This window comes from Nicotiana sylvestris, chromosome 8 (assembly GCF_000393655.2).
Source record: "Nicotiana sylvestris chromosome 8, ASM39365v2, whole genome shotgun sequence".
Classification (NCBI taxonomy): Eukaryota; Viridiplantae; Streptophyta; class Magnoliopsida; order Solanales; family Solanaceae; genus Nicotiana; species Nicotiana sylvestris.
The window spans coordinates 16,489,002-16,560,911 of record NC_091064.1 but is presented as its reverse complement, the minus strand read 5'-3'; the positions used below and the strand labels follow the sequence as shown (position 1 = coordinate 16,560,911).

The 71,910-nt window shown below is 38.3% G+C and overlaps 4 protein-coding genes across 7 annotated transcripts; 2 read left to right on the top strand and 2 right to left on the bottom strand.

Annotated features, from left to right (window-relative positions):
- The first annotated feature begins 19,025 nt into the window (after positions 1 to 19,025).
- Positions 19,026 to 19,517, top strand: LOC138874729 (uncharacterized). Its single transcript, XM_070153507.1, has one exon. The coding sequence runs from the start codon at positions 19,026 to 19,028 to the stop codon at positions 19,515 to 19,517; it is 492 nt and encodes a 163-aa protein (XP_070009608.1).
- Positions 19,518 to 25,405: 5,888 nt separating this feature from the next.
- LOC104212993 (CBS domain-containing protein CBSX5-like) lies at positions 25,406 to 28,836 on the bottom strand. Its single transcript, XM_009762366.2, has 2 exons — positions 28,300 to 28,836; positions 25,406 to 26,437 (listed from the first exon to the last, which is right to left on the bottom strand). Exons 1-2 carry the CDS (start codon positions 28,638 to 28,640, stop codon positions 25,597 to 25,599), a joined length of 1,182 nt encoding a protein of 393 aa, XP_009760668.1. The 5' UTR covers positions 28,641 to 28,836; the 3' UTR covers positions 25,406 to 25,596.
- A 1,422-nt stretch (positions 28,837 to 30,258) lies between these two features.
- LOC104249981 (snRNA-activating protein complex subunit) lies at positions 30,259 to 43,353 on the bottom strand. Of its 4 annotated transcripts, none has more exons than XM_070152974.1 (13): positions 43,158 to 43,353; positions 42,972 to 43,055; positions 41,533 to 41,693; positions 41,222 to 41,277; positions 40,348 to 40,414; positions 40,139 to 40,194; positions 39,378 to 39,561; positions 38,511 to 38,599; positions 38,288 to 38,378; positions 32,003 to 32,098; positions 31,487 to 31,612; positions 31,129 to 31,389; positions 30,259 to 30,924 (listed from the first exon to the last, which is right to left on the bottom strand). In XM_070152974.1, exons 3-13 carry the CDS (start codon positions 41,665 to 41,667, stop codon positions 30,643 to 30,645), a joined length of 1,443 nt encoding a protein of 480 aa, XP_070009075.1. In that variant the 5' UTR covers positions 41,668 to 41,693; positions 42,972 to 43,055; positions 43,158 to 43,353; the 3' UTR covers positions 30,259 to 30,642. The 4 variants fall into 4 exon arrangements, with proteins under 4 accessions (XP_070009075.1, XP_070009076.1, XP_070009077.1 ...); XM_070152975.1 differs by having other exon boundaries at positions 39,378 to 39,513; positions 43,158 to 43,352; XM_070152976.1 differs by lacking the exons at positions 42,972 to 43,055; positions 43,158 to 43,353 and adding an exon at positions 41,351 to 41,451 and having other exon boundaries at positions 41,533 to 41,623.
- Positions 43,354 to 62,212: 18,859 nt separating this feature from the next.
- Positions 62,213 to 62,725, top strand: LOC138874728 (uncharacterized). Its single transcript, XM_070153506.1, has one exon. It carries the CDS (start codon positions 62,213 to 62,215, stop codon positions 62,723 to 62,725), a length of 513 nt encoding a protein of 170 aa, XP_070009607.1.
- Positions 62,726 to 71,910: the final 9,185 nt, after the last annotated feature.

Sequence of the window (71,910 nt, the reverse complement as noted above, 5' to 3'; positions counted from 1 at the left end):
TCATCCCTTTCTTTTGTCCTTTACTCTGTTCCTTTTGTCTTGTTTACCTCCTCTGGCCGAGTCTGTTTGGTCATAACAAGTGAGAAATGATTTCAAAATTTGCCACCAACTGTCTAATTGCACAAAACGGGGTCTGGCTAGCACATCAGTGTCATAAGTCAGGAAAGAACAACAAGCGCACTGAGTTGGTAGCAATCAACATGCTTTGGGGTCCATGAGAAATACAAAGGTTTGGTATGTTTCAATTCATGAATAGTGCAACAGATAGAGGATGTTGGGTGAACGGGTCAAAGGTATTCTCTGTGATGAGATCATCAAAGAAAGTGGTTAACCAGTACAAGCGAGGTCTTCCAAATAGAAATCAAAGTTATCATGAAAAGTGAGGAAACAATAGACTTCAAGGCCAAGGACAGTGATTTAAGTCAGGAAAGAACAGCATGCGCACTAAGTGGGTGGAAATTAATGTGCTTTGGAATTCATGAGAAACACAAAGGTGCAGTACATGTCAACACAAGAGCACAATGCAACAGATGGAGGGTGTTAGGTGGACGGATCAAAGGTATTTTCGGTAAAACACAAAGGTTGGTAAATGTCAGTTCATGAGCAATGCAAAAGATAGAGGGAATTGGGTCTGAACGGAGAAGGGGTATTTTCTGTGATAAGGACGACAGAGAAAGTGGTTAGTCCATAAACAAGCAAGGTCCTCGAGTGGAAATCAGTTATCGTAGGAAGTGAAGGAGCAATCGCCCTCAAAGTCAAGGCCACAAACCAACCACCACATTTTTAAACTGATAAGATTTTTCTTTGATTTGAAATAGGGGCAGGAAATTTCGGTTGTTTCAGAGAAACCCTCCGTGGAGAAAGGCAGTCACCACACAGGTTTGTTTTGATTTTCAGGACCCTCCTGGAAAATGGGACTTAGTTTAAAGATCAGAAATAGCATAATCTAGCATAAATGCATCCTAAAAGAATATAAGTTGGCTTAGAAGTTTGCATGTTCGAGATAGGATTCAATTAGGAGTTTCCAGGACCCTCCGGAATAATGGGACTTAGCTGTAAAATTTTGATTAGATAGCAACATCTAGCGTAAAATTTTGATGTATGGTAGTATAATTCAGCCATAAAAATTGTCACTCTTAAGATAAAACTCGACTTTTGATTTTCAGGACCCTCCTAGATAATGGGGAGTAGTTTAAAGACCCTCTTAGATAACAAGATCTAGCAGAGATCACACCTTTAGAAGATATAACTTAGATTTAAAACTGTCGTTTAATTACGAGTTGTCAGGACCCCCCTGGATAATGGGACCTAGCTTTCAAATTCTTAGTAATACTTGGTAATATGATTTAGTTTTACACTCACATCTGTGCCCAGCCACCAAACTGGGGCAAAAAAAATTCTTTGTTTTGTCTATGTTGAAGTCAGGAGCCCGCCTGGAGAGCAGGGAATACATTTAAGTTAAAGTCAAGAGCCCGCCTGGAGAGCAGGGAATACTTTCAAGCGCAGCGGTCAGGAGCCCACCTGGAGAACAAGGGAGTACAATTTAAATTTTAGCTTTCAAATTCTTTGTTTTGTCTATCTTGAAGTCAGGAGCCCGCCTGGAGAACAAGGGAGTATCATTTAAGTTTAGCTTTCAAATTCTTTGCTTTGTTTATTTTGAAGTCAGGAGCCCGCCTGGAGAGCAGGGAATACATTTCAAATTAAAGTCAGGAGCCCGCCAGAAGAGCAGGGAATACTTTCAAATGCAGCAGTTCGGAACCAGCCTGGAGAACAAGGGAGTACCATTTAAGTTTAGCTCTCAGATTCTTTGCTTTGTGAAGTCAGGAGCCCGCCTGAAGAGCAGGGAATACATTTCAAATCAGTAGTCAGGAGCCCGCCTGGAGAGCAAGGAATACACATCAAGTGCAGCAGTCAGGCGCCCACCTGAAGAAGGGGAAAGCATCTCAGTTTACAATTTAAGGTGGCAACAAACGGACGTCTCCGAAAGAATGGAGAACAACAAAGCAACAAAAAGCACAAGATCAAGTTTGAAGATATAGATAGGATTTTTGTAATCCATAGATCATAGTCTAGTCTAGCTTCTTGTTTTATTTTCACATGGTGTAATAGGGAGGTTCAGCAAGCAGTAGCAGCAGCAGCAGTGAAATCCCAGCTTCATGGTAGTCCCATCTACCAGACATTCCTGAACTACACTGACCTGATTCTTTTTTAGCCGAGGATATGTAGGAAACCTCAGAAGCAGGGTGCGGTCAACTCTTTCAAAAATGCTCCCCACGGAGTGTTCAGACGGGCAAAAATTGCTCGTATCCGCTCACTTTATCTTTGCATGAAAACTCTTCGTGTTTCCGGGCAAAGAGGGGCAGCTGTGAGCATGTGATATTTGCCCTATATGAATTACTCCCACAAATTCAAAACAAAATAATTTCTTTCATTATTTGCAAATTTCGTAGATTTTTGTAGCATTTCTGTTAATTGTTTGCATTTTTTGTTTTGTCTGTGAATTTTAATTAACGAAAAATACAAAAATATATGTGCATTTGCATTCAGGATTTAATTTAATATTTTAGGGCTAATTAAGCAATTAGGTTGTTTATAAAAGGAAAATTACACAAAAATAGTTTAATTTGCATTTTTAATTTTAAATTTTGATTTTAAGTAGCTTTCCCTTTAATTTGTTTTTTTAATTGTGACAATTATCATTTGGGTTTAATTAGTGTTTGTTAGGTGAATTAAGTTCTAGGAATTAATTTAGATTTTTATTTAATCTTGAAAAAAAACAAAGAGAACTTTTGGAAAAATTGGAAATAGGTGAAAATAAAAGGAAGAGCAATACCAATTGGACCCATCCCCAATTTTCTTGTCCAAGCCCAAATTGAAATCCTCCACCCCAGCCCAATTACGCCAAACCCGCCCGGCCAACCCGTCTGCGACCCGATCCGCTCCCCAAATAATGGGTTAAACCCAAATGAAACAAGCGGATGAGCCCTAAAGTCCCAAACCGATGCCTATTGTTCTTCTTCTCCAAATCGCTCGAACCAGGCCCCAAATTAAGTCCAGATTCGGGCGAGTGAATCCCAAATCTCGCCTCACGCGTTCCCCCTCTCTCCTCATCACCATTTCTAACGGTTTCTGACACCAAAGATTTCCCTCTCCTCTCACTCGCTCGAATTTGAGTTTTATCGCACGATTGGAAGGCTCTGGAGACGAGATGTTGGATGAGTGTGAGGCATTGGATTGATTTCACTCAATCCGAGCCCCACATTCATCAAGGATTGGTCTTCAAAAGATGCCTTATCCGATTTTGTGAAAGGGGACTCAAAAAAAAGAATTTTCTGAAAAAGGGTTGAAAAAGGCTCTAAAACTGATGGTTTTCGGTTTGTTTTCTCCTTTGAAGAATCCTTTCAAAGTTTCAGAGAAAGACGCATACAAATCTTTCTTTTTTTTTGAATCCAGATTTGAGTTCCAAGGAGATAAAATTGAAGATCGAGTTTGGTTTTCTACTGTCGTCTTGCTGATTTGTTGCTGAACCTCGCTAAGATTTGGAGTCGAGAGGTGCATTGTCGAGTCTGTAATTGTTATAAAGGAGATTTGCGATTTCAGGTTCATCTCTTCTCCGTCTTTCCATTACTCATGGTTCTGTTTCATGTGTTCATGTTTGTTATGATTTTGTTTAAGACTACTTGAAAGTCAGTGCTCGTTGTTTGATTTTGAATGCAGAGTTCCTTCGGCCTTGGTTCAGGTTTTTCGTATTCTTGGTTATTCTACATCGGACGAGTGATTGCACACAATGATGTAATGGCGGTGGGTGTGTAACATCGTCTCACTCGTTTTTTTTAAATTTGAGCACTGAAACAGAGTCATGAGGTTTTAAAGGTTGGAACCTGCTTGTTCGATCATTTTGTTGGTCTGGCCATAGTTTAAGCACCAAACTTGTGTGCTTAGTTCATTTTTAAATTAGTAAGTTCAATTTAGCTTCTTATTGAATTGCGACTAGCTGAGATTTTAGGGTAAAGTTTGTTCAAGTTGTGTCGATTTTTTTGATGCATTGTAGCTGAAATGTGAGTTCTAACATAAACTGCTTGTTAGGGATATGATTTTACTGGTGATCGAATGTTTTGGGGACTGTTATTGAATGCATTTTAGTCGATGGTGGTAGCAGCGACTCAAATTCATGTTGTTATTCTGAAAATGTATGAACTAAATTGGTTCCCTTGAATTGAGAGTTTCTTATCACAAATCCTGAGCTGCCTTTTGTCTGAGAGTTCAGAAGACCCCTGTTGGCATTCTTATGATGCCTGACGTGCAAAACTCCAGTCGCAGCTAGATTCAGCAGACCAGTTTCTATGTAGAAGCTGTATAGCAGCTGTGCATCACTTGTTCCTTCCAGATTTCAGATTGCGAATAGGGCTGTTGCACTTCATTCTTCTGTCCACTGTGTGCATAACCTACTGAAACGAAAGGCTTGCATTGGCAGCTAGGAAATTGGGAATGCTGTTTAAAATGTGAATCACCTAGTTCGTGGCTGCATATCTTAGCATCTGGTTGCATTAGTCTGTTACGTATCACAAACTAGTATGCATACTGGCTAGCATTTAGCTTCATCTAGAGTATGTTATGTTCATGTGCCAGAATCGGCATCCCTGATGCATCTGTCATGGCTCCATTAGTTTCAAAGGGTGTCTTTTTCACTCCCATGCCAAAATAAAGGCACTATGCACTCAGCACAGTCCCAGGTGAACTAAGCTTAGGATTTCGTCAATTGCTTACTCTTTTGAAATAGGCATAGATTTAATGGGACTCTATTTACCAAAGTGTTTACTTGTTGCTTCACATTCTTCCTTCCATGTATGATCTGAGATTTCATTCTTTTGTTTGGGCTGATGTTTGATCTGGATGGTCATTGAAATGTGCAGTGATCGTAAGAAGCATCATTCTAGGAAATAGATTTTTTGAATAAGGTTGAAACATTTGTGAAAAGTAAGACTCACGTACGAAGTTTCTTTGCATTCCTAGTTAGAATTCAATCGTGGCATAGTAATTAGTTTGAACCATGAGAATTGTTGATTCCTTAATTTAAACATAAGGAATTTGGACCTTGCCATGTCTCGGACTTGAATGGGCTACAGTTCCATAAGTCTTGGGCTTCAGTAATTTGGCCCAAAGGTTTTGAAGCTCTCAATTGCATTGCCCTCTTTAATTATGTCTTTAAAAAAATATATTTAGAATTTGAGGCGTGCCATTTAGTAAATTTCCATAGCCCTCGCAAAGTAAAAAATGCGTAGTTGCTTTAGGTGTGATATTTTAATAAAATTACTTTTCCTAAATTCGGTTGCATATTTATGTGACCCAAATCCAAATCTCAACAATGTTGAAATATACCGAAAGTCACGGGTGCATTTATGTGACGTGGTTCGAGGCGTGTTTTAATAACGTTGCAATCTTCTTTAATTAATTAAATAAAAGCGGTTAAAAAGTTAAGTTTGCACATAGGTTCATAATTATTTAGAATCAGATAATTAAGCCGGATATAACAGTTGAGCGACCGTGCTAGAACCACGGAACTCGGGAATGCCTAACACCTTCTCCCGGGTTAACAGAATTCCTTACTCGGATTTCTGGTTCGCAGACTGTTAAACAGAGTCAAACTTTTCCTTGATTCGGGATTAAACCGGTGACTTGGGACACCATAAATCTCCCAAGTGGCGACTCTAAATCTTTAATAATAATCCTGTTTCGATTGTCCTTTAATTGGAAAAACTCCTTTATACCCTTTCGTGGGTAGGAAAAGGAGGTGTGACAGCTAACACCTTTTCCCGGGTTAATAGAATTCCTTACCCGGATTTCTGTGTTCGCGGACTGTAAAACAGAGTCAATCTTTCCTCGAATCGGGATTTAAAACCGGTGACTTGGGACACCATAAATTTTCCCAAGTGGCGACTCTGAAGTTTTAAAATAAAATAATCTTATTTCGACTGTCACTTAAATTAGAAAAAACTCTCTTGTACCCTTACGGGGGTGTAGTAAAAAGGAGGTGTGACATCTAGTTTTATACCTTTAGATTTGCAATCCTTAGTTAATTTTTAGAAGTAAATATAATACCATATTTGTGGAAGTGCAATCTCGATACTTCACGTACTCACTCCAAATATATACTACTAACTCATATCTTAGCTCCCTATGGATTCGATCCCGACCCCTTATTGGGTTTTATTATTGCAAACGACCATATCATACCTCGTTAGAGGAGTACATTTGGACGTGATCAATTTTTGGCGCCGTTTAAATGGACGTTAATTATAAATAGTAGACCTCATCCTACTGTTGAACTTTTACACTCTGTGAAAAATTAAAACACAAGCTAAAATCTTGCACTACTGATTCACTCATCTGTTACTTAATTCAACATCTTTAATCCTTCCTTTACACCACTTCATCATTGGTATTATTCAAATTTTCTCTAGAATTTTTCACTTTCTTAATTTATTTTATAATTTGTTAAGTTATTTTTAGACCATTTGTCAAATTCATAATCATGTGGGCTATAGATTATGCTGGGTAAACTCTTAGTTGCTATTATGGGGATTGGGTATTTGCTTATCATGATTAATTGCTATTACCATGTCCAATTTGTGCGTAAAAATTGAAACCCTAAGAATTCTGCCTGATAAAGTTTTGAATTGTATGGCAGCACAAGGAATTGTGCGGTCCGCAGATCAGTAGGTTAGTGCATTTTGTATAGCTAGATTGTGCGGACCGCACTTGAAATTGTGCGATTAGTAGAAATTCAACCGCGGTCGTAGAAAAGTGATTGCGGCTGCAGATCAAGGCATTCTCTGTCTTCAGAGAGTTGCCACTTTTGAGGTATTCATTGTGCGGCCGCACTCAAAATTGTGCGGACCACACTTCAAATGTGCGGTCGCACTTAAAATTGTGCAGACCGCAAAATCATCACTGCAACCGCACTTTCAAATTGTGCGGTCCGCACAACCCCATCTACGGCCGCACTTGTAATTGTGTGGACTGCACTTCCCCACCCTGCAACATAGTTTATTCTGCAACTATCTGCTACTCTGCATTTAAACTAGAACTGACTCCTATTGTTGTTTATTGTAGAAAATGGTTAGGTCTCGTGGTTGTGGTGATACGTCAAAGAGGAGGGGTGAACCCTCCCGAGGCCGAGGTAAGAGTACCTTACCACTCGCCTTATAAAGAATTTTATCCAAAAAGGCGACAGCCGGGAGAAGTAGAGTTGTAGAGCCCACTGAATCAAGTTCATATGTCCCGTCTTGGGAAGCATCGGAGGGCGATTCTGTGCAAGAGCATCCTGATGCTCAATCACAGCCACAACAGCTTGAAGGGAGATTTCAGCTCCAAAATGAGCCTTCCACCTCAGCGAACACTTCTGAGGGTCCGGAAGATGACAGTCAGGATTCAGAGCCCTCATATACACATGCCCCCGATACACCAGCTACTACAGTTGATGAGGATGATATTCTAAATGATGGTCGGGGTGATACTAGAGTTGTCGGCCTTGAGAGGTTGAAGAAGAAAGAAGTTTGGGAAGATAGGTTCGTGAGCCTGACTGCATTTAATAGATTCCGAGAGTGGTGTCCACAGAGATCGCTCACTTTTAAGCGTCAGTTTTTTTTGAAAGATTTTGATAGATACAACCTGACGGTGTCAAGACAATTCCGGGAGATGAAAGGGGGGACATGGTTCACTCAAAGTGTGGTGGATGCCAAAGATAACTTGGTCTGGGAATTCTACCCCAATGTGGCGCATATAAAGAAGGGGACCAAGGTAACTAAAGTGAGGTTCGATCAAAGCACCCTGAACGCATATTTGGGATTTGAGGATGTGGAGCCACTAAAATACCTGGAGAAGTTCGCACTGGGTAATGCAGCTCGCCCTTGGATCACTGAGGTTCTGGCAGCTCCGGGACCACCACCACCATGGATCACAGCAGGGGTTCCTATTCAGCAGAACACCCTAAATTTTGAGGCAAAAAGATGGCAGACATTTGTGTGCAGTCGTCTAGACCCATGCCAAAATGAAACCAATCTCCCAATCTCGCGGGCAGTTCTAGTTGCTTCCATCATGGCCGGGTACCCAATCAATGTGGGTGTCGTGATATCGGCCAACATGTCTCTGGTTGGAAGGCAAGGTGACAACTCCTACCCATATCCCAACACTATCACGGAGTACCTTACAGATAGGGGGTGGAGTCGAAGAGTTTTGACACGAAGGTTCGGGCAAAGAAGCCCTGCACTTGGTACTCTCTAAAGGACCCGAGGAACTCGAAGAATAAGGGTTAGCCGACTACTACTGTAGGCCAGTCTGATGAGCCTTCGGTGGTAGCTACAGATTTAGCTGACATGCCTTCCACTATAGCAGGGCCTTCCACTAGTACAACTGTCATGCCTCCACCTCCATCTTCAGGGCCTTCAGCATCAGTTCCCTCTACTTCTACTTTGAGGCTGGTGCCTATGTCTGCGCATCCACTCTATATGCTACGATTCTCCTAGACATTGGCGAGCCTTGACAACTAGATACAGACAGCTACTGTAAAGTTGTCTGACTTATTCAGTGTTGTTGCAGCACAATCCACCTCGGCACCCTAGATTCCTCTGACAGTGGAGGACACATTAAAGACGATTTTAGAGAACCCGAAGACCATCATGGACACTTTGGTGGCACAAAGAGGAGTGATTGAGGAGCTTAGGAAGCAGGTAAAGAAGATGAGAAAATACCAGGCATTCTAAGAAATCAGTGGACAAATTGAGGAGAGACGTCACCAAGATACCAGCCACTGGAAACCTTCCATTTGATATGCTGATAGACCTAGCAGTACAATCAGCACCAGTGGCACCAGCTGGCCAGTCTGAGGAGCCAGACCTGGCTGCCAACACTGATGAGGCAGTGCGACAGATGTTCGCCAACACAGCTACTCCCAGAGCCGAGGATGATGAGATCCAGTTGGAGGAGCCTGAGGGTGATGGTGCGGCTATGGACACAGAGATGTCCAAGGCCACATAGGGAGTCCTCTTTACTCTTCCTTTCCTTATGCTTATTTTGTTAAGCATTGGGTACAATGCTTATTTTTATTCGGGGGGGGGAGGGGGAGGGGGAGTTTATTTGATATTTGGATGATTTGACAGTTGGTTTGTAATAACTGATAACATTTTCTTTTTCTTTTTTTATGTACATATTCTTATCTCCCTCTATTGATGTATATATTTTTTTCTCTCCTTCTCTCATTATGTATATTCATTTATGCTTTTAGTAGCTTGCTTTGTAGCTTCTTTATTTTGTTTCTTTAGTAGTCAATGTTTGATTTGATAGCTTCTTTTTAATCTAGTAGTTTCTTTTCATGTTTAAGTGGACAATAATCCTAAGTTTTCTTACTGCCACAGTTCTTTCCAAATGTAGATTTTGTGTGAACCGGGTGACTCTTCCCAATGATGGATGGCGTGACAACCTTCTTAAGGGATTGAGTCTGTTTTTAATATTTAGGTAAGAATGGTAGTAATAATGAATAAAAAGACCTAATTAAGTCAGACTCGAAGAGTCAAACATGCTTCACTTGGTACCAATACACTTAACTACGTGCTTATGATTAAAAAACAAGTTCTTGGAAAGAAATAACTCTAGTTAGTGACCTTCTTACTCTTGTGTTGACAAGCAATCATTGAGCGGTTTAGTCGAACCATTAGTGATTTTTAATCCCGAATATAGTTGTTGTGGGCCCTCGACTCTATCCTCTTTAACAATCCAGCTGTGTGAGAGGTGAAATATTTTTGTTGCAAGTCCAAGTACCCATGCGAATGGTCTAGAACTTGCCCCGAATGTGTTTCTAGCCGAAATTTTAAGTTTTGCTTGGCTTGAGAAGTGATTGTAGGCTCTCCTTGACCCGCTTAAAATTTTCCATGTCCCATCAATGTTGTTATCCCTAGTCAATCCATTTGAGCCTAAAACCTTTCTCATTTGATAACCATGTTACAAGCCTTTACCTGTTTTGTAGTGACCCTCTCTTGGCACCCGAGCTTTTCTTGACACTCTTGAGAAACAATTGGCTAAAACATAAGTTTGGGGGAGAGACGAGGAGTTTGAAAAAGGTATTAAGGCACAAAAAGAGAAAATAAATGAAAAAAAAAAAGGAAAGGCAAAGAAAAAGAAAGAAAGAACAAAATGAAAAATGCAAAAAGAAAGTGAATAAGTTGAAGAGTTGAAGGGATTCAAAGAAAAGTAACGATGCAAAGCATGGAGAAAACAAATAAGGAAAAAACAAATATCATGACCAAGAAAGAGTGATGTAAAGTCTCTCTAGTTCCCCTAAGGAAAAAGAAAATGCCTCAAAGAGTCGGCAAAACATGAGCCGAAAAGAGAAAATGGAATGCTTAAGGAAAGATGAACCTGTTCTATTCCAACATATCCAACCTTAGTCCAAAAGTCTTCATTACATTCCGAAAAATCCCTACGTGATTTCAAGCCAAGTGAACTTACATTAGTGGTGATCTACATGAGGGACAAGCATATGGTACTTAGAGTCGTACTTGTGACATTCTTTTAAGAGAGATGAGCGAACTTTTCACAAATCTTTGAATTGAGTACTACATTATTAAGTGAGATATGCTAACGGAGAGTAGAGGAGGAGGAGTTTGGGATCCACAATTACCTATATGAAAGAGCGAGCTTCCTTAATGAATAAAGTCAACTCTTGATGTCAAATGTCACATTAGAACTATTTGTGCTTACAAATTCAAATCATTGTCTTATTGATAATTCATAAGTGTTGTGGGTAATTGTTGATCCCAATTGATGTGTGATTAATGCATCTTAGATTAGCTGGAATAGCTCTTAACTTGTGGAGGTGGGAATTATCTTATTTTCTTGAGGACAAGCAAAAGCTTAAGTTTGGGAGGGTTGATAAGTGGGGATTTTGACTACTTATTAGCGCCTTTTAGCTTTCATTTTAGTCCAAAAGCATTTAATTGTGTTTCCAAAAACTGATGAAATATGCTTAATTGCATGAGTATTGGAAAATGAGCCACTAAGATGAAATTCAACTTCAGAAGGAATGATCTAAACTCAAGAATATTATGAAGGCAAGCTTAGCAGAGATAAGTGCGAAGTGCGGTCTGCACATGAAATGTGCGGCCGCAGAAGCTAAGCAAGAACCAAAGTTCAGAGAGTTTACATTTCAAAATTAATGGAAGTGCGGACTGCACAATTATTGTGCGGCCGCAGAAGATTAGCTATGCGGGCGCAGGTGCATTTGTGCGATCCGCAGAAGAGCCTTGTGCGGCCTCACCCAGAAATGTGTGGACCGCAGAAAATGAGAGATATGGCCGCGGTTCGGAATTTTGGGCCGCAAGATTCAAATCATGTGAAGCTGAAGCAAAGTGCGGACCGCACATGAAATTGTGCGGTCGCAGAACCTCTGAAAGGGCATTTTTGTTCGAAAATTCCAGCTTTCTATAAATAGAATAATTTCACTTTTTTAGGTCATGTTTTGAATATTAAAAGTATTGTAGCCGTTTCTCTTTGCTCCTTTAGGCAACTTTAGCTTATTTTGGTGGTTTAACATTGGATTTCTATATTTTAATCTTTCAATATGAGTTTTGTTATCTCTTCTTCTTTATTTTCTGCTACACCCAACATGAGTAGCTAAATTTTTACTAGGGTTGTGACCCAACCCTAGTGTGTAAACCTTATGAGTGATTATTTTTATGCTTGTTTATGAATGTATGTTTGTTATTTAGCTAGATTCATGCTTCAATTGTAGAATTAATGATTGCAAACGTTGATTCATGCTTATTTGACTTAGTTTCTTCTTGAGAAAGAGAGACCTAGTCTAGGTTAACTTAGCTAACATGGAATTGGGTCAATCGAAAGATTTATTAACCCAATTAAATGGTTCAACCTAGAGATAGTAATAACCGCACTTGAGCTCTTATCAACTGTTTTGGTAGATACCCATTTGGACTTGAGAAAGCCAAATTGGGCAAAACCACTCTCTGGCCGAGAGGTATTGAGTGGGCAATGTAGTGTTGTAATCTATAATACACCAAATCAATAAAATAACATAAAAGTCTTTATCCCATTAGGCAAATACCTAGGTCATGGTCACATCCCTAGGCCTTTTTATATCTTTGGAAAACATTCAAAAACAATCATCTCTAGTTTTATACCTTTAGATTTGCAATCCTTAGTTAATTTTTAGAAGTAAAAATAATACCCTGTTTGTGAAAGTGCAATCTAGATACTTCACGTACTCACTCCAAATATATACTACTAATTCCTATCATAGCTCCATGTGGATTCGATCCCGACTCTTTGTTGGGTTTTATTGTTGAAAACGACCATATCATACCTCGTTAGAGGCGTGCATTTTGACGTGATCAAAGGTTTAGTAGGATCATCACCTTTAAGCACAGTAAATTAAATTAAATCTTAATTTCAAAAGTTTAATCTACTTATATAAATATTTTTGAAACATTGATAAATTGAAGTATGTCAAAGCACGAAGTCCCTATCGAAATGTTGTTCGCCTTTTCTACACTTTTAAAATAGATTTCACATTGGACAAAAGTAACTTTTAATTATTTTTCTAATATCTAAAAGCTTAAAATCAATTAAAATTTTGCTTATTACATTATTTCTTAGTTGAATTAGTTCCTAATATTTAGGATTATAACATCAATAAATATTTACCTTATATAAATCGCTAAACATGAATTATTTAGAATGTTAAGGTCTTCAAGTTAGACATCAATTAGAACTCAAATAAAATTTCGACACAATTTTCCTCTTCGTTGAAAACAAAACCCATAACTATCTTGTAAACGTAACACGTAGAATTTTTTTACTAAATTATTTTATTTAGAACCAAACTCTGTATTTTGAAGCCTTTAGAGCCTCATTCTAGCCTTTTTCGATTTGCGTGTGCAGTCTGGGTATTGACCCGAAAGGCTTATATGCTAAAAACTGATAAAAACAAGAATTTTTGGCTTAAAAGTTAATTTTAGTTGACTTCGGTCAACTTTTTGAGTAAAAAGACCCAGACTCGTATTTTGACGATCCCGGTGGGTCCGTATTGAAATATGGGACCTGGGCGTATGCCCGAAATTGGATTCAATATCCCTAGCTTGAGTTATGAATTTTTATCGAAAATTAAAAGTCTGAAAATCTAATGAATTTTAAGAATTGATTGATGTTTGGCCTCATTGATACCGGGTTTATATTTCGGTTTCAGAGCATGGTATAGGGCCAACATAATATGTATGACTTGTCTGTGAAATTTGGTGAGAAACGGAATTGGTTTGACGTGATTCGGACGTCCGGTTGAGAAATTAGAAGTTTCAAAGTTTTTTTTAAAAAAAAACTTCATCCGATTTGGTGCTAAATGCGTATTTGCAGGTGTTATTTTGGCGATTTGATTGCGCCAGCAACTTCGTATGATGTTTTAAGACTTGTGTGCATGTTTGGTTTGGAGCCCCGAGGGCTCAGGTGAGTCTCGGATAGGCTACGGAGTGAAATAAACTTAGAAATCATAGTTAGTGTGCATCAAACCTGCAGGTTTCGCGTTTGCGAAGTTGGTCTGGGGGAAGGGATCTTCGCATTTGCGGAAAGGAGGTCGCATTTGCGATCCTCCAGCATCGCATTTGCGAACAAAATGTTCGCATTTACGAAGGCAGTAGAAATGCGACAAGTTCGCATTTTCGATACTTTTCTTGCATTTGAATGCGACATCTGCAGTTGTGTAAAAGTGACTTAGACCGGATTTTCTCCCATTTTTCAAATTTTCAAAACCTAAAACACGAGAGGCGATTTTTCAAAGAACTTTTCTTCCCCAAATCATTGGTAAGTGATTCTAAACTAGTTTCTTTTAGTCTTTGACTTCATTTTACAAGATTTCAACTTACAATCTAAGGTTTTCACGATGGAATTGGGGATTTTTGGGTAGAACTAGGAGTTTCGAAATTTGAGGATTTAGACCTCAAATTGAGGTCGGATTCCAAAACCAATTATATATCCAGGCTCGGGGGTGAATGGATAATCAGGTTTTTGTCCGAATTTCGGGTTTGGAAAAGCTGTGGTTGAGCATTGAGTTTGGCCGTTGGAGCGAGGTAAGTGTCGTGGTTAACCTTGGCTTGAGGGATTAGGTCTTATTTGCCTATTTTCTATGTGTTTGAATGTTTGGTACAACTTATAGGTGAGGTGACGAGTACCTATGTGTTGTTGTCGAGTTATAACATGCGAGTGAGTCTTATTCTTGCAATTGTTACCTTCTGCGATCATATTATCCATGTTTAGACTAGTTAATCATTATGCCGATCGTTCTTATCATGTTTACAGACTTTGGTATTGATTGAGTATTGACTCAACTTTGAGAATAGTATTATGGAGCCAAATGTTTAAGTAAGGCTTGTTCTTGTTATTTCTATCTCCCTGCTGTTATTGTTCATTATTTTTGTGAGGGAGAGTGTAAATGCACGAAGGGTGATGTCGTTCCATATTTTGTGAGTGTTAACGCACGAAGGGTAATGTTGTACCATATTGTGAGTGTTAATGCATGAAGGGTGATGTCGTTCCATGTTATGAGAGAGTTAATGCACGAAGGGTGATGTCATGCCGTTTCTATTGCTTCATATGGTGAGGTTGAGAGTAAAAGCACGAAGGCTGATGCCGTACAATTTCCTTTACTACTTTTACTTGTTTCTATCTGTTTAAGGCGCGTTGGTTGATCAAGTCTTTATCACTACTTTGATTCCTTATCTTGTGATCCCCTCAGCATGTCCCCCTCCCAATATTACCTATCTTGTTTATTTTATTATTGTTATTGGTATATGTATTGTTATACTACATAGGTTGTTTGTTGGAGTCTTGTCTTAGCCTCATCACTACTTTGCCGAGGTTAGGCTCGACACTTACCAGTACATGGGGTCGGTTGTACTGATACTGTACTCTGCATTTTTTGTGCAGATTTTGGTACTGGACCGAGTTGATCCCGAGTTTAGATGCTGGTTTCATCTAATCGGAGACCCAAGGTAGTCATGTTGGCGTCCGCAAGCCCTGGCGTCCCCTTCTATACATTCTTTTTATTGTTTCTGTTGTTTTGAAGACAATTGTATTTCTTTCAGACCTTTACTTGTAGTTAAATCTTAGAAGTTCGTGAATTGTGACTCCAGATTTTGGGTAGTGATATGTACTGAGGCTGTTATGAATTTCTGCACTCTTTTTAACTTGTTATGGTTTAATTGTTGTTAATCATTGAAAGGTTTAAGAATTGGCTTAATAATCTCTAATGTTGCCTTGCCTAGCAAGTGAAATCTTAGGCGCCATCATGGTCCTGACGGTGGGAATTCTGGGTCGTGATAAGTTGGTATTAGAGCACTAGGTTGCTTAGGTCTCAGAATTCACGAGTAATCTTAGTAGAGTCTAGGGGATCAGTACGGAGACGTCTGTACTTATCTTTCAGAGGTGAGTTTAGGAACAAGTTCACTTCTATTCCTCTCTGTCGTGTGATTTTGTTCTCTCAATGCTAATCGAACTCTTCTACTCTTGTTGTTTTGCATATAGCGAGAACACGTATCGCATCTTCAGCTAAGCAGCAACCAGAGCCCCAGTGGCAGCTCCTACGAGGGGCAGAGGTTGAGGTCGAGGTCGTGCCAGAGGCCGAAGAAGGGACAGGGCTTAGCCTAGAGCTCGAGCAGCAATACCAGAGGTGGAGCCTCAGGTAGAGTTTGATGATGAGGCTCCAGCCCAGACCGTTCCAGCAAGACCAGCTCAGGTCCCAGAGGGGTTCATCGCCACACCGGTACTTCAGGATGCTTTGGTCCATTTAGTAGGCCTCATGGAGAGTGTGGCATAGGCCGACACATTTCTTGTAGTACCAGCCGTCTCTCAGACTGGGGGAGGAGCACAGACTCCCGCTACTCACACTCCGGAGCAGATGGGTCCCCAGTTTTAGATTCCAGTAGCGTAGCCCATTGGGGTAGTTCAGCCAGTTATTGTGGCACATATCGGTGATGGATCATCTATGTCATTTGAGGCTTTATGGAGATTGGATAGATTTACCAAGCTTTTCTCAGTTCACTTCAGGGGTGCATCTTCAGAGGATCCCCAAGACTACCTGGACAGTTGTCATAAGGTGTTACGGAATATGGGCATAGTGAAGACCCATGGGGTTGATTTCGCTGCATTCCATTTGTCAGGTTCCGCTAAGAAATGGTGGAGGAATTATATGTTGACCAGGCTAGCTAGGTCGTTGGCTCTCACTTGGGACCAGTTCTCTCAGTTATTTCTTGAGAAGTTCCTTCCTGTCACATTGAGAGAGGACTATCGGAGGCATTTTGAGCATTTTCAGTAGGGCTCTATGATTGTCACTCAGTATGAGACCCGATTTGTGGATTTGGCCTGTCATGCTATTCTTCCACTTCCTATCGAGAGAGAGAGAGAGGGTGAGGAGGTTTATTGAGGGACTTGCTCAGCCTACCAGATTGCAGATGGCTAAGGAGACTGGGAGTGAGATTTCATTTTAGACAGCTGCCAATGTTGCCAAGCGAGTCGAGATGGTACTAGCTCAGGGGAGTGGTCAGGGATCTGACAAGAGACCTCATCATTCTGGTAGATTCAGTCATGTCTCGTCTGGAGGCAGGGGTACTTTTGGTAGAGGCCATCTTCCCAAGCCATTTCATTCAGCACTCCAGGCTTCTCACAGTGCTTCAGGTGGTCGTAGCCCTCATATGCATTATTCCGACCAGTTAGCCTACAGTGCACCACCAGCCCTTATTAGTGCACATCTGCTCCAGAGTTTTCAGGGTGGTTACTCAGGCCGATAGGGTCAGTTTTAGGGTCAGTAGTCTCAGCAGCCGAGGTTTTGTTATACTTGTGGTGATCCGAGGCATATTGCTAGGTTTTGCTCTTGAGCATCAAGCAGTTCTCACCATCAGTGTTCTCGTGCCATGGTCCCGGCACTGGGTGTTTCACTGCCTGCTCAACCAGCTAGAGATAGGAGTCAGACAGCCAGAGGTGGAGGTGGGGGAATTAGGGGTGGAGGTCGGGCCACTAGAGGTGGAGGCCAGCTAGATAGGGCCCGTCCTCGAGATGTAGTTCAGAGTGGTGGAGCCCAGCCCCGATGCTATGCTTTTCTAGCCAGGCCTGAGGCTGAGTCATCTGACACGGTTATCACAAGTACGGTTTAAGTTTGTAGTAGGGATGCCTCAGTACTATTTGATTCGGGTTCTACTTATTCGTATGTGTCATCGTATTTTGCTTCATATTTGGATGTGCCTCGTGATTCTTTGAGTGCCCCTGTATATGTGTCCACCCCTGTGAGAGATGCTATAATTGTAGATCGTTTATCGTTCATGTGTGGTTACCATTGGGAGTCTTGAGACTTGTGTAGATCTTCCACCCCTCGATATGGTCGATTATGATGTCATTTTAGGGATGGATTAGTTGTCACCTTATTATGCTATATTGGATTGTCACGCCAAGACGGTGACCTTAGCCTTGCCAGGGTTGCCTCGATTAGAGTGGAGAGGGACTCCTGGTCATTCTACTAGTAGGGTTATCTCTTATGTGAAGGCTCGACATATGGTCGAGAAGAGGTGTATATCTTATTTGGCATTTCGTCCACGATTCTAGTGCGGAGGTTCCTTCCATAGATTCAGTACCGGTCGTTCGTGAGTTTCCAGAGGTATTTCTTATAGACCTACTAGGGATGCCACCCGACAGGGATATTGACTTCTGTATTGATTTGGCTCTAGGCACTCAACCCATTTTTATTTTGCCATACCGTATGGCCCCGCCAGAGTTGAAAGAGTTGAAGGAGCAGTTGCAAGATTTTCTTAATAAAGGATTTATTAGACTTAGTGCCTCGCCTTGGGGTGTGCCCATGTTATTTGTGAAGAAGAAGGAAGGATCGATGAGGAAGTGCATAGATTATCATCAGTTGAACAAAGTCACCATCAAGAACAAGTATCCATTGCCAAGAATTGACGACTTATTTGATCAGCTTCGGGGTGCCAAGGTGTTTTAAAAGATTGATTTGAGGTCTGGCTACCATCAGTTGAGGATTAGGGAATCCGATGTCCCTAAGACAGCTTTTCAGACTGGGTATGGGCATTATGAGTTTTTAGTGATGCCATTTGGGCTGACAAATGCCCCAGCAGCATTTATGGATTTGATGAACCAAGTGTTCAATCCCTATTTGGATTCCTTTGTGATTGTGTTTATTGATGATGTCTTGATCTATTCCCGCAGTCAAGAGGAGCATGAGCAGCACCTTCAAATCGTTCTTCAGACTCTGAGAGACAGCCAATTATATGCTAAGTTTTCAAAATGTGAGTTTTGGTTGGACTCAGTTGCCTTCTTGGGGAACGTTGTATCAGCAAAAGGTATTCAGGTGGATCCTAAGAAGATTGAGGCAGTCAAGAACTGGCCTAAACCCACATCAGCTATAAAGATCCGGACTTTCTTTGGATTGGTGGGCTATTACCATCGGTTTGTGGAAGTTTTCATCTATAGCAGCCCCGTTGACCAGGTGGACCCAAAAGGGTGCCCCGTTCAGATGGTTAGACATGTGTGAGGCGAGCTTTCAAAAGCTCAAGACTACTTTGACTACGGTGCCGGTGTTGGTGTTGCCCATAGGTTCAGGGCCTTATACAGTATATTGTGATGCATCTCGTATTGGACTTAGTGCGTTATTGATGCAGGATGGCAGGATGATTGCATATGCATTGCGGTAGCTGAAGGTTCACGAGAAGAATTACCATGTTCATGACTTAGAGCTAGCAGCCATCGTTTATGCGCTGAAGATTTGGAGGCACTGTCTTTATGGCGTGTTGTGTGAGGTATTCACAGATCATCAGAGTTTATAGTATTTGTTCAAGCAAAAGGAACTCAATTTGAAGCAGAGGAGGTGGTTAGAGCTATTGAAAGACTATGATATTACCATCTTATATCATCCCGGGAAGGCCAGTGTGGTGGCCGATGCTTTGAGTAGAAAGTCAGTGAGTATGGGCAGCCTTGCGTACATTCTAGTCGGTGAGAGACCTCTTGCATTAGATGTTCAGGCCTTGGACAATAAGTTCGTGAGGCTGGATATTTCTGAGTCTAGCCATGTTCTAGCTTGTACAATCTTTCGGTATTCATTGTTTGAGCACATCAGGGAGCGGCAGTATGATGACCCTCATTTTCTTGTCCTTAGGGACATAGTGCGGCACGGTGGTGCCAAGCAGGTTACGGTTGGAGATGATAGAGTTTTGAGGATGCAGGGTCATGTTTGTATTCCTAATATGGATGAACTTCGTGAGTTAATTCTAGAGGAGGCCCACAGTTCCCGATATTTTATCCATCCGGCCACTGCCAATATGTATCAGGACTTGCGCCAGCATTATTGGCGGAGGAGAATGAAGAAGGATATAGTGGAATATGTGTCTCGGTGTCTAATTTGTCAACAAGTAATGTATGAACATCAGAGACATGGTGGTTTACTTCAGAAGATATAGATTCCTGAGTGAAAGTGGGAGCGTATCACTATGGATTTTGTTGTTGGAATCCCACGGACTCAGAGAAAGTTCGATGCAGTTTGGGTCATTGTGGATAGACTGACCAAGTCAGCGCACTTCATTCCTGTGGCAGTTACCTCTTCTTCAGAGCGGTTGACAGAGATTTATATCCGCGAGATCGTTCATCTTCACGATGTGCCCGTGTCTATCATTTCTGATCGAGGTACGCAGTTCAGCTCGCATTTCTAGAGGGCAATACAACGTGAGTTGGGCACGCAGGTTGAGCTGAGCACAGCATTTTATCCTTAGACGGACGGACAGTCCGAGCGCACTATTAAGATATTAGAGGATATGCTCCGCGCTTGTGTTATTGACTTTAGAGGCTCATGGGATCAGTTCTTGCCCCTTGGGGAGTTTTCCTACAACAACAACTATCAGTAGAGCATCTAGATGACTCCTTATGAGGAATTATATAGTAGACGGTGTCAATCGCCGACGTGATGGTTTGAGCCATGGGAGGCTCGGTTATTGGGTACAGATTTGGTGCAGGATGCCTTGGATAAGGTTAAGATCATTCAGGATAGACTTCGCACAGCCCAGTCCAGGCAGAAGAGTTATGCCGACCGTAAGGTCCGTGATGTTGCATTTATGGTCGGAGAGAGAGTGTTGCTCTGTGTGTCACCCATGAAGGGTTAACGAGGTTTGGAAATAAGGGGAAGTTGAGCCCTAGATTTATCGGGCCTTTTGAGATTCTTGAGCGAGTGGGAGAGGTAGCTTACAGACTCGCGTTGCCACTTGGTTTATCAGCGGTCCATCCACTATTCCATGTGCTCATGCATTGTAAGTATCACGACGATCTATCTCACGTGTTAGACTTTAGCATTGTCCAGTTGGACAAGGATTTGACCTACAAGGAAGAGCCGGTAGCTATTCTAGACCAGTATGTTCGTTAGTTGAGATCAAAGAGTTATCTTTCAGTTCGAGTGCAGTGGAGAGGCCAGCTTGTTGATACAGCTACCTGGGAGTTTGAGTCTGATATGTGGAGTGGATATCCCCACATTTTCACCAGCTCAGGTACTTTTTTATGTTCGTTCGAGGACGAACATTAGAGCCTCATTCTAGCCTTCCTCAATTTGTGTGTGCAGTCCGGGTATTGACCTGGAATGCTTATATACTAAAAACTGATAAAAACAAGAATTTTTGCCTTAAAAGTTAATTTTAGTTGACTTTGGTCAATGTTTTGAGAAAAAGGACCCGAACCCGTGTTTTAATGGTTCCGGTGAGTCCGTATTGAAATATGCGACCTGGGCGTATGCCCGGAATCGGATTCGGAGGTCCCTAGCTTGAGTTCTGAATTTTTATCGAAAATTAAATGTCTGAAAATCTAATTGTTTTGAAGAATTGATTGATGTTTGGTCTCGTTAATACCGGGTCTGTATTTTAGTTCCAGAGCTCGAAATATGTCCAGCATAATATTTATGACTTGTCTATGAAATTTGGTGAGAAATAGAATTGGTTTGATGTGATTCGGACGTCCGGTTGAGAAATTAGAAGTTTCAAAGTTTTTTTAAAAAAGAATTTCATTCGATTTGGTGTTAAATTCGTATTTCTAGGTGTATTTTGGCGATTTGATCGTGCGAGAAAGTTCGTATGATATTTTAAGACTTGTTTGTATGTTTGGTTTGGAGTCCCGAGGGCTCGGGTGAGTTTCGGATAGGCTACAGAGTGAAATGAACTTAGAAATCAAAGCTGGTGTGCATCAGACCAGCAGGTTTAGCATTTGCGAAGAAAACCCCGCATTTGCGAAGTTAGTCTGGGGGAAGGGATCTTCACATTTGTGAAGAAGGAGGTCGCATTTGCGAACAAAATGTTCGCATTTGCGAAGGCAACAGAAATGCGACAGGTTCGCATTTGCGATACTTTTCTCGCATTTGCGATCTGCAGTTGTGTAAAAGTGACTTAGACGGGATTTTTCTCCCATTCTTCAAATTTTCAAAACCTAAAATACAAGAGGCTATTTTCCAAAGAACTTTTCTTCCCCAAACCATTGGTAAGTAATTCTAAACTAGTTTCTTTCAATCTTTCACTTCATTTTACAAGATTTCAACTTAAAATCTAGGTGGAATTGAGGATTTTTGGGTAGAAACTAGGGATTTCAAAAATTGGAGATTTAGACCTCAAATTGAGGTCGGATTCCAAAACTAGTTATATATCCAGGCTCGGGGGTGAATGAGTAATAGGGATTTGGTCCGAATTTCGGGTTTGGACCAAGGGGTCCGGGTGTTGACTTTTGTTGACTCTTTCAAAAATGGCCTAAATTGAATTCTTTGCAATCGTGGGTAGTTCCTAAGGCTTAAATTGAATCGTTTGGTTGGTAATTTGCTAGATTCTATTGGTCTGGAGGCTTGTTTGAAAGGAAAAGCTATGGTTGAGCTTTGAGTTTGGTCGTTGGAGCGAGGTAAATGTCGTGGTTAACCTTGACTTGAGGATTAGGTCTTATTTGCCTATTTGCTATGTGTTCAAATGTTTGGTACAATGTATAGGTGAGGTGACGATTACCTATACGTTGTTGTCGAGTTATAGCATGCGAGTGGGTCTTATTGTTGCAATTGTTACCTTCTGTGATCATATTATCCATGTTTAGACTTGTTAATCATTATGTCGATCGTTCTTATCATGATTACGGACTTTGGTATTGATTGAGTATTGACTCAAAGTTGAGATTGGTATTACGGAGCCAAATGTTGAAGTAAGGTTTGTTCTTGTTATTTCTATCTCCCTATTGTTATTGTTCATTGTCTTGGTGAGGAAGAGTGTTAATGCACGAAGGGTGATGTCATGCTATGTTTTGTGAGTGTTAATGCACGGAGGGTGATTCTGTTCCATATTGTGAGCGTTAATGCACGAAGGGTGATGACGTGCCATGTTATGAGAGAGTTAATGCACGAAGTTTGATGTCGTACTGTTTCTATTGCTTCATATGGTGAGGTTGAGAGTAAAAACACGAAGGTGATGTCGTGTAGTTTCCTTTACTACTTTTACTTGTTTCTATCTGTTTAAGACATATTGGTTGATCAAGTCTTTATCACTACTTTGATTCCTTATCTTGTGATCCCCTCAGCATGTCCCCCTCCCAATATTACCTGTCTTATTTCTTTTATTACTGCTATTGGTATATGTATTAATATACTGCACAGGTTGTTTGTGGGTATCTTGTCTTAGTCTCGTCAGTACTTCACCGAGGTTAGGCTCGACACTTACCAGTCAGTACATGTGGTCGGTTGTATTGATACTGCACTCTGCACTTTTTGTGCAGATTTTGGTACTAGATCGAGTTGATCCCGAGTTTAGCTGTTGGTTTCATCTGATATGAGACCCAAGGTAGTCATGTTGGCGTCCTCTGGCCCTGGTGTCCCCTTCTATACATTCTCTTTACTGTTTCTTTTGTTTCTAAGACAGTTGTATTTCTTTCAGACCTTTACTTGTAGTTAAATCTTAGAAGTTTGTGAATTGTGACTTTAGATTCTGGGTAGTGATATGTAACGAGGCTGTTATGTATTTTCACACTCTTTTTAACTTGTTATGGTTTAATTGTTGTTAATCACTAAAAGGTTTAAGAATTGGCTTAATAATCTCTAATGTTGGTTTGCCTAGCAAGTGAAATGTTAGGCACCATCACGATCCCAACGGTGGAAATTGCGGGTCGTGACACAAGTGCTCAACCTTTAAGAGTTTGATGACTCCATATTGGATAGTAAAATTCATTTATCTTCATGGACTTGAGATGTGGAATACAGATCTTGGATTTCGCCACTTCTGATCCCCAAAAATATTCATAATTGCACTTGCACCCCATTGTTTTTTCCCCAAAACAATAAAGATAAAGATGTAATGGTAAAGTTGTCTTTGTGTGACTCATATATCATGGGTGTCGTAGAAGCAGCCACTAATACTTGCATTATGGTAAGTTATCTACATTATACCGCTTGAACTGTGGCTAGTGGCGGAGCTAGTAGCCTTAATGTAGGTTCGACCGAACCCAGTAATTTTTGCTCAAACAGTATATTTGTATCAAAAGTTCATTAAATATGTAAAAATATTAAGTTTAGAACCCAAATAGTAGCTCTTGAAATTATTGTTCTAAAACCTAAAACCCATAAAGTTAAAATCTTGGCTCCGCCTCTAGTAGCCCTTCCCAAATTCTATGTGAACACTATACCTTGCGCACCGAGCTGCCTTGTTTAAAGATGAACCAGGGATTAACAACTGATTTACCTTGAACAGTATTATTATATACCAGTTTTTGCTCCTTATTCAGGGACAACCACACTCCTCTGAAATCCTATTACCGAAAAAACTAATGAACAATTCTTGTGTTTATATATTACTCGTATTTAAGTTTTATGCCTTGAAAATATAAAAATATTTATACAATTGACAGTAACGTTTTATGATTAGTGTTGCTGTTAACCTAGAAAAGAAAAAGGTAATTTACCTTCTAACTTCTATAACAGGTTAACAAACACTGTGTGAAAAACTTTACCCGATTACTATATATAATAGAAGACCGTAGAATATTTGTAACAGGAGTCTCACGTGATAAACGAGTTTTTTTTAAGATAACTCGTGCAAACATAAATATATGCTAGTTTTTAATTTACATGTGAGTAAAATATTTGGATTGATTCCGCTGCATATTATAATCCATCAATTTGCATACTAGATCTGGAGATTGATAAGAATTTTCCCTTTAAGATATTGTCTTATAACGTACAACTTACAAAAAACTTTTGAAGGAATGGAAATCCAAAACAAAAAGCATGGGGCCAATGGTTGGTAGAGATGATAAAATCTAATGTACCTAAGAAAATATCATAGTGGTTATTATATCACAATAATCGTGTCATAGTCTCACAGCAGGAATATCATATCACAGCTATTAGATCCAGATTATAACTTTCTTGAGAATGTGTTTTATTTCATCCAAACATCATTATAGGTATGACTAGATGCGAGAATTTAAACTTGATCGGTTCAACTTTTAAAGTTTTTGTATTGTACTTTTGACATAATATGTTCATAATATCATAATCGTTGAAATTTAATAATTTTTCGGATATATATTCATATTGTGTCGAAAATAATGGATTCAATTAAATCCGTAATTAATAAACTATATTTGCCACTAGTTAGGAATTATTTAAAGCTCTATACACATGATACTCAAAGAATTATATGATCATATGGTAAAATCAAGCTATTTTGCTTTCAATGATAAAGATGATTATTCCTACCTACTCCACTTAATTAGTCAATTTTTTACTCCAAAGGGTTATTTAATACTTATAGGAAAAGGATAATCTTATCAATCCAGCTTTCAGGTTTGTTAAAGATATTTAGTGTAGTTGCCTCTATCTGAAATTTGCTAATGATAACAGCTTATTTTTGTTGTCATAATAGAGTAAGTACTTATTCACATTGGTTACTTGCACTTAACTAAATAATTAATTAACCTTAAAAGTTAACAAATCAAAATGAAAATGTATATCACCTAACAAGCAGCTAGCATAGAACTTGCGAGTTCGGCCGAATCCAGTAACTTTGGTCCAAACTCTATATTATATTAAAAAATTCATTGAAAATGTATAAATTGTTAATTTAGAACCCAGTAACTTAAATGAATTAGAATTTCAAACCCGTAAGGTTCAAATCATGGTTCTGCCTCTGTCACTTAACTATGATTAATTGTTAAATATGTATATAAAAGACATATGTCTTACATTCATAGTTTATAAAAGTAAGTTTTTACCCCATATATAAGACAGCTTTTTGTTTTTTGATAGATCAATTGTACTGTGGAGATGATGCTCCATTGCAAAGCCATAAAATTAGGATTAAACTTTCACTATGAAAATAATTAATAGACATAATGTCCATTCAAAACAACATATACAAAGATTAAGTTCTAAAACTAACTATATTCTCCAACTCAACGTGTTTCAATCACCACCGAAAAAGTCTCCCAATCATTTGAAAGAATTTTGACACAATTTTGTGCATATGCTTCACTGTATTCTCCTTATTTGGTTGCAGGCCTCGCATTCGCAGGACTCCTGAAAACTTTCAGAATTCCTTTAAATGTTACACAACCAATCAAAGTGTTATCCTCATCCATGACCCAAACGGAACTTGCGCGATGTGCAAGTGCTTGAATCATCACAGCCACCAACGAACTGCTTGCATAACACGTGATTGCCTCCGCCCTTCTTGCTGATGAATATCGTCCTGAAACATTATTTCTGCAAACCCCTAACTCGTCATCAGAAGAACAACTTGAAGCTGAGGATGATGACGAAGACAATGAGAACTCTTCATCCATTAGTTCCAATACTGCGCCAAGCTTTTTCTCTTGCAGCCTCGTCTTCACCAGCTCGATCAAGTCGTCTGGAGGACCACCACAGTCAATGTAAGCCATCAGATCACCGGCTGAAAGGGTCAATATTGCTGCTGCTGCTGCCGTTTCATCGCAGTATGCAAGAGTGAAGAGGGAGATTTCACCAATTAATTTGTCGTGATCATCAACAACAGCCACTGAAGTTTGCTCAACGTGTGCAAGAGCAAGGGAATCTAAGGCAGAGATCGCAGGATCATGGTAACATACAGTCATGACGTTATTATCTATGATGTTGAGCGATTCAATTGAAAATGTGGGCATAGGGGAGAAGACACCAACAGAATTCAGAAGGAAACGGACAATGTCTTCTTGCGTTAGCCAGCAGTATTCAACTCCGTCATGATGTTTGCAACTCAGAGAGGAAGATTTACTCAGCGTTTTCCTAGTATTTGTGCTCACGCACTTTTGGATCGGTATAACCAGGTTCTGTGTGCCTTCCAGAATGTAATCTATTGCTTCCAGCAAGCTGAACATAAGATAATTTCAGAAGACAAACAATAACATGAAACAACATCAGTAAACAGAAAATAATGTCCGGTAAAGCTTCAACTTGATGAAGCATGAGGCTATCAGAGACATGGCAAGCATCAATAATGTGATGCCTTTTGAAGTTCCAGAAGTTGCTCGTGCCAACAACACGTGTAAACCAGAAAAGGAAAAAACCACAAAAGAGAGAGACTACTAAACAAATCATAACACAGCTGACAAGTGACAATAGACGTTTGATAGGGGAAAAAATTGGATGAAATGGGTCAGAATAGAGCAGTATGGATACAAGGGAATCATCTACTCGAGCACAAATAGTTTGGAATTGAGCTTAGGAGGATTCGTATACTCCATCCTGACTAGCTTGGGATTGGGATTGAGACATAGTTATTATTTACACGTTTTAGGTAAATAGTCACCATCCCTCAAACATTGCGCCAAAACTGGATTGGGGGCTGAAAATACAGGACTTTTTCTATATGTAAAACGTAATTCCCAGGAAGGAAAAAATTGAACTACAAATATTACTCTTGTCCCAAAATACTGGCCCCAGATAGATTTCTCGGTTAAAAAAAAATCACTTCTTTCAGAAACAGTTTTTCTCTTCTAGGAAAACAGTTTGCCTTTTCTAATAAAACGTTTTTATAATAACTTCTTGTTAAAACTTAATAAATACATTTTGAAAAAGGAAATAGATACATTGGCCTTTATACTCCTGACTCGTTTTTCTTTTTGAGACAACATGAACATTCAGATAAAATTGATTCTTCATGGGATTATAGAAATTCACTTTACAAAGATCTTTTCCTCCATTTTGAGATTGAACATCAATTGCCACGGTTCATGGATGGCTCATGGGGACAGATGTAAATGAACAACAACCCCTATAAAGTATGGAAGCTTTCTTCTCATGGAGCTCAAGAAAAATGATAGATCTAATTGAATTGAGTCTGACGAGAACAAGAATCAATACATGGATAATCAAACATGATGAAACAAAGATCCATTCTCGAATTAAAGCACCAAAATCAATTACTTTAACGTTTCCGTTTACGTGATATTTCCTTATTACTCTCATTCCAAAAAAGAACAACACCACCTTTATGCTCAAATACATCAACTAGTATCATAATCAAACATGCGCATACGCCACCCAAAGGAAACATGGAAGGGCGACTCCTGAGTTTTATATTAGGAAACAGTTAGCTTTACACTTTCCATTTATCAAGCTTTTATACCCACATAAATTAATATGTAAGTCTTAAAAGTTTTATAGTCACACAAATGCTATACATGTTTAAGTCCACAATTTTAGAAAGTCCTCATTTCTTCTGCAATTCAATAGCTTGTTTGGATGGTTGTTTTCTGTTGTATTGTATTATATTGTTACTTCAAATACTATGTTTGTTTTGATTGTTACTTAAATTTTATTGTATCTTATAATTAAATTTGTCATTACCTAACGATGAAAAGTGTCACTTTATAAAACGACCGATTTTGTGTGGCCACGTCGTTTCCTTATTTTTTTCTCATCTTGCCCCCTTTTTTATTATTAAATAATCTTATTTTTCATTTACCCTACCTTTTTATATATAATATTATCCCGTACCTTATTTTTTCTTTATAATATTGCAAGTTTATTCTTCATATTGTTGGTGCATGGCTTCATGAAACGACAATAAATAATACAATCTATCCAAACCTTGTATAGATCAAAACAATACAGTACAATACGATACGTTACATTACGAAAAGATACGTAACAACCATCCAAATAAGCCGTAAGTCACATACATTGTGACGGAGTGAGAATCAAAATTCAAACGAAAAATATCACAGTACCTTGAATTGGGCGCCAAATGCCTCACAATATGATTCCCTTTCGGCAAAATCTGCAACACAGGTGCCTCAAGAGCCTTGGAAGGATTATCCAAATTCTCGTTTTTACATAAAAAGCAAATCACATCCACCATACAAATCTTCCCAACACAACAGCACTCACAATTACTACCTTCTAGAACCTTCTTCAAATGGTCACAGCTCCACACGCTCACGTTAGCTTCGCCGGACTTTTTCAACACCGCTAACGCCTCCGCTATGGTGGCTGCCGCCGGTAATGGCCTTAACGCCGGTTTCCCTACGCACAAATCTGACACATTCCGGTTCAGAAAATTAACCGCCATACAGTGATGAGAAAATCGAACGGATTTGAATTATTTTTTTAATAGTATTCGAAGAGATAAAGAAGAATATATTATATAATACGGTTAATTTTATATAGATACAGATATAGAAGGAGATAGCGAAGGGATAACGGAAAAAAATTTCGGGATCGCTGTATACGGAAGACCCCGGTGGTGATTTTTAATAATCACGATTAGGGAAGAAAATGAAAGCAAAAATTCCTGATATTTATAGTGGTAATTGATTAATGGTAATCACCGGTGAGTGGTGATCCATTTTTTCTTTTTTGATTATCTATTCTCCACATATTTTTCTTTTTCTCCCTTTTTTTTCCTTTTACCGATAATATTTGGGTTGTCGATTTAGAAAATTATAAATGTTTTTTAATTAACATTTCAAAAAAAAATTATCTACAATGTCTATGGTGTGTTTGATGTGACAAAAGTTTTTTTCAAAAAAAATATTTCGAAAAAACGAGTTACTCTATTGTTTTCTAAAAAATATTTTCCTAAAAATTAATTTTCGGTAATTGGTTGGAGAGTGAAAGATATTTCCAGAAATAACCTGATTGTGTTTAGATAACTCAAACCTGATAGTGTTTTGTGTATTAAATACTAATTATTTAAGTGATAATTAATAACAAAATTTAATTGTACCTATGTGTAATTTTCTCTTTAAAAAAATTAAAGATATAACATTGAGATTGCAGATAATTGTGATGGACTTTAGTCCAAAACTGATGAGAGAAGTAATTTCCCCTTATGGTGGAAATTTTTTTTTCTCTAGAAATTATTTTGTGACAATTAAATACCAAAATTTTAGAAATATTTTCTATATTACTAAACACACTCTAAGGTAACGTTTAGCTTGTGGGATAAGAATAATAATTCGGATAAAGTTTAAGATTAACTTTATCCCATGTTTGGTTTGGGATATTAGCTAATCTCAGGATAGTTTGTTTAGGGAAAATTATACTGTATAACCGCTTCTAAAAATAATAGCCGATAAAATATGTATCTTTTGTATATTAATATATAATATACGTATTTTATACATAATTCGTGTATATATTTTGAATATTTAGCTAGCAAATATACTCTCTCCGTTCCAGTTTATGTGAACTTATTTCCTTTTTGGTCAATGAATGACCCCTTTCTAAATTTGAAATCAATTTAGCTTAAACTTACAATTCTAACCTTAATGAAAAACTTTTATAACCACACAAGCCCTTTTTTGACTTGTTTAGAACCACAAATTTCCAAAATCTTTATTTTTTTTTAAACTCTGTGCCCAATCAAACAAGTTCACATAAATTGAAATGGATGGAGTAATTATTTTTGATCGACCTACTTAAGTCATGAGTTCAAATGTCTGGATTTATTATCGTTAACTTTTTGTCAGCAAACTGTATATATGAAAAATAATGTTTTACTTTTGCTATAAAAGGATCTAACTTCATATGCAATTTAAGTAATAATTCAACGGAAAGGTTACTAGTTACTACTACCTTACATCTGAATTCTGAAATACATTCTTCAATTTTTCACTAAAGCTTTTCCCTTCCCTTTTCTCGATAACACTTTCAACTTTCAAAAATATTCAATTAAAGAAAAAGGATAAACTAGACAGGCCAGTGCATTAGTTAATATTTTAATTTGTGTATAACGTAAGAGGATATAATCTGTAGATGAACTCGGAACAAGTAGTTCTGAAAATAATAAACAAAGAAACTGAAACCTATTTGCCATAGATGGTGACAATAGTAGTAATAAATTGGATGATAATAGTATTTATTATCTGTGTGAAACTTCGAACTTGCATATATTCATTCTTTGGTTTGAACTTGCATATCTGTGCGAAACTGAAACCTGCTTGCAAAGTCACGAGTAGTGTCGGGATTTGACCCTCTATTCTTCTCCACTTAAATACCAATGTTGTTCGCGGAAGGGTTGGAATCCGTGACATGCACCTAACCCACATGTCAGCTCTTCTAATTTAAAGTTACTCATGGAGATATTCGTACACAGAGAAATCATCGTAAAGCAGCGACCCGTTTACATAGTGGAGCATGTAATAGCAAAGGTCACAGAAGTAGCAAGGATTTTCAGCAGCCCATTTATCATCAACTGTCACCTTAACTGCTTTAAAAATCTTGCAAACAGAGCATTTCTGGAACCGCAACTTAGGCTGAAAGGTGATCAGCGGATATGCAGCTCGGTTCTGTACGTCCTCTGGATGTATCAACCTCATGTCTCTTATTACAACTTGATGCTTGCAATCCCCCTTATACAAGGCAAAACATACACAAAGCCGTCAAGTAACAGTTATAAAAGGGCAGCTCGGCGCACTAAGCTCCCGCTATGTGCGGGTTCCGGGGAAGGGCTGGACCGCAAGGGTCAATATATATTAAAATTAATTTGATTAATAATGAAATATTCCCCTGAGCAACAGAAAAACAAAAACAAAACACACTGAAAGAAATATTACCTGGTGACAATAAAGATATCCAGCACCAAGTCGAAATCTTAAGTCACAGAAACGAGTAACTTGCATTTTAGCGGTCTTGAAATGAGGCAATTGTGGTCCAATTTTACTGCCTAGAAGGGCCTTTTGTTTCTGTGGCAGTTCACCAGAGGCGATAGATTCCCATTTTTCCAGCGCCTCACTCTTAGAATCTTGAAGCCAATTAAGTATTGGCTTACTATAATCTACAGCAGCAGGATGCCTAAAATCATTGCAAAAGACATCCTATGGAAAAATTTTAGGTTGGTGATAAGAAAATAGTAAGGAACAGAAGAAAAATGATATTTATCATTAGAGAATAAAATTGGACCGGAAAAGTTACCTCCACAAGGAAATAGCCCGACGGATCATCCTGGCCTGTCTTCTTCATTATCTCATCAGTAATGCAATATATCCTGTCTCTCATTTCTGTCAAAAATTGCCGCCCAAGGACCAGAAATTCTTGAGTCTACAGATATATATCATCATAGTCAGTTGTAACAATCAGATAGAATATAAAGTTACACGAGTTACTAAAAAAAGCAATACAATAGGAAGATCTTTGATCATCTTCAACAATGAAACCCCTCACACTTTCACCCGACTCCAAGTAGTTTATCTTATCAAATACAGGAGGTTCTATTTGAATTTACTTATTTCAGTTAATAATTTAAAATGTTAAGACCATGAATAAGCTATAACCTAGCAGAAAAGCCTTCTATTTTATCACCCAAAGAAGGTCACAAACATACTGTTGCAAGTTGCAACAGAGATAGCACAAAGAGCCTGTTCATAGTCGATAATTTAAAAGTTCATTTAATCAGCGCTTCAAAGATAGCAACAAAGAGCATGTTCATACTTTTACCCATGTCTTTTTGTAATGATAAACCTCAATACAGAGGACAACTTCTGGAAAGTGTACTGCAATATGTCCACGAGCATTTGCTGCCCTCACCTGCCATAAACCAAAACCAAGCATGCAAATCAACAAACTATCATTGGTTAGAACTAAAGATCAGAGAAGACCAAATTATCAAGAGTCTTGTGTACATCTAATTCAGATTACAACTGTAATGAAATTACTTTAGCTTTCTATAAAGAGTGATACTAGAAAGGTCATGATGACGTCGCATAGATATACTGTGGATTTACAATGCAAGTACAATGATATGGTGAATACTTACCCGCATCGGGTGTTTACACCAAACCAATTAAACTTACTATGATTAGCTAATTTAATGAAGTAAAAACATGCATAAATTAACCATGATTAAGCGATAGAACTCTATGTGTAAACAAATGCCATGCTTCTGTTGGTTTGGCGTAAATACCCGGTGCGGGTATGTTTTTACCCAATGATATTGGCTTACATGAAATTCAAAAGGTTTAAGGTAATATGAGTTGTTCTTCAGGTAATAAAGGACTGTCCAATACGAATATTAACAGTGTGCAAACATGCAGATTACTATTATTAACAATGAAAAAAATGCAGCATTCATTAAGAGAAGCATTGAATTACCACATTCTGTTACACTGCAAGGTGGCAAGACATTTGTGGTGGGAATAGTTAGTTGATTGGTGTATAGTGATGATTCCAGGTATAGTGAATGAACCGCTGCATAGTTGGGCAACAGAAGGAGGAGAAGATGCAAGATATGTTTTTTCTTTGTCTGCTTCTCCTGAGACAAGTTGCTAAAGGGCCTACTGGTGAAAGTGAAACTATAATGTTAAAGGTAATTTGTCTTCCTATTTGTTCCTCTAAGTTTCTGACTAATTTTAATGAAGATGTTGCTCTCATATAGGAAGGCAAATTACCTTTAAGATTATAGTTTCGCCTTTAGGCACGAGTTCCTGATGATGATAGCAACAGATTATTGAAACAGCTGAGAGATGCCAGGTATGGTAGGAAGGACATGTGGGCTCCTTGTTGACTTGTTCAGTTCATTCTTCTTCAAAGGGGGGAGTCTGGTGCACAATCAAAGGTTTATGGACTAAATACAGTCAGTTGGTAAAGTTGAAACTGGAGAACGGTAATAATGCCCAATTTTGGTCTGATATATGGTTGGGAAGTGAAAGTTTTAGATCAAAATTTCCTGTTTTGTGTAGCTGCTCCACAAACAAAAATGGAAGGGTATCAGACTTTTACTCAAATACTGGTTGGGAGCTGATCTTCAGGTCTTAATGACTGGGAAGTTGATGAATTTGCTCAATTGATGCAGTTACTGAACATGGTTAGATTGGAGGACAACAAGAAAGACTCACTGATCTGGGTAGCAAGCAAAGATGGTACCTTCACAGTCAGGAGTTGTTACAGTCTGCTAAAAGAAAAACAGGGGCTTTATCAATCAGATTAGTTATGGAAATAAAAAGCACCTGCTGAAGTGGTTTTGTTTGGTTGGGTTGCAGCAAAGAGAGCTTGTTTAATTCACGAGAACTTGCAGAAGAGAGAAACTATTCTATGTAACCAGTGTACATGTGTGAAGAAGAAGCAGAAACAGTCAGTCATGTATCATTCATTGCAAAGTGCCAAGACAGTGTTGGAAGCTCGTTCTAAATATATATGATGTCAAGCGCCCTCCAATATCAGGAGTCTGTTGGAGACTTGGCAACACCGAAAAATAGCAGAAAGTCAAACAGATATTGTGGAGAACAATTCCTCTGTGTGTGCTCTTGACAATATGGTTGGAAAGAAAGAAGATTTTCTCTGGAGGGGAAAGGCAGCATGTTTCCAGGATTAAATTATATTTTTTTTTTTTTTTTGATAAGTAAAGATTTTATTATAACTGGTACCAAGATGGTACATAGAAAAAAAGTACAGGACCAGACTACAACTCTTACTTAATTCATACTACATATTTTCTCCTAACAAGTGCAAAAAATCCAAATACTGGTCCATCTCATCTAAAAAACTGCTATAACACCGGAAATACAAATTTTTAATACATTTGTTTTTTACTCTAGCAATCTGCAGTCTCTTTCCCTCAAAGCATGCTTTATCTCGCTCCAGCCATAATGTCCACATTATGCAGTTGGGAATAGTTTTCCATATTAGCTTTAAGCTTCTTTTTACTCTCCGGGATTGCCACATTTCCAGAAAGTTACTAATCTTCTGAGGTAGCACCAAAGATATGCCCATTATGTTCAAAAAAAAACCCAGCACTGTCTTGAAAATTTGCAATGCAAGAAGAGATGCTCAACTGTTTCCTCCTCTGTGTTGCAAAAATAACATCTACTGCACAGAGAAAACCCTCTCCTCTGTAACTTATGCTGAGTTTGGCAGGCATCCCTAACTGCTAGCCAACCAAAAAAAGTTGCTTTCATAGGTGCTTTAGTTCTCCAAATCATCTTCCAAGGCCAGTTTAGAGTTCCCTGACTACTTTGTTGTAGCAACCTTTTGTAAAAATTATTCACTGTGAATATATTATCCCTGTTGCCGATCCAAATAAGCCTATCTGTTTTGTGTTGATCTATTGAATATGAATTCAGAAGCTGAAGCAGTTCACAGAAACTATCCACTTCCCAGTCGTTCAGATTTCTTCTGAAAGTAACATTCCATCCTGATTCTGCTTTAAAACCTGCAACATAGCCCTCTTTATTCAACGCACAATTAAATAGATCTGGAAATCTGCTTTTGAAGCTCTCATTACCACACCAAATATCCAGCCAAAATTTAATCCTATCACCATTTCCCACCTCCAAACTAGTATGCTGTAAAAATTCGTCCCACCAGCCACCAATCATTTTCCAAATCCCGCCACAGCTTCTCAGTTGGGAAGGAATTTGTTTCCACCCAATCTTTGCACCATAAATGGCATCTATTATTTTCTGCCAAACTTCCTCACCCTCTCTACTATATCTCCATAGCCATTTAAATAGTAAGCTTTTATTGTGCAATTTCAGATTCCTCACTCCTAATCCGCCTCTCTTTTTATCTTCAATAACCACTTGCCATTTAACCAGATGTGTCTTCTTCTTGTCTGAGCTTCCATCCCAAAAAAGTTCTTCTTATAGAATCTAATTTCTTTTCTACTGCTTTAGGCATACTGAATAAAGACATGGTGTATGTGGGTATCCCATCCAAGACACTATTTATTAGAGTCAGCCTACCTGCCCCCAAAAGATAAGTATTGATTCTTCCATGGAGTAAGTTTATTACTGCACCTTTCAATGACACCTTGCCAAATGTTTTTATCCTTTCTCTTTGCCCCTAAAGGTAACCCCAAATAGACAGTAGGGAAATTTTCTACTTTATAGCCCATAATCTCTGCCAACTCCTCTACACACTCATCAACATTTATACTAAAAATGCTACTTTTAGCCAAATTGACTTTTAATCCAGTGACTGCCTCAAAACATAGTAGCACTCCTCTCAAATACAGGATTTGTACTCTCTCAGCTTCACAAAACAGGAGAGAGTCATCAGCATAGAGGATATGATTAAGTATCATCCCTTCCTGATCATTCTTGCCAATTCTGAGACCTTAATGCCAGAGCTTCTGCTTTCCTCAGCATACCGCTAAGGATTTCCATTACCAAGACAAATAAATAGGGTGAAAGGGGATCTCCTTGCCCGATACCTCTGTGAGAGCTGAAAAGGCCTTGTGGATTTCCATCAATTAAAACGGAAAATTTCACCGATGAAATGCAAAATCTTATCCATTCCAACCACTTTTCACCAAAATTCATCAGTTTTAACAATTTCAATAAGCAATCCCAATTGACATGATCATAAGCCTTCTCTAAATCAAGCTTACCAGCTATTCCTTTTTTCTTTCTCCTCAACAGATTATCCAGACTAGACTTCCATTTGCTGCCAGGACAGCATCAGAAATTTGCCTTCCTTTAATAAAAGCATTCTGATTAGAAGAGACCAATTTGCTAATGACTGCCTTTAGTCTTTCAGCTAACAATTTGGAGATAATTTTGTAAACACTCCCCAAGAGGCTAATAGGTCGGAAGTCCTTGACCTCCACTGCTCCTTTCTTTTTAGGAATTAGAGCAATAAAAGTAGCATTCAGACTTTTGACAAAGGAACCTTTATTGTAAAAAGTATCAACAACCTTCCAAACATCCATATTTACTATGCTCCAACATTTTTGAAAAAAAAAAAGATTGAAGCCATCAGGGCCAGGAGGCTTGTCTCCTTTGAAAGATTTTATCACCTCTTCTAATTCTTCCATTTCAAATGACCTTTCCACCCATTTCTTATCTTCCTCTGACAACTTCTTAATTCCTTCATCCTCCCAATTTGGCCTCCATGTGGCCTCCATAAGCAGGCTAGTAGAAATCCAAAATGTGAGCTTTAATGAATCGATCATCCTCCACCAGCACATCTTCTATCATCAATTTATCAATATTATTGTATCGTTTATGAGCGTTAGCCTGCTTATGGAAAAATTTTGTATTTTTGTCTCCGTGTTCAATCCACAGGCATCTAGATTTCTGCCTCCAGGAAATTTCTTCAGCCTTTGCCATTTCTTCTAGTTGCTTCTTAATGGATTTTCTTTCTGCCTCATATTCTACTTGTTGCTCAGGGGAAATATTCCTTCAATTATGATCAAGATCTTGTAACCTTGCCAAAGCTTTGTTCTTTCTGTCCTCTAACTTTCCAAAAGTCTCATTGTTCCACTTTTTTAAATCTTCTTCCAACAGCTTCAACTTCTTTGCAAGAATAGAATCAGCTTCAACTTCCACCACATAAGAATCCCACCAATTTCTGGTGTAAAAGTACTGGTGTAAAAGTATGCTATGGAAAATATGGAACATCATATGGTTTTTCTAGAGTTAGGAGGAATGTAATTGCCCTGTTGCGGTAGCTGCTGGTTGTTTGTAATTTTGTACCATTTTGGTACCATTTGTTAATCAAATTCTACCTTATCAAAAAAGTAAAAAAAAAATATATAAAAAAAAAGACACAAGGTATGGGATGTTGCTCCAATTGCACTTGTGTGTGTCCTATGGAGAGGGGTAAGAAAGCCTTTGACTGTATAGAGACTGACTTTGTACATATGAGGAATATCCTCTTTTAGTTTTGTTTTGGTGCACTCATGAGGTTCCGGTCTGTATAGAACATTTGGTGATTAGGGAACCATATTTTTGTGAAAGCTCTCTACTTTTTGGTATACTCCTTATATAATAAATCCATTGTCAACAAAATCATTTTACAATAAAAAAAATTTAAACAAGATTTGCTAATTAGTACTACACTTCTAAATCCAATTAGTAACTATATTCTTTAAAACAATCTCTTTAATTGTTATTTTCATAAACACCTCAGGCACTTGAGTGGATACTCTGGAAGAGAGCATTTGCATGGATGGAAAATAAGGTTGCAAAGTTGTATATCATATTGTCCACTCAAGTATTGTAACAAGGTACTCTTTTCATCCTTTTTTCTAAAACCTAATCAGATAAAGATATAAATTCTAAAAGCTTTGAAAATAAAATTTTAAATTGTGAAGATTGACAGACCTTTGTTTGACACTCAATATACCTGTAGTAGTTCATCTTCATAGATGTTCTTCTTGATGCTATTGATTAGCAAATAAATTTGACCAATTCCTTAATTAATGGTTAGTAGTTCAAAGCAGATCTGATATACCAACCTAATCGAGGGATGGAAGAAGCACTTTTCCTTGCAAATACATAAAATACAAATTTCCACTAAAATTAATAAGAGGTATAAAACATTAAACCCCTTACCTCACCCAACCCCATACCCATGAAAATGACAACAGAAAAGATGCTCTCACAGCAAAGAGAAAGTAGCCAGTCAATAAACAGAATTTTTTACCATAAAGATAGTCAGAATGTTTATCTGTCACGGCAAGCCAGACTTTTGCAGTAATAAGGGGAAAGAGAGTTGGACGGTCATGTATTTCTATCATGGCATTCAAAAACAAAGAAGTATGCAATGGGATTATATGGTGGGGTGAAAACTGTTCAATTATATCTCTTAATAGACCAGAAGACCGCTCCATATATATAAGCAAAAGATAGAATAGTCATTAATTTTTTAAACAGCCTAAACAAGCTTTAAACTAACTTTACTCTTGCTCCATACCTTTTAAATTCTAGATTCATCCAAAACCCAGGTCATACAGTATATAAGAATCAAGGTCTAAGGAAGTCAATGTAAACTAACCTTTGTTCCCGAACTTATTGACTTGAGTGACGTCATCCTGCCAATCTTACTGGAAGATGTTGAAGCAGAGTGGCTGCTGCTGCAACTACCACTGAGCCAATACAAAAATATAGCTAAGATGTTGAACGTAAGAGGAAACAAGACATGAAAATATGAATAATGGATATAACAAGCTGGTTTAGTCATAAATAAAAACATATCAACTAGAGACGATGATCTGTACTTGAAAGAATGCAATCTTGCTGCTGCTTTCTCTTCCTCTTGTTTTTCTTTAATTTTTGCAAGTTGTTCCACCTTCAGAACATAGTCTTCCTACAAAATGCAAGAATATGAATTCATTTCTTTAAAAAAAATACTTACACTGAAACCGTGAGGACAAAGAAAATGGGGAAATAATGTGCAAACACAATGTCGATGAACAAAAATATATAAGATGTGACTTAAATGAACTGGCAGCCTTTACAAGCAAATTATGTTCGTCATTTACGCTTTCCTCCGTACTTTTACCCTGCTCAAATATTACCTTCTATTTTTCAACAAGGTATTACTAGGCATTTGATCAGATCTCTCATTTTCAACCTGTTGGAATATGTGCAACTAGGATTAACAGGATAATAAAAGTAGATTTCTTTGAGTTTTGAAGGCTTTTTTCAATGATTAGCTGTAGGAGCTTCCATTCATGATCAACACTTCTGAAGTCAGTATTATCAAGATTTCACCTTTCAGTTTTCATACTACCACTTCTTTATGATCTATGACAAACGCCTATCAGTCTAATTTGGAAAGTAAATTCTTAAGAGATTAAAAGGGCAAAAATAAGCCTGAACATATGATTTACTCCAATACATCTTAACTAGAACATCAGTACAAAAAAAAATGCAAGATTACCCATTCAAGTGATCTGATGTGCCAGCTGTGGCATAGTAAAACTATCCAGAACTCTCGACCATATCCATGATCGGACAGGACATTAACTTTATTTTTAGTAGGTAAACAGAAATTCAAATCACTAAGAACCAAACAAAGACTTCAATACAACAGAAAATACAGTACTAAAACAGATGTATAACAGAAAAGCTCACTAGCATACATCAACAGCATTCTTCTGATGAACATTCTTCCCCCGCTTCCTCTTGTTGGACTTGCTTTTATCTGAACCTTTGTTGTCGCGGGCGACATAGTCTGAGGGATCATGGATAGTAGAAGAGTCCACTTCTCTTTCTGACCTTTCAAATGAAGCAAGTTCAGTAACTGAAATCCTGTTATCTGTTCTTCTGTTTTTAGTAAAAAAGGGTGATGAAAAATATAGGATTAAGTCAAATGAGTGTGGAACACATGCAGAACTGCAAACAAGCACAAGTGAACGGATAGAATGAACAGTGAAATATAGTTTTATCAGGTTGAATCGCTGTTGGAAATACAATTTTGACGTCAAGAGATAACTTGAAGATATAACTGTTTCGTTGGAAAACCTGTCAATGACACTATTACATAGAATGTCAAAAGCAGAAAGAATAATTTTCCATCCCCTTTTCCATAGATATATACACATGTAAGAATAATTTTTAAAGATCAACATATAAATTTATTTCTTAATCAATAAATATTCAATCCTAGAAGTTGTTTAACTTGCTTTGCTATTAAAATAGTATAAGATTTGCACATGCATACCCCCCCCCCCGGAACAAAAGGAAACCAAGATTCCAAGCTAATCAAGTATCAAGAGTCACATAGTTGGAATTGGACACGCTTCATAAAACTATTGATACATCATCTAATGCAAAGAGAAAAAACAAAGACTGCCAAAAGTAAGTAAAATGGGTCTTGGTCTAGAATATTCATTTAACTAACCTTGTACCAAGGTGCTCTGTCAAAGTTTGTGAAGATTCTTTGATCAGCTCATCATCCTGTATTCATCACATGAAGATCTGGTAAACAAACAGGCCATTTATTTTCTTTTGAAGGTGAAAGTTTGTAAACTGAGCTTTTTTCTGATTAGTGAGGACTTGTAAGCTAACTGTTAGAATGGCTTCCTATGATTAAAAAGAATGTTATTGTACCTTAAACGCTTCTTCAAAGGCCTGAGCCACCAATTCCTCTTCACTGAAAGTTTTAAGATCTTCAATCCTACAAGGCAATCAAAGACAAGAGTCAGTTAACTCTACGAACAATCGGAGTAGATTGGTCAGAACCTATTAAACAAGCCATACAAAAATCCATCTTACCGAAGTTTGAATTTGAAGAGTCAATGTAATAATTACTAAGTACTACTATTTTATGGGATAAGTACCACTGCAGTTATTTGGGTAGTAGGGAGTAGATATGGTATTAGAAACGTTAATCAATTTTGATATTCTTTAAAGTACATCCACTAAATTAAAGTGAAAAGAAAAAATAAAATAATTATCAGCTGCCAAAATAAAACGGATTGCAAGTTATCAGCTGTCACATATTACTTAAAGACGAAAAAGAATTTAAAAACAACCTACTAACAAGGGGTTATTGATAAATATAAACGATCCCAAAACCACTCTAAATGAAATAGATGCTATGAGATCATCCCCTCAATCACAGTTACTTAATGATATCTTCTGTCTAAATAAGAAACTTGGGAGCAGAGCACAATATTCTACAACCCAAAAGGGAAAAGAATCAATCTGTGCAACGAAAACCCAAAGACTCAAAAAACAAAGAGCTGATCTTGACAAAAGCTAGAGGAATCCCTCAAAATATTTCCAGGAAATCCTGTTTCAGTTTTTACTCCCACATCCATGACATAGTTAACCAAAAAACTCGCAGTATTGCATTTCAAAAAAATAAATTAATCACCATAGTTAAAGGATATGCAAGAGAAGTAAGTGGCAGGTACATATGATACATTTTAGTTTTCTTTCCTTTTCTAGTATAAAAGAGGAGCAAAAAAAATGCACTTACGATATCTCATTATCAAACATTTCAAGTGAATCAACGGACAACTCTGCCTTGAGCCGCTGCATAACAGAACAAGATACTTAGAATACTGACCTTAATCAAGGTATCAGAATGATGAAATCCATAATAGACCTTTTTATCTTCTTTCTTTCATGTTTAATTTTTGTTTATTTGAGGTGGGAGCTCTGCATACAAACTCCTGACAGAAGTATGTCTTCATATGAACGTGGAATCTATAAAAGGTAGACAAGCTTCAAAGTAAAATATTCACATTGAGTGTCATTGTAATCTAAATGTGAACAACAACTTCATACCTCAAGTTCACGGAAGATGCTGACCTCAAAGTCAGCAACCTTAGTGAGTGGACCAACCATGTCGGAAATGTAAATAGGACCACCACGAGGAATGGAAACATAGTGTTCATCTGCTGAAGCCTCAGGGTCCGACATCAAAGAACCTATTTAACAGTTAAGAGCTGAAAAAAGGATAAGAGAAACAACAGTTAAGGGTGGTAATATTTGATCATGACATCCTATGCGATTTTTGTCCAAGAATAAAGAAAAGAGAATGCCAGACAAATAATCACCCAATTTCGGCATAAATACAAATGTGTGTGTATTACAAATATTTATACAAAATGTTGTATAAAAACTAAAAAAGGAGGTAACATTGCTTAGCGATGGCAAACTGCAGCAATAAGTAATAGTTGCAACTGGGAGCAACTGCAAGATAGTGCAACTGATCAAGAAACAAACTCAGTGTAAAGTCACAATTATTTAAATAGGGTAAGGAGGCAGCCTAAGATTGAAAGAGAGAGTTCAAGGAGTCACAACTATTTCTTTCTATGAAGGGGCAAAACGCATTTCATTATTCTTTAAAGAAAAAAGAAACATTCTTTTAGAGAGAGATAATCTGAAAAAGAAACATTAGTGTGGAATTCTTAAAATCTTGATTTCATTACAACACTATTTCAGAAAATAATTCTAATAAAAACGTTCTTTGGAAGCTATTTCCCGGAGAAAAATTCTTCAAAAGATTCATATGAAAAATCGCTACAATTACGGGAAAACAGAAAGTACTTTTCCTAAGCAATTAGAGCATACGATATGATAAACATTAGTCAAGAAATAACGCATCTTCAGCTTCAAAGGCGGAGCTAGGATTTGAAGTGTATGGGTTCTAAATTTTAAGATAGGAGACCCAAAAGTAATATACAATGACAAGCACACTAAAGAACGAGTACCGATATTTAATATACAATTAAAAAGTAACGAACCAGACAAACATAATATTTGAATATAAACATTATTATTGAACAACTTATTCTTTATAGCATCCAGTAGAGTAATTAAAATATCTTTAGTTGTTCACGCTCAACAGAGATTAATGTATCTTGGCCACCTTTACTGTAAGTTTGTGGCCTCTTAGAAATATAAAATATGTTGCTATGAAAATGTATTGATACACAAAGAAGCAAAATTAGAAAGAAAACTGTATCCAACTCGCCCATGGATATGCTAATTTGTAGCTACTCAAACTACTTTAGTTATCCTTTTATACTGTGCCATCTACTAATTTACCCGATAGCCAAATTTAGATGCTAACAAAGCCAAAGTCAATTACTCTATCAAAAAAGAATGACAACAATCAATTAAAAAACAAAGGTTGATAATCTGAAAATCTCTAAATTCACTATGTTATCGAGGATATTATCCGCACTAAGAAACTAATACAAGAAAGTAGGACCACGTACCTTGTCGATTTGTCGGGGCTTGGCCTTTGAAATTTTGGAAAGCACAAATTGCAAAGAGAATAGAGGTCAAAATGTAGGACATACCTAAAATCAAAGATTAAAAATTATATTTGTATGAATTGTTACACAAAATATAAAATATAATAGGGAAAGAAAAAGAATCGAAAAGAAGAAGAAAGAATATACAGTGAAAAAGAAGAAGGAAGACGCAGTAGAGGCGATAATCATCAATTGGAGCAGAAAGGCAAAACCCTAGCTTTGTTTGATTTGAGTGCAGTTGGATTGTAAAGGAAACATGTCTGTTTATTTTGTTTTAGAGAAGATATGGGTAATTGATTTGTGTTTTTCTTTATTAATAAAAAAAATAAAAAGGGGAAGGGTTGCCTTTTTCTTTATTAGAAGGGGAATGGTAATTCTAAAGCATGAAGGAAACATAACTTTGTACCTTTGTCGTTCTTCTATTCCTTATTTAGTTTTTTTTTTTTTTAAATTAACAAAAATGCTGCGTCGTTTCTGGGGAATCAGTGTTTTCCCTGTGAAAACAGAACCTTTGCCAGTGAACCCAGATCCCTTTTGCTTCTCGGTTCGGCGTACTAAATATATATATATATATATAGTAACAACAATAAAATTATCAATACAAATACAAGGTCCGGAAAAAAATTACTGGATTCGTCCGAACCCGTACACTCTATTATAGCTTCGCCATCAGCTTATCGAGGACATGACCCTTGACATGAGAGCGTGGAAGTCGAGAATCGGGGTAGAAGGATAGTAGAGAGACGGACGTCTTTTCTTTTATCCTAGTAGTGGTAGAGTTATTCTGGTATTTCCATATTGTTCGATTTCTATTACTATCTAACAATGCTGCATTTCGATTTTACTATTATTTTGTTGTCGTTACTATTTCCTTGACTTATTCACTAATGCATATCTTTTCTAACATTAGTCGAAAAGTAAGACAGTTAGGCAGTCTTCTGATAAAATATTTAATAATCATTGTCTCGGGTTCAAATCCAGCAGACACAAAATACTAGGTGATATCACATGTACGAAAGTTGGCCCGGACACCACGGTTATCAAAAAACAAATATTTAATAGTCAAAAATTGCAAAATTTCAGATATACAATAGGGAGTCGAGAGCCAGACAGAAACATAACTATCCATAAACTAATGATTATCAAAGATGAATTTCTTAGGATATCTTAGGGAAAATTTATATCATATTCCTAAAATAGGAGAAAAACTCAATACAAAACATGAACAAAAATCAAGTACAAGGAGAGATATAAGGGGAAGCTTACTGCAGAGAGAGAGGAGACGAACAAGTGCTTTGGGGGGGAGGCTAATGTGAAGTAGGGCGCGCGGCAGTGAATCAGAAGAAAGGGGACACAACTTTCTTTTTGTTTCTATTCTCGTTAACAGACGTTATAGTAATTGTCTTTGATATTTCGGAAAAGGGCCAGAACTACCCGAACTATAGGCTTAGGGTCAAATATACTCGGTCATCTATTTTAATAAGGAGAAGCAAATTCATGATATTATGTCATGTGTCAAAACAAAATATCGATATGTGTCATGTTTTAGGACAAAACTCCAATAAATTTGGAGATTCAAAAAAATAAAAAGGAAAATAAATACAAATACAAAATTTAAATAATTAACCAATTCAGTTATTCAACATCACGGGGTCTCACGTTTGTGAGCACGTGATTTTTGCCTCACATGAATTACTCCTACAGGATTCTCAAAATTATATTTTTTTTATTAATAAGAATTATTGTAGAATTTTCTTGATTGCTTACATTTGTCTGTGCATGTTTAGTTTATTTAAATCATGAAAAAAAATACAAAATACATTGCATTTGCATTTAGAATTTATCTTTTACATTTTTTTAGGTTAATTAGTTGTTTTACAAAATGAAAATCGCAAAAATGATTCACTTTGCATTTTTAACTTTTTAATTTTAAATTTTTGTAGTTTCTTTTAATTTAGGAATTAATTAATTGTTGTAAATATTATGATCAGTGATTACTTTAATTTGGGAAATTAATTTAGTTAATTTAGGATTTAAACTAATTTGAAAAGAAAAGGAAAATTGAAATTGAAAAGAAAAAGAAAAGAATTAGAAGAAGGGCTGATTTGGGCCAATTTGGTTTAGCCCAAAGCAAAATCCACCCCATTATCCGCCCAAACCGGCCCAGACCCGTCTTCCCCATACTCGGTCCAGCCTCGCCTGAAGCCAAACGACCTCGTTTCATTGGGGTTTAATCACAGTCGTTGGATTTCAATCATCCAACGGCTCGAATTAATCACCTCATTTTAATATATCCAAAACACTTCAGAACCCCCCCCCCCCTCTTCAATCTTCTTCCTCGTCTCTAAACACCCAAACCCTAGAGACGCCGCCCCTGAAACCTCCATCGTTTCCAGTGGCGGCGCAGCCTTACACCACCCCTACCCACCTGAAAATAACATCCCAAGACCCTATTCGTCCCCTCTTCCCCAATCTGTAGCTAGTTTCCCTCGAATCACCCTAGGACTTCTCGAATCTTCAATCGAAGCAGTCCGGTCCCAAAATCCCTGAACCCTAGCTTACCCAATCGAACCCAAATTAACATCACATAACCCCCATAACTCCCTCATACCAAATCCATCATTGGTTTCCTTCGAATCTGACCGGAACTCGTTGAATTTTAAATCTAAGTTCGAACCCTAAAAGTTCAAAATCAATTTCCGTTGAACCTGATGACATGCATCGATCCAAGCCTCTAGTTTTTCATGATTAGAAGGTCGATTCACTACAAAACCGATGTTGTTCATTTGTTCTTGACAAAGAACAAATGATTAGCAACAGTTTCGGGTGAGTCAGAGTATCAAGGGTAATTTCAAGTTTAGCCGGTGAGTTCCTTTTATTGTTTTCTGTTCATTTATAAATTTGTTTCACCTTTTACTCTTCTTCTTTCCTTCTTGTTTTCTTTCTTCAGTATTCTTCTAAGTAGTTCTTCCGTTCACAAGTCTGGTAGTTCCTCATCTGCATTAATTCTTGTTTCAATAGCATTTTCTGAATTTATATCCATATGAGAAGGGTCTAGGTTTAATTCAAGGTTCAATTGAATTGGTCGAGGTTTATTCGAGTATGTTCTGGAAGTTATTAGTTTTCTAGCATTTCTGAAAGTTCCATTTAGAGTTCTTACAGCAGACTAATTCTTCATGAATTAATATGATTCACTAGTTGTTAGATGCATTCTTAATTTCGAAGTTCATTTGTTTTCAATCTATCTGAAGGTATTAGCTCATTTTTTCTGTTTGTATGTTTGTAAGTATTCAGAACTTTAGGGGGTATTAAATAACATGGGGTTTAAGGGTAGTCTAGAAATTGTTTAGATTGGAGTGTTTTCCCAACTAATTAGGAAGTTTCTATAATGGTAGGATTAAGAATGCACTACTGAATAAAGAAAAGAACTTGAATTGGGTAGAATCAAATAAAAAATTATTGAAGGGGCATTTATGAATCAAAGAGGCATTTTCTACTGCCTATTTAAACTAAGAAGAATAGAGAACAGAAAAAAACATATCAAGAGAAAAAGAAACAAAGAGACTCTAAGAGATAAAAAATCCAAAGAAAACAAAACGGCTGAAAAATTTCAACAATAATCACTATTTCATTGAACTCTCTTCTGTGATTTTGAAGTTTTCAATTTCTGAAACAAATTTCGACTCACCTGAGGCTTGAACTGGGTTGAGTTTGGTTTTCAAAGGCTTGGTTTGAAATTTGCTGTTTGGTTTACTGTTCTATTGGTCCTTCTGAGTCAATTTCACTATTTGGTTGTGTGAATCTGGGAACTTGGTTGTTGCTGCTTGGCCGATCCCTCACCCTTTTGTTTATATTTCAATTTTCAGGTACACATCTTAGGCCCTATCGATTGTGAAGTTGGATATGAAATGAAATGAAGAATTTGAAGCAGAGAAATTAGTTTATTTTGTTGAATCCATAACGCTACTCTGATTTGTCTTTTAATTTAATGTGATTACATTGTCTAAATCAGCCTTAATTAAGTATGTTATAGCTGTTAGTAGATGTGATATGATGTTGGTATTCATAATTTTGGACCTTCAATTTAGTTCAGTGGTTTCACACGTGTTTGGATGATTTCTTGTTCATTAATAGAGATATAATGTCCTAGGTTTGTCATTATTTGATTCACCAGCTTTATGTGCCAAAATGTGATTCATAATTAGCTCTGTTAGGCCTTGTATGATGTTGTTCCTGTAGAGTCAGTGATTCTGCTCAAAGTCATGCTTATTTGAGGATTATTGAAGGCTGTTATTGTTGAGTGCTAGCTGCAGTTTGTGGATTTGGCCACTAATGGGCCAAATCAGCAAATACTAAGCCCAATAGTAGGTCTGTTGTTGATGTGGTATTAGTAATTCGTAACTCTATTGTTGTGCATTAAAGCTGGGTGGATAGACTATATTCACTTTGGCAAGTATTCATTAGTGTATCAGTTTCATGAAAATTGTAATAGAAGTAGTTGTTGTCGTCTCTTTGAAGTTTGGATTTGAGCTATTTTGGATTTTAAGGTTACTCCTCTACTGATTAGCTACTATTTCCTTCACATGATTTGTTTCACTTTAGTTTGGCTCGAGGCCTATTTCTATTGGGTGGCTAAGGGTAGTTAGATTTGTGATTGGATACAAAGCTAAATCAAGGTGAAAAGAGCAATGGAACTCATATAGTGTTGCATAGTCAATTGCACTCATAAATCTCTATATGATTAGCATCATAACAGCCATGGTGGATTTGTTGTTAATTGATTTTGGTTTGAATATTGTGTAATGGTTGAATGCGCAGAAATATGTTCCTTTGTGGTATTCCATGTTGTGGTTTGAAACAAGAAAGGCTTGTGAAAGTAATGTGAACCTCTTCATTTCTCGTTTGGGGCCCCAATTGAGACCTAATGACCTTTCAAGTGTTCAAAATAAGGTCCAGTTTGTCGAAAGCATATCTGCATGAAACCATGTATTGACAGTTGGTTGTTTCATAATTGATTTCAAATATGTATTTTGGGGTGTTTTGGGTTTGGGCGCCTGTTGGGTTCGGTTTCTGAAGCCCATGCAATCCCAACGTTGTCCCCTGATAATATATTGGGCCAATTATTGGCCTAGCACTTTGTCCACATTACCATAGGCCTGCTTTATATTCCGTTGTCCATCATTTGAAGCTTTAAATCCAAGCTATTTGTGAACCAAATCGCCATTAGGCCTCAGTAAGTATAACTTTTCAGATTAGTTTGAGGTGTGTCATACTAGCCAAATTGTATAATTTATGGCCCTCAAGGATTTAGCTTTGAATTCCCTTTAGAATTGAAAACTGAGGTGAGCCGTGCCAAACAAAATCTTAAATGCACGGCCCTCGTTTAATTAATTTGTTTGCTTTTTTTAGAAATCGAGGCGCGCCATTTAGCGAATTTCCCATGGCCCTCACAAAGTTGCAAACGCGTAGTTGCTTTAGGCGCGTTATCTTAATAATTTACCTTCCTAAACTCGGGTGTCCATTTCATGTGACCCAAATCCAAATCCTAACAATGTTGAATAAAATGTGTTTTGGATTGAGAGTGAATTTCATATGGCCGATCCAAAGATATGTTTTAGACGACGTTGAAATCTTCCTTAAAATAATTAAAAGCGGTTTAAAGTTAAAATGCATATAGGTTCAAAAGTGTTTTAAAATCAGATAAATAGGCTAATAATAACAGTTGAGCGACCATGCTAGAACCATGGAACTCGGGAATGCCTAACACCTTCTCCCGGGTTAACAGAATTCCTTACCCAGATTACTGTGTTCGCGGACTGTAATACAGAGTCAATCTTTTCCTCGATTCGGGATTTGAACCGGTGACTTCGGGCACCATAAATTATCCTAAGTGGGGACTCTGAATTCTTTAAATAAATAAATCCCGTTTTGATTGTCACTTAAATTGGGAAAACTCTCTTATACCCTTCTCGGGGTGTAGGAAAAGGGAGGTGTGACAACTCTGGCGACTCTACTAGGGATCGAACCCAGAATCTCTGGTTCAGGGTTCAGAATTCAAGCTTAGATGAATTGTTATAGTTGGCTTTATTTATTATCTGATTTTGTTACATGTTTGGGCCTAATGTGATAAATGTTGCGTTTACCGCTTTGATATTCTGTGAATTGTATATAAACTGCTATGAAACCCTTCTTCTCCCTGAGTCTTCTAAATCGCGGAGAAGGCTGCACTTCGTGTGACTTCTCTTCTGTCTAGAGTCTTATCCTATTTTAGAACGAGGTTCGGACAAGTTGCAAAGCCGGTGAAGCTTCTGTATTCCCGGTATGCTGCCCTCCCTCGGCTCGAGTTGTCCGCTCGGGTAAGCCAGGTCTAGAACAATAAACCCAAGTTTTAAACCTAGTATAATAAAGCCTCATGCCGGATCCCTAGTAGGAACGTTTGTTTGTATCATGTGCATTTGACTTTAGAGACTCAACACAGGGGTTGGGTCTGTCTAGGACAGGTGTACCCAAAATGAAAAGACCATCCTGATGCATCTTACTTGCTACTTGTGCATTTATTTGCTTCGGATTTGCATGTTGACCGGCTTATGGATAATTAGAGGAGAGTTGGAAAAGAAAAGTCAGTGTGAGGGCTAAGAGAGATAATTACTTGTTTTTGAAAATCAGTATCCAAAAATATACTGAAACTCTGCCAAAATTCTAAAAAAATATTTTCTGTTTTTTTTAAAATAAATAAATAAAAATAAAATATAGTTGGTTTTTAGTTTTTCGTCAAATCTGCCCGAACTACGCCAGTTTGATTCTAACCGGATGTGGGATACGTAGGCAACCCCCATCGGGTCCAACTTCCTTTTTTGCAAAAATAGCCCAAAAAGAACAAAATTTTTATTTTTATTGTAAATAAGTAGGGTGATGTCATTCTTGTCTAAAAATAGCCGAATGTCCCCAAAAGGGCGTCGGAAGGTCGTTTTTGTAAGAACAACCACCTTTGGTCATTTTTCCAAGGTTTTTTACCAGTTAGCGAATACAACCTTAAAATCTTCTTCCTCGAAGTGCTGAAAGGCCGTATTGGCAAAGCCAGATATTTTTATGAAAATTTTGAAAAATGGTGATAACTTTTTGAGTCAAAATGAGTCTTAATTTTTCTCCTAAATAAAATCACCCTAATAAATGTACAGGATGAGCACAAATGAAAATGAACCCTTTTCAGCTCTTAAAGAGATCCCCTTACAGCTCCACATATGGTGGAACGATTTAGGGAAAGACAATAGAGAAACTGTGGTCAAAGTTTTGGGTGGCCTTACCGGATTTTTGAACATCAAGCCAAGATTGGACGTGATCGAAGCCCTGATACCGTTTTGGGATCCGACTCGTAATGTGTTCCGTTTTTCTGACTTCGAGCTCACACCCACGCTAGAGGAAATTGCGAGTTATGCCGGCCTCAGTGGAAACCTTATAAGTCTTTACCCTGTATCACCAAGACCGGTATCTCCATACAAATTTCTCGACATATTGAGTGTTAGCCGGGATGTTCAGGATGGGAATTTGTCTGAAGGGTATTGCACTTTCCAATTCTTGTATCATCGTTATGGTAACCCCCAAGGCTTTGAAGCACCGAACACTAGTTTGACTCATGCCGGAAATAAAGATAAGTGGGAGGCAAGACGAGTTTTAGTTTTTATAGTAACATTCCTGGGTACTGTAATTTGTCCACGAGATGACGGCAACATAGAGTTGGGCCTCGTGGGAATGGTTGATGTTGCAATCAAGAGAGCTAATGGTACCTTAGTTCCCCTGATTTTATCTGAGATTAACCGAGCTTCGACCATTTGTTAGGAAGGGGGAAAGTTCTTCCAAGGCTGCAACTTACTACTACAATTGTGGATACAGGAGCATCTCTGCCACCGGGTTGTATATATGAACCACGGTATGACCGGTTTGAAATGCATAAAAGAATTCGAAAACCTAATGGTGGGTATTGCCTTCCCCGAAGGTACTGAGGTTTGGTTTACACTCTCGAGTTCTTTGACTATCGATAAAATTGAGTGGGCATTCGGATGGTTTCTTGTCACCGAAGCAGTATACATGTCAGCTGAAGTGTGTTATCTTCTTCTTATAGGCATCCGGAGCATCTAGTCGTATGCTCCTCACAGGGTGTTGCGCCAGCTAGGCAGATTTCAAACCATTCCCCACGACGAGGATTTGAGTAGACATGTCATAGAATTGGTCCCAAAGGCCGCATTTCCGGAAGGAAGAGTTCGCCAGGTGTGGAATCAATGCAGATTTCTTGAACCTAAGACCATGGTCCGGGATTTAGCTAGAGGTGAGGTAGACCCCAAGTACGTTATTTGGTTCGGCAAAAGGTTTCAGATTCCTGAGAGACTTTCTAAGAGAGCTCATGTTCAATAATTCACTAACGACTCGCAAGAGCAGTGGGGCTGGTTAGCAAAAGAAGAAAGCTATAGGGCTAAAATAAGTAAGCTGGAAGGATAAATCAGGACCTCAAGTTTGGCAACAGCATACAGGCAGCTGCAGATGAAGGTGAAAAGGAAAAGTTAACTCAAGAAAATGAAGCCCACAAAGCTCAAATCCAGAAAATGAGATAGTTGCTAGAAACCCGGAAAGAAGTCGAGCAGATGAAAGGCTTATAAGCGGTTTGAGAAAGAAAAACCTTGAGTATCAAGATGACCTAGAAAAGTCTGAGGCTAGTCTAGCGGAAGTCCGGGCTCAATTGACAAAAAATGCAGAAGGGCGGGCATGGTTTGTGCAACAAATGAAAAGGAATCATGAAAGGACAATCACCAATCTAAAAAGGAAAGTAACTACCCTTGAGAATGAGGCGGCCAAACAGGCCAAGGACTTTAAAGGTGACAGGGAACAGTGTTATGATTTGATGGCTCAGATGGAGGAAGAAATACAACAGTTGCAAAATCAAAGCCATCACGACACTCAAGTGTTGGAAGCCCGGAAACAGCAGATATGGCGTTTACTTCAGGAAAAGGGTAGAATCCGAGAGAGGATGCGAGCCATTGCTGATTACATTGTCGTGAAATGCCAAGCGTGCGAGGACATGACTCGTACCACTTTCTTCGCTGCAATGATGGCGTTCATCCGCCAGATAATGAGTGATTTGGAGTGGTTGCAAGGGGATCTTGTATATAGGCCTGTGGCGAGACCGAATGATGTCCCACGGGCCCCAGGAGCATTTGAGGCATTGATGTATTCATGATTTTTGCTCGAGTTTGTGTTTTCTTTTCTGTTGGAGTCTGTCAGTCTCCTTTTTCGAGTCTGTTGGTTTTTATGGTTGAAGTTTTGAAAGATGAGTCTTTGTAATCAAAACATTTTATTTTTTTCATGAAGAAATTGAAAATCCCAAAATGTTCTATTATTTATTTTTACATTTTATCCCCAGAACTACTCAAAGATCTGATTCATGCGGCGTCATGATACGTAGGCAATTCCCATATGATTCGATCACAACCATGAAAAAGAGAGAGAGGAAAATGTGGAGTGAAGCTTAGGAAATGCCGAAATGACGCAAGCAACCGATCAAATACATAATAGAAATGGTTAACTGCTTAGGTGCATTACATCCCCAACGTGCAGTTGCCTATCTATTAAGCTCTCATCATTAACAAAGTTTGTTGTTGTCCAGAACTCAGGCAGGTGTTAGTTTATTTATCATTCTGGCAACTCATCCATACAACACCAGGTCCAAAGACAAATTGATCATGGCTAACCAAGAACTAGACGCAAGTATCATTGATCCGTCAAAAGAGGAAGAGTATGATGTTTGTATGAAAGAAGAGTTGTACAAGTTGAAACAACAGATGACAGAAATGTACCAAGCATGGGCAAAAGGGCATCCACCACCATCCTACCCCGCTAACCCTGCTTTCGTCCCGCCATTGGCTCAATCCCAGGAATGTCCTACTGTTGATTCATCTACAGGCTTTCCCATTTACCATCACTACCAAGGCACCACTTCCCAAACACCACAAGCTCCACCACCTAAACCAGTCCCATACCCTCCTCCACCAGCCATCCCTATTTTTGTGGCACCCCCACCCAATACACTCCACCGATCCTCCAGTGAGCCTCTATTCCAGGCCCAAGATAACCAATACTATCCTCCGGAGCCTACTTTCAAGGCCCCAGAACCTTACTCATGCACCCCTCGTTTCGACTTCCCTATTGAGATTAAGAGACCGCCTAAAAATCCAGAACATGAGGAAATGATCAGGAAGGTTAAAAGCCTGAACAGTCATTCAGGAACATGCAAAGATTGGGAGGCCAGGTGAGCGTGGCTTACAAAGATATGTGTCTATTTCCTAATGTCCAGTTGCCGTTGGGATTTAAGATTCCAAAGTTTGATTTGTACGATGGGCACGGAGACCCAGTGGCGCATTTAAGAGGATTCTGTAGTAAAATGAGAAGAGCTGGTGGGAAGGATAAGTTATTGATGGCATACTTTAGCCAGAGTCTGAGTGGTTTTGCATTGTAATGGTACACTCGTCAGGATCACGACAGATGGTACACGTGGGATCATTTGGCACAAGCATTCTCTTGTCATTTCCAATACAACCTCGAGATTGTCATGGTTTAGGCATAGGGGCCCATCACACCATTATACTCAGTCTCGACCCCACTACCAAACCTACACCCAAACCCCATATAACCCGCCACAACATTACTACTCACCACAAGATCCCCAGATTTTTGTTCACCACGCCCAATCATATATCCAACCTCCTCCTTATACACAATGGCGAGCACCAGCACCACGAAACACCTACCCAGCTCCACAAAATACTTACCCACCGCCACGAGCCTACCGAAGCCTTGCTAGCCCAGGTTTTCAGCCCAATCAAGCATTTAAAAATGAGAGGTCACAACGGAAGAAAACCTTCACCCCGTTGGGGGAATCCTATACTAGTTTATTCCATAGATTGAGACAATTGGATATGCTGAGGCCCATTGAATCAAAATTGCCAAACCCTCCTCCGAAGAATCTTGATTACTCTGTAAATTGTGCATATTGTTCTGGCACCCCAGGGCATGAAACGGAGAAATGCTGGCACTTAAAAAATGTTATCCAGGAGCTCACTGACACCAATCGGATCGAAGTCCAAGCTCCGGAGGAACCCAACATTAACCAGAACCCATTGTCGACTCATGAAGAGATAAACATGATTGAGATAGTCCACAAGGGAGAGGAGCCCAAGAATCCCTCGCAATCTGTTATGATGATTCGGTCCAATGAGGCCAAGACAATCAATAAACCAATAGTTGAAGGATCAGTGGAAAGGTTGAACATGACAAGTGGTGAGCCATCTGTGGTAGTCAAGAGAGGATCCCCAAATGATGCTGCAGCAAAGAGAGATGAGTCCAAAGTGGTTGTGCCAGGGTTGGCCAACAAGCCCATCATAGTTGTGGAGGGTGCCCGTATGGACCCTGTCATCATCAAGCCTGTAACTCAGTTACCGATAGTCAACAACAAGGCTATCCCGTGGAATTATGAATGGGTGACAGTGACTTACAAAGGAAAAGAAGTTAAAGAAGAAGTCCATGAGACCCATGGATTAACTCGCTCGGGGAGATGCTTTGCCCCCGAGGAGTTAAGAAAAGCTAAAACCTCCAAAGATAACCTAGTACTGGTGAAGAAAGCTGTGACCGAAGAAGAGGCAGAAGAGTTTTTGAGAAAGATGAAAGTACAAGACTATTCCATTGTGGAGTAGTTGAGGAAGACGCCTGCTCAGATCTCATTGTTGTCATTGTTAATCCATTCAGACGAGCACCGTCAGACCTTGATGAAAATCCTGAATAAGGCCCACATTCCTAACAAAATCTCAGTAAACCATTTGAAAAAGATAGCTAACAAGATATTTGAGGTAAACAGAGTCACTTTTTCTGATGATGAGTTGCCCGTGAAGGGTACTGAGCACAATAGAGACCTCTATCTTACGGTGAAATGCGAAGATTCCATATTTACTCGGGTATTGGTCGACAATGGTTCCAGTGCGAACATTTGCCTTCTCTCCACTCTGAACAAGTTGAAGGTGGATGATGAAAGAATTCACAAGAACAATATTTGCGTTCGGGGATTTGACGGTGGAGGGAAAGATTCGATCGGTGATATAGTACTGGAGCTGACACTAGGACCAGTTGAATTTACCATGGAATTCCAGGTGCTAGATGTGGTTGTTTTTTACAACCTGTTGTTGGGTTGACCTTGGATTCATGCTGCCAAAGCAGTCCCATCCACTCTACATCAGATGGTCAAGTTTGAATGGGATAGATAGGAAATCGTTGTGCATGACGAAGATAATTTGTGTGCCCACAGTGATGTCATTATACCATTCATTGAGGTTGAGGATGACAAGGGGCCGTGGGTCTATCAGGTTTTTGACATAGTGTCAGTCGAGAAAATCCCAGAAGGGAAATGTGTTCCAATTTTGAAGGTAACCGCCGCCTCAGTCATGGTAGCCTTTGAAATGTTGAAGAATGGTTTTGTGCCTGACAAGGGTTTGGGTGCATCTCTGCAAAGTATCGTACAACCGGTATTTCTTTCAAAAAATTTGGATACATTTGGTTTGGGATTCAAGCCCACAGTCACAGACGTGAAAAGAGCCAAAAAAGTTGAAACAGAGGGCATGGGTCCTCCCAAAGCCTGTCCTACGTCTCTCCAGATCATTTGTCAGGCCTGGCACCAAGAATTGCCCAGTAACAATAGTTCTCAGTACTGTGGTTGATCTTGATAAGGAGTTGATTGAAAGGTTCGAGAAGTTGTTCGACAATGTGAACATGTTAGAAGCTGGAGAAGGTTCTAGCAAAGCGGATGTGCAGTTTGTCGGGCCAAATGCAAAGCTTAACAATTTGAAGGCTACCCCTCTCCCTATCCGGAAGGAGTTTTGGTAGTTTCCTTTGATTTTACTTCAGTTTGTCTGGGTTATTCCAAGGTTGTAATTCAGATTTTATTTTTTCGTCCGTTTGGGTGTGCAAACCTTGTTATCTTTATCCTTCAATGAAATGCAATTTCCCTTCTTCGTTATTCCTGATAGTTTTCTTTTTTTTTATTTGTTTTCTTTCCTTTTCTGTACAGTTCTTTTTATGCTGGTTCCAATTACATGTCATGCATGAGCAATCCGCAGCCCAGTCTTAAAAATCAATCTGATTCTGAAATAATAATTCAAGAAGTAGAGTGTGATGGCGAATCAGAATATGATGAGGATGAGGCTTTTAAAGAGATTAGTAAGGAATTAAATCACTTTGAAGAAAAATCCAGGCCCAACCTGAATGATACAGAAGCTATCAATTTAAGGGACGCAGATAATGTTAAAGAAACTAAAATAAGCGTCCATCTTGAACCAAAGATCAGGGATGAAATAATCAAAGCACTGATTGAATATAAAGATATTTTTGCATGGTCATATGACGACATGCCGGGTCTAAGCACTGATCTGGTGGTCCACAAATTGCCCACTGACCCAACATTCCCTCTCGTCAAGAAAAAAATGAGAAAGTTCAAAACTGACATGAGTGTGAAGATTAAGGAAGAAATCACCAAGCAGTTGGACGCAAAGGTCATTTGGGTCACACGATATCCCACTTGGTTAGCTAATGTTATGATAGTACCAAAGAAAGATGGCAAGATCAGAGTGTGTGTTGATTACCACAATCTCAAAAAAGCAAGTCTAAAGGATAATTTCCCACTACCGAATATCCATATTTTGATCGATAATTGTGCTAAGCATGAGATTGTATCTTTCGTGGATTGCTATGCAGGATATCATCAGATTTTAATGGATGAGGAAGATGCTGAAAAGATGGCATTCATCACGCCATGGGGAACTTATTGCTACCGGGTAATGCCATTCGGTTTGAAAAATGCTGGGGCAACTTACATGAGGGCAATGACTACTGTGTTCCATGATATGATACACAAGGAGATTGAGGTTTACGTGGATGATATGATCGTAAAGTCAAAGCAGCGGGTCGACCATGTCGAAGATTTGAGGAAATTTTTCTAGAGACTTCGCAGGTACAACCTTAAGCTTAACCCGACCAAGTGTGTGTTCGGTGTTCCATCCGGAAAACTGTTGGGATTCATAGTCAGCTGACGAGGCATTGAGTTGGACCCGTCAAAGATCAAAGCTATCCAAGAATTGCCACCTCCGAGGAACAATACTGAAGTGATGAGTCTGTTAGGGAGGTTGAACTACATCAGCAGATTTATTGCTCAGCTCATGACAACTTGTGAGCCTATCTTCAAGCTGCTGAAGAAGGATGCAGCGGACAAGTGGACTGATGAGTGTCAAAAAGCATTTGATAAGATAAAGGGGTACTTGTCAAACCCACCTGTGTTGGTCCTACCGAAACCAGGGAGGCCTTTGATTCTTTACTTAACAGTACTAGAAAATTCATTTGGTTGCGTATTGGGTCAGCATGACATCCCTGGCAGGAAGGAGCAAGCCATCTACTATCTCAGCAAGAAGTTCACGTCTTATGAGGTTAAGTACACTCACCTTAAAAGGACATGTTGCGCCCTAACTTGGGTAGCGCAGAGGTTGAAACATTATTTGTCATCCTACACTACTTACCTCATTTCTCGCTTGGATCCGTTAAAGTATATCTTTCAAAAGCCTATGCCCACAGGGAGACTCGCAAAGTGGCATATCTTGCTCACGGAGTTTGACATCATCTATGTGACTCGGACCACGATGAAATCCCAAACATTGGCCGATCATTTGGTCGAGAACCCGGTCGATGAAGAATATGAGCCATTGAGAATTTATTTTCCCGATGAAGAGGTGATGCATGTCGACGAGCTGGAGTAGACTGAAAAACCAGGTTGGAAACTTTTCTTTGACGAGGCTGCTAACATGAAAGGAGTCGGAATAGGGGTTGTGCTTATTTCTGAAACAGGGCAGCATTACCCTGTTATGGCTCAGCTTTGTTTCTATTGTACCAACAATATGGCTGAGTACGAGACATGCATTTTGGGTTTAAGGTTAGCTGTTGACATGGATGTCCAGGAAGTTTTGGTCTTGGGAGACTCGAACCTTCTGGTTCACCAGATTTAAGGAGAATGGGAAATACGGGATTTAAAGCTCATATCGTACCGACAATGTTTGCATGATCTTTGTCAACGATTTCGATCAGTAGAGTTCAAGCATATTCCAAGGATCCATAACGAGGTTGCCGATGCTTTGGCTATTTTGGCATCAATGTTGCACCATCCGGACAAAGCTTATGTCGATCCTCTGCATATTCAAGTCCGCGATCAGCATGCTTACTGTAACATAGTAGAAGAAGAACTTGATGGTGAACCTTGGTTCCACGACATCAAGGAGTATATCAGAATGAGGGTGTATCCGGTGCAAGCCACGACGGATCAAAAGAGAACAATTAGACAGTTGGCAAGTGGATTTTTCTTCAGTGGAGGAGTTTTGTATAAAAGAACTCCAGATCTTGGACTGTTAAGATGCATAGATGCTAGACAGGCCACGGCTATTATGACCGAAGTACATTCCGGAGTCAGCGGGCCGCATATGAGTGGGTATGTGCTGGTGAAGAAAATTCTCCGAGCAGGTTATTATTGGCTCACCATGGAGCGAGATTGTATCAGTTTTGTGTGCAGGTGTCATCAATGCCAAGTACATGGATATTTAATTCATTCTCTGCCATACGAATTGCACACAATATCCGTACCATGGCCTTTCGTTGCTTAGGTCATGGATGTCATTGGACCAATTGAGCCAGCAGTATCCAATGGGCACAGATTCATTCTGGTGGCCATTGATTATTTCACCAAGTGGGTTGAAGCTAAAACTTTCAAGTCTGTGACCAAGAAAGTGGTCGATTTTGTTCACTCAAATATCATCTGTCGGCTTGGGATCCCAAAGGTGATCATCATAGATAATGGTGCTAATCTCAGTAGTCATTTGATGAAAGAGGTATGTCAATAGTTTGAGATTATACATCGCAATTCCACCCCATATCTGTGACGACCCAAAGGGTCATCACCCGTTTTCTTATCCATTTTGTGCTTTCGATGCCTTGAAAACCTCATTTATAGTTGCCCCGATTTGCGTGTATCGTCCGGGCGCGTAGCCGGAAAGCTTAAATATGAAATTCTGTGAAAAATGCTAAGTCTTGATATTAAAATGAATAAGTTTGACTCTGGTCAACATTTTGGGCAAACGAACCCAGACCTGTGATTTGACGGTCCTGGAGGGTCCGTAGGAAAATATGGAACGTGGGCATATGTTCGAAATCGAATTTCGAGGTCCCAAGCCCGAGAAATGAATTTTTAAGTAAAATTGTTTTCTGAAAATATTTAAGAAAATTGGAAATGAAATTTGATTAGAAAACGATGGTATCGGGCCCGTATTTTGGTTCCGGCGCCCGGTAAAGGTCTTATATATGTTTTAAGTCCTTCCTGTAAAGTTTGGTTGAAATCGGACTTGACGTGTTTCGGACTTGAAATCCTAAATTTGAAACTTGATGAAGTTTTTGGAAAAATTCTTGATTTTGAGGTTTGATTCATTTTTTTTGAGGTTATTTAGGCGATTTGATCGCACAGATAAGTTCGTATGATGTTGTTGAGTTAGTACATGTGTTTGGTTAGGAGCCCCGAGGGCTCGGTAGTGTTTCGGAATGGTTTTAGCCTTGTAAAAGTTGCAAGTTTTCTGCAATTAGTGCACATGGAATTTGTTCTTCGCGTTCGCGTGGTCCCACTTGCGAACACGTAAGGCAAAGATCCTAGGTGCCTAGTTTCTTCTTCGCGAACGAGGAGGTTGAGAAGCGAACGCGAAGCTCAGGGGGGAGAACCTTCGCGAACGCGTCCTTCTACTCGCGAACGCGTAGGGTTCAGGGGAGGGTCCACCCAATTTGTTCATCGCGAATGCGTTCGTTTGCACACGGACGCGAGGGCTCGAGAAGCTGTAGCTTCACGATCGCGATCCCCTTGACACGAACGCGAAGTCCAAAAGGCCTGACCCATCGCGAACGCGAGAGGTCTGTCGCGAACACGTAGCTTTAAATCGCCCAGTTATTTTAAGTTTCAAAAACAGAGTGCAAACGGGATTTCTCAAAATTTTACAAAACTTCTTCTTCTTCAAAGCTCCAAGACGATCCTTGAAACATTTTTTCACCAAAACTTCTTGAGTAAGTAATCTCCAACTCGTTTTCTTCCATTTTCCTCAACATCTAATGAATTTCTTGGCCTAAAACATATGATTAAGGGTAAAAAATTAGGGATTTGGGTAGAGTTAGGACTTTTTGATTTTTCTTGATTTAGACCTTGTTTTGGGGTCAAATTTGAAAATAAATTATATATTCGGGCTCGTGGATGAATGGGTGATTTGATTTTGGTCTGAACCTCGTGTTTTGACCAAGCGGGCCCGGGGTCGATTTTTGGGATTTGGGGAAGAATGCTTGGAAAGCTATAATTAGGCATTGGGTTTGCATTGTTTAGCATTTATTGATGTATTGAAGTCATTATTGTATAGATACAATCGATTTAGAACCAAATTCGAGAGGAAGAGCGGTAATTGAGGATTGAATTAGCCGTAGAAGTTTGAGGTAAGTGTTTGGTCTAACCTTAGCTTGAGGGATTAGGAGTTGAGTCCTATTTTCTATGTGATAATTGTTGAATACGACGTATAAGCATGGTGACGAGTATCTATACGTTGGTGTCTAGGATGATCGTGAGTCTTTATGTTGTGAATATCCTGATTTTGTCGTGCCTTTCATGCCTTAGTGATGATTTCTTTATGTTGTGAAAAGCTTGTGAAAGAAATTATGACCTTTGAACTTCGAGGAGTATTGGCTCGAGTTATATTACAAAGTGTGAAAGTATACGAGATGATTGAACCCTTTGGAGCATTGGCTCAAATGGTAAAGTGAGTTATGAAGTAATAGTGAAAGAAAGAGAAAGAGTTATTAAACTGTTCCCTTGCCGGAATGTTTGTTGCTTTGTTGATTATCTCCCTTGTCGGGATGCTGAGATTATTGATATTGTTTCCTTGCCGGGATTTAACTATTTAATTGTGTTTCCTTTCTGGGATTTCTATTGTTATTTGTTTACTCCCTTGCCCCTTTGTTTGTGATTGTTGTTTGGGTGAAGAAGAGCGTTAAAGCACGAAGGGTGATGTCATGCATTATTTGCTATTGTGAGGAAAGAGTATAAAGCACGAAGGGTGATGCCGTGCCGTACGATGTACCATTCCGTACCGATTATCATTGACTATATGGTGAGGAAAGAGTAAAAGCACGAAGGGTGATGCCGTGCATGCTTTTGTTATAAAATATTGTTTGGTCAGGACGAGAGTAAAAACACGTAGGGTGATGCCGTGCACGTTGTTATTATATGATTGATTTGGTGAGAACGAGAGTAAAAGCATGAAGGGTGATGTCGTGCAAATTGTTGATTTCTGATTCTTGATGATATTCTAGTTATGTTGTTACTTTCATTACTTGATGCTTTCTATTCGGAACCGTTATTTCCCCCACAACATGTTTTCCCCTTCCCATATTTACTGGTTATTTCTGCATTTCATTTCCGCTGTATATATTTAAATTGCACAGGTTTATTTGGTAGTCTGATCCTAGCCTCGTCACTACTTCGCCGAGGTTAGGCTAGACACTTACCAACACATAGGGTCGGTTGTAGTGATACTACACTATGCACTGTGTGCAGATCCCGGAGCAGCTTACGGACAGTAGTTGGAGGGCTTCCTTCAGTCCACCTGGAGACCCAAGGTAGACCTGCAGGCGTTCGCGGGCCCTGGCGTCTCCCTCTATCTCTATTCCCTGTTTCATTTTCTTTCGTTCAGAAACAGTTTATTGTATTTTCTTTAGGCCTTGTTTATACTGACTCTTAGACAGTCTATGACACTATGATACCAGGTTTTGGATATTGAGGTTTTGAAAGTTGTGATAGACGTAGTCTTGAGTTATAAAAATTGTTGACTTCCGCTTATTTATTTAATTCCTTTGTTTTCATGTTATCGCTGGTAATTGAAAAAAAAAGTAATTTGTTAATAAAAGAGGTAGTTAAGGGTTGGCTTGCCTAGCTCCCATTAGTAGGCGCCATCACGACTCCCGAGGGTGGGAAATCCGGGTCGTGACAATATCTCCCCAAGGCGAATGGAGCAGTCGAGGCAGCCAACAAGAACATAAAGAAGATACTTCGGAAAATGGTGGAAGGTCCCAAGCAATGGCATGAAAAGTTGCCCTCTGCATTGTTGGTTTATTGCACTACTGTTTGCACTTCAGTAGGTGCAACTCCTTATTTGTTGGTATATGTCACTGAAGTAGTGATACCCGCAGAAGTTGAAATTACATCCCTTCGAATTATTGCTGAGGCCGAAATTGACGATGATGAGTGGGTCAAAACCCGTTTGGAGCAGTTGAGTTTGATTGATGAGAAAAGATTGGCGGCAGTGTGTCATGGTCAATTGTATCAAAAGAGAATGGCAAGAGCGTACAACAAGAAGGTGTGTCTCCGGAGGTTTGAAGTGGGTCAACAAGTATTAAAGTGCATCCTTCCACATCAGGCCGAAGCAAAAGGAAAGTTTGCCCCGAATTGGCAAGGGTCGTTCATTGTAACAAGAGTGTTGTCCAATGGCGCTTTGTATTTAACAGATATCGAAGGCAAATGTGTAGACATGGCTGTTAACTCTAATGCAGTCAAGAGATATTATGTATGATTTCTTTGGTTTAAATTGTGTTTGTTTATACTTGACATGATTTGAAGATTGGAATGACGAAGGCCATTTATTCTGCTATCTAAACACTTTACCCTATGTTACCCCTTTGAGCCTTATTTATTTCATTTCATACCCCTCTTTTGGATTTAGTAGCGAAGTTTAGCAAAGAAGTAAAGAAGAAAAGAGAAAAAGATAGAAAGAAAAAATATATAATATAAAAACAAAGCAATTCCTAATCATGAACTACATTCGACCTGATTCCTTTAAAGGATACGTAGGCAGCCTCACGGTTCGTTCCCATCAAAATAAAAATTCAAAAGTCCTCAAGCAAAGAAACTGGGGTAGAAGTTGTGATTGTTGTAAGAAATCTGATTCCAAAAGTTGTAATGTTGAACCCAGTTGAGTTACTTTGAGCCTTTTGATACCTTTTCTTTCTAACTGCATAAAAAAACCACATTATGATCCAAAGAAAGACCTTCCGATCAGTCTTCGAGAGATGCCAAGTCGAGCAAGTAGAGGTGATCCATATCAGGGGCAACACTCTGGTCTAAACAAGGAAAATGAAAAATGAAAGAGTCTTATTGGTGAAAACCCTCACGGGTACCGTAAGGCGATGGAAGCTGAGAGAAATCAAAAATGAGAGAGTCTTATTGGTGAAAACCTTCACGGGCACCTTAAGACGAAAGTGAGTCGACAGATGAACAAATGAGAGAGGTTTGTTGGTGAAAACCCTTCAGGGCACCACATGCCGAATAAGGTCAAGGTTTTGGTGAAGAAATTGGGTTTTGAAGATCTCGAGGCGTAAAGTACGACAACTGAAAGTTGATTGGTTGGACAGACTGGGCTGATTAATCCGAAATGCATGTCATGATCAAGGGTACCAGCTGCTCCACTCAGATAACTCTTTTTTCTTTTTCCCCTTCAGACAGTCTTCCAGTTTTGGATTTTTCTTATCCCTAACTCTCAAAGTCATTGCATTTTATTTCTTTTGGGTTTATTTCTCTAAGATATTTCCAATGTTAGTTTTGTTTAAGTAAATAAGAAAGGATTTCAAAGCTCACTACCAACTTCCAAAATTGCACGAAGCACAGTGCGGCCAAAGCATTGCCAGAGATAGTATGATGTAAAATGGGATATAAAGAGTCAGCGAAAGTTCCATCGGTGGAATGGTTTAGTAGTTGCATGGGAGATGCAGAGGTTCAGATAGATGGGTCAGATAGGTAACACAATGGTTTGGGTATAGAACACTCGGGCCATCCAAAGTCATGTGGGTAAAAGTCAGTAAGAAAGTCAAGCGGTTCTTGGCCAGTTCGGGGGATCCAGTCGAACCAAAGCACGGCAGCGGAAAGACCTTCAGCAAGAATGACACAAACTAACCATCACATTTTAAAACTGACAAGATTTTCTTTGATTAAAACAGGGGCAGAAAATTTTGTTTGTTTCGGAGAAACCCTCCGTAGGAGAAAAGCAAGCACCAGACAGGTTTGACAGTAAATTCTTAGGACCTTCCTGGCTAATAGGATTTAATTTGAAATTCTCAGGTCCCTCCTAGATAATGGGACCTAGTTTAAAATTTAAAACATTCATGAGTAACAAGATCTAGCATAAGTCTAACCCCAAAGAAATATAAGTTGACTCTGAAGTTTTCATTCCTAGGATAGGATTCAATTCGAAATTTTCAGGACCCCCATGAATAATGAGACCTAGATTTAAGACCTCCATTAGATAACATGATTTAGTGTAAGTTCTACTATAGGGAAGTATAATTTAGCCTTAAAGTTGTCACTCTTAAGATAAGACCTAATTTTGATTTTCAGGACTCTCCTGGATAATGGGATTTAGCTCTAAGACCTTCATAAATAACAAGATTTAGCGGAAGTCATACCTTTAAGAAACAACATTAAATATCAATTAACTAAGAATTTTCAGGACCCTCTTGAATAATGGGATCAAGCTTTCAAGTTCTTATAAATATTTGGTCACATGATTCAATTAACATTCATAGATGTGCCCAGCTACCAAACTGGGGCAGAAAATTTTCTTTGTTTTGTCTGTTTTGTTGAAATCAGGCACCCACCTGGAGAACAAGGAGAAACAGTTCAAGTTTTGACAATCAAGCACCCACCTAGAGAACAATGGAATACAGTTCAAGCTTCAGCAATCAGGCGCCCACTTGGAGAGCAAGGGAATACAGTTCAATCTTTAGCAATCAGGCACCCACCTGGAGAGCAAGGGAATACAGTTCAAGCTTCAGCAATCAGGCGCCCACCTGGAAAGCAAGGAAGTACAGTTCAAGGTTTGGCAATCAGGAGCCCACCTAGAGAATGAAGAGAAGCAGTATAAGTATTGGTAATCAGGAATCCACCTGAAGAACAAAGGGAAGCGGCGATTCAAGTATTGGTAATCAGGAACCCACCTGAAGAACGAAGGGAAGCAACGATTCAAGTTTTGGTAATCAGGAACCCACCTGAAGAGCGAATGGGAACATCAATTCAAGTATTGGTAATCAGAAACCCACCTAAAGAACGAAGGGGAACAACAGTTCAAGTGTTGGAAATCAAGAGCCCACCTAGAGAACAAAGGAAAGACAATAGTGGTCAAAGGAAGACGGCTAAAAAGTTTAGCAATCAGGTACCCGCCTGAAAAACAAAGGGAAAACACCTTAGAATACCATTCAAGACATGCAATAAAAGTATCTCATCTGGAAAATACAAGTCAACCAAGCAGCAGAAATTACAAGATCAAGTTTGAAGAAGTATAGATAGGACTCCTGTAATTCATGAATCATAGTTTTAACTAATCTTTTATTTTATCCTGGTGTAATAAGGAGTTCAACAAGCAGTAGCAGCATTAACAACAGTAAAATCACAGCCTCCCAGTAGTCCCAGCTACCAAAACTTCCAAAACTACACCGACCTGATTCCTTTATAGCCAAGGATATGTAGGCAACCTTTGAAGCAAGGTTCGGTCAGACCTTTTTCAAAAAAATGTTTCCCACAGAATATTCAAACGGGCCAAAATCACTCGTATCCGCTCACTTTATCTTTGCACGGAAACTCTTCGTGTCTCCTGTAAGCACGTGATTTTTGCCCTATATGAGAATTACTCCCAAAAAATTCAAAATAAAATGATTTTCCTTGGTGTGAAATTTTGTGAGATTTTGTGATATTTTGGATAATTATTTGTATTTGTCTGTGTTTGTTTATTTGTTAAATTAATAAAAAATACAAAAATATGTCGCATTTGCATGTAGGATTTAATTCTATAATTGTTACTAATTAAATTTGTTTACAAAAAATGAAAATTACAAAAATAGGCATCTTTTGCATTTTTAGCATTTAATGTCCAAATATACAATTTTATGCTTAATTATTACTTAATTGTGCGTTAATTGTTATTTGGAGTTAATTTGCACTTTTATAACTTAATTTAGTTCTTAATAATAGTTTAAGTATTTTTATAATTTAGTTTTAGAGAAATAAAAGAAGAAAAGAGAGCGAAAATATAAAGAAAGTCGGAATTGGGCCTCTTCTTCGATTTCAAGCCACAGGCCCAAAAAATGGCCCAATCTTCCCTACGACCCAGTCCATTTCGAACTGGGTCGACCCAGTCCATAACCCAAAAGACCCAAACCCCTTTGTCTTACATTTTACAAAACAAAACAAAACAAAACCCTAAAACTAACTCATCCGCCCCCCCTCTCTCTTTCTTTCTTCTTCCTCCTCAAGCTTCACCAAGCTCCATCAATGGCTGCCCTCCTTCTCCTTCTCCAACACACACAGCAAACACATACTTACACACACATAAAAACGCAAGCACACACACACACGTCGTCTCCAAGCTGCCCTCCCATGAACGACCTCAAAAACTATGAACAACCCAACGCGAAGCTCGCTTCAGCTCCGTCGTGCTGCTGCGTCGCTGCGTCTTCAGCTTCACCATTGCTGATGCTGGTCACGTTTCTGCTTCAGCTGCTTGTCGCCGCGTCTGCCTTCGTCCTCTTCGTCGAGCTCAAGCTCGAGCTCGACATCCATGGTCGCCACTGCTTCATTCCGCTTCATCTTCCTCGTCATGATGCTCATCGCCTTCACTGTTTCCACCATGGTTGCTGTCCGCTCACGCAGCTGCTACTGCTGCTAAGCAGCTGCTATTGCTTCAGTTTTCTTTGTCGCGTCCAGCTGCTACGAGCAGCCATGGCTGCTCCAAAAAACGTTGATGCATCTCCATTCGCAGGTTGTTTCAGCTGCGTCTAGCTGCTGATTTTGGTTCGTTGTCCGTCGACCTCCCCTACTGCTTCATGCTGCTTCTTCTTCCTCACTCGATGGACTGTTGCTGCTGCTCATCGCAGCAGTTGCTTCGTGTTTCTGCTTCACGTTGCTTCATCTTCTTCGTCTCGTCAAAGTTCGAAGGTTTATTTTTTATTTGAGTCGAAACCCGGACAGATTTGTTTACGATCGAGTTCGTCGTTGATTCATCTCCGGTTAGTTATTTTGGAGTTTTATTTTTGTCCATATTTAGTTTTTATATTTCTCAAAGTTAAAATCGTTAAATATTTGATTCTTGTTTTGTTCGTTGTTCATCGTTGAATTAATTTTTAGTTTGTTCATGTGTTTTGATTGAATTAATTTTCAGATTTCAAATGGAAAGTTAATTAGTGGTTTTTCATGTTTATTTCATATTTGTTTTATTGTTTAGGTAAAAGTTGTTAGTTTAATGTTGGTGAGATACAAATTGAAGTTTAATTAATTGTTTCTTCAATTTGTTTCATGTGTTTTATGTATTTTTAGAAATTATTAATATTGTTAAGTTCAAGTTTAAATTCATAATTGTTTCTTCGTCGATCTTGTTATTTGTCTAAAAGAATTTAGTTGTGTTAGAGAAATATGTTGGTTTAATCGTTTGAATCCATCATGTTTGTTGTTTAAAATAGATTTAATTCATGTTCATACTTTGTTTGATTATTCTTGAATCCGAAATTTGTATAGCTTGATTTCTTGTTTACCATTTATGATTATTTCTTGAATTTGTCTCATAATCTTGTTTAAAGTTTAATATAGGAATTGTTTGTTGTAATGTTGTTAGAGTTAATATTGAAGTTAGAAATCTAAATATACTTGTTTGATTGTTGTTGTTGTTGAATTCGAAAATAGGCTTGTTGTTGCTAAAAATATTGTTCAATCAAATTTTAGTTGTTCTTTATTGTTCAATTTGTGTTCATGTGATATTGTTGTTATGATGTTCATCCGTGTTCATATTGTTGTTTGAACATTGTTAGAAATTGATCATATTGTTTATATTTTGGTTAAGTTTGATTAATTGTTTGTTATAGCTGATGGGGTATTTTGGTAATTTGTAGTACGTTCAGGGGTAAAATAGTAATTGTAACAAGGTCGGAGGGGTAGTTTAGGAATTGTACATTTTGTAATTGTTTATATGAAGCATGGGGGACAAGACAAAATTTAGTGGGGGGAATCTTGTATTTATTTATGTTAGGCATGGGGGACAAAATATAATGGGGTGGTGTGATATGTTTATTTAATGTAATGGGGATGAGTGGGAAGATAATGGGTTGGGTAGAGAAAAAGTATTGATTTTAATTAATTGAAAGATTTATGGGATGGGTTATAAGAAGTCTTGAAATCAGAATAGAAAGAAAAAAAAGAGAGAGATACGAGAGAAAAAAAACACAGATAAGAGAAACGAATCTGAAAGAAAAAATAAGAGAGAGAAAAAAGGCTGAACATTTAAGAGGGAGAAAATTCCGAAAAATATTTAAACTTTCAAACTAAAAACTAAAAAAAATATTCTGCTTTCTTTCATTGTTTGAAATCAGAATTAATTGTTGTTTCATCAAAGCTTGAAGCTTTTGTTTTTTTGAGATTACTACTCCACCGGTCTGTTACTGGGTTGTTACTGTTGCTGGGCAGTTGTTGCTGTTGTACTGTTATTACTGCTGCTGATTCTCATCTTCATTTTCTTTTGCTTCCAATATCAGGTATATATTTTAGACTCATGTTGTGGAAAGCTTCAACATTGCCAAATAAATGAAGTTCGGAATTATAATTATGTCTTTTACTCGTTTAAATCTATTAGTTTAAATTTCAGTTTTGTTTCAGCTGGTTAATATAGTAGCTTACATTTGATGTGAGAACTGTTAGTTAATCATCCTTTGAAATTCGCATAAGCTTTGTAATAATGTTATTTATTTCAGAATTTCATTAAGTATAGCTATATTCAAATTATAAGATAGGGAACATGGCAGAAAGCTAGCCATTAATTAAATCTTATGATATTGTTGGCTAAATATGGAATAGTATGGAAGTATCAAGAAACTACATTACTAGCATATTTTGTCACAAAAGTCCGATTTTATTTAAAGCTAGATTGATGAAAGTTGTATGTTGTTCGTACATGGCGTGATAACAGTTACATGTATAACCACAAGTGAAAGGTGAGTTGATATAATTCGTTACGAGTTTAGAATAATAGGAATGGTTCAAACGTACAACTATATTGCATGTGATGCAATTTTATTGAATCAATTTGTATAATAGTTCTCTTTCTTATCAACTTGATTCTTATATACCATTGTAAACAAATTAACCAAACAATTATAACTTTGGAAAAACAAGTATATGAGAAGGATATGGGATTTATAAGCACGAATTGCAACATTTTATGTCAAGGATATGTAGAAATAGAGTTCGCATTAAATATAACAATGAAAATTCTTCAGAAACTATTAATTTGTTTATCAAATTAATTCTTTTTTCCAGTTTTATATGCGATTCGATTTTTGGATATATTAATGTTGTATCCACGATAAAAATGGTAGTATTTTTAGTTACATGTTGTTTGTTTCTTTTTCATATCATTAATTCTTTAAAATTTGAATAGTTTTGAGGTATATAATTCATACATGTAAAATATAACTCGCAGTCAACGCCTAATAAATTTTGAATTCTTTGTCAAGAAATTTGGTGGCATCCCAATCGGTGATTCTCCATGACTCTTACATTTAAAAATATATGGATGTACTAAACAATTTGTGAAAAATTTATATTACTGTCAAGAATATTTGCATAATTAGGGATGCGTTTGCGTGACTTGATTATACTTCTAAAGGCAATTCGGATTATGCGTTCGCGCAACTTCGAGCAAATTTTTAATAAAAAGAGATTCGTCGGAGGATCTTAAATTAATTTCATAAAACCCGAGATGTGCGGTTCACTACTTAATCATACAAAGAGTGCGAATGTTCTTGATTTTATTTAAAACACAATTTCGAAAAATAATTATTTTATAATAAATATATTATCAATATCATTGTGTACACGTACGCGTGACACGATTTTTCACGTTAAAATATATATAATATATAAAACGGATACACGTATGCGTGATTCGATTCGAAGAAGGGTCTTTAATTATAAACAATCTAAACAGAAGCGATAACAAAATCATGCAATAAAAAATGTAAAATCGAGATAATTAAGCCAAGAATAAAAACAGTTAAGCGACCGTGCTAGAACCACGGAATTCGAAAATGCCTAACACCTTCTTCCGGATTAACAGAATTCCTTACTTAGGATTTCTGGTTCGCAGAATAATAAACAGAGTCATATTTTCCTCGATTCAGGGATTAAAATTGGTGACTTGAGACACCCTAAACCTCCCAAGTGGCGACTCTGAAATAAATGAATAAATCCCGTTTCGACTGTCCTTTAATTGGAGAAAACTCCCACGCACCCTCGCGGGGGCGGAAGAAGGAGGTGCGACAGCTCTGGCGACTCTGCTGGGGACTTGGCCCAGAACCACTGGTTCAGGGTTAGAAATTCGAGCTTAAAATAACTGTTATAGTTGGCTTTATTTATTATCTGATTTTTACATGTTTATGCTTAATATGCTAAATGATGCTTTTACCGCTTTAATATTATCTGAATTGTGTATAAAACTGCTACGAAACTCTTCTTCTTTCTGAGTCTTCTAAATTTATGGTGTACACGTGCGCGTGACCCACCTTTCTGTTAGAAGTCATACCAAATAAGACGAAGTTGGGACAAGTAACTAGGCCGGGCAGACTTTCGTGCTCCCGGTACGTTGCCCCCATTTCGGCTCAAGCTGTCCACTTGGGTAAGCCAGGGCTAGAACAATATGCCTCAGGTTTTTCACTTAGAATAACTCAGCTTCATGCCGGATCCCTAGTAGGAACGATTATTTGCATCACGTGCATTTGACTTTGGAGGCTCAACACAGGGGTTGGGTCTGTCTAGGACAGGTGTACCAAAAAATAAAAATGACCATCCTGATGCATCTTACTTGCTGCTACTTGCGCATTTATTTGATCCGGATTTGTGTGTTGACTGACTTTTGAATATCAGGAATAATATTTTGAAATTGAAAAAAAGAAAAGAAATAGCGGTTAGGGAATTGATTGTTTATTTTTGAAAAAAAAACACCCAATGCCCAAATACTGTCAAAACTCTGCCGAAATTTTGAGAAAATGAAAAAAAAATTCTTATTAGTTTGTTTTATTAAAAGCAAAAGAGAAAAAAAAAGTCAGTTGTTCTGTCTTATTTTTTTTTTAAAAAAAATATAAAAAAGATATAAAAAGGAAAATAGTTTGTCTTCCCCTGAAAATGACAATGAAAAAGAGTCTTACTTTTAAAATAGTTTCATTTATTTGTTTCTGAAAAATTCAAAATGAAAATGAAAAGAGTCGTGCTTTGAAAGTGGTTTTGTTATTTGTTGCTGAAAAAGAAAAAAAATCCTGTTTTAAAATAGTTCGGTTAATTGGCCCGAACTACGCGGGTTTGATTCTCACCGGATGTGAGATACGTAGGCAACCCTCATCGGGTCCAACCCCCCTTTTTTGCTAAAATAGCCAAAAACCAATAAATAAATAAAAAAACGTGTCAAAATTTTAATTTTGTCATAAATAAGTCGGGTGGTGTCCAACCTTCCCTTTTGCTAAAAATAGCCAAAAAATGTGTGTCAAATTTTAATTTTAATTTTGTCATAAAGAAGTCGGGTGACGCTGTTTTGACAAGACATAACCGAATATTCCCCGAAGGGACGCCGGAAGGCTAACTTTGCATAAACAGCTACCTTTTGGGTCATGTTTAGGATTTTTGGTCCAATTGACCCACACAGCCTTAAAAAATCTTCGTCCCCGAGGCGCTGAA

What these genes read in the sequence shown, in the direction of transcription:
- LOC138874729 (XM_070153507.1), top strand. Translation starts at nt 19,026, where the DNA reads ATGGGCAGCCTTGCGTACATTCTAGTCGGTGAGAGACCTCTTGCATTA.
- LOC104212993 (XM_009762366.2), bottom strand. Translation starts at nt 28,640, where the DNA reads ATGGCGGTTAATTTTCTGAACCGGAATGTGTCAGATTTGTGCGTAGGG. An exon ending in CATTTGGCGCCCAATTCAAG is followed by an intron (nt 26,438 to 28,299) that starts GTACTGTGATAT and finishes TCTTATGTTCAG; the next exon opens with CTTGCTGGAAGCAATAGATT.
- LOC104249981 (XM_070152974.1), bottom strand. Translation starts at nt 41,667, where the DNA reads ATGTCGGACCCTGAGGCTTCAGCAGATGAACACTATGTTTCCATTCCT. An exon ending in CGGGCTATTTCCTTGTGGAG is followed by an intron (nt 31,390 to 31,486) that starts GTAACTTTTCCG and finishes ATTTTTCCATAG; the next exon opens with GATGTCTTTTGCAATGATTT. An exon ending in GATATCTTTATTGTCACCAG is followed by an intron (nt 30,925 to 31,128) that starts GTAATATTTCTT and finishes GCCTTGTATAAG; the next exon opens with GGGGATTGCAAGCATCAAGT.
- LOC138874728 (XM_070153506.1), top strand. Translation starts at nt 62,213, where the DNA reads ATGGTGGAAGGTCCCAAGCAATGGCATGAAAAGTTGCCCTCTGCATTG.